Genomic DNA, 71255 nt, shown 5'->3' on the forward strand with positions numbered 1-71255 from the left:
ATTTTTTTCTTCAAATAACTCAATTTCAAATAGCTTTTACAAATTTTAACTTACTGCGTACTTCAAAGTTGAAAACCGTGTATTTTCGTCTTCATATTTTCTTGCATTTTAATTTGGGAAAGGCATTTTATCAATTGAAAAGTTTAGTTTGTAAAAGCTGTTGCAATGATGCTTTGGGGCATTTTTTCCGAGGGCTAATGTGAGCACGAAAGTCTTACAGTGACGTTGTGGGTGTGGGGTGACAGTTCACACAAATGGAATTTCTTGTTTGTTTATGTTTATGTATATTAAATCACACAGTAATCAATCAAAAAGGGAAACTATTAATTTCTAGGTCTTTCAAAAATGACTGCCATGACCATTGCTGAGATACTATTTTATGATTTTTCTTTCCTCTTCAAATTACAATACATGTTTTGTCCGTGATGCTGTAAGGTAAAAGTATCAAAGTTCTTTCAATCAGAATGTTGAGGACAAAACTCCAATTCACAAGAATCAAATGAGAGAATGGTGGTCATTTACAAAGGAGGTTCTTAATGGTGCACACAATGTGATGAGTTTTGATGGAGCAGGTTATATTCTTGGTTTGACTCACCCTTAAGGTCATCCCAGTCACCATGGTGATGGTCATCCAGCCTGTCCTGCCTAGTCTAAGCACTGGTCTGGTCCAATCCAGCCTCAACATGGTTTGCAAAGGTCAGTCTCATCTGAGGACAATAAAACATATTAAAAATAACAATTTCCGTACAAGGTCGGGAGAACCTTTGAAAATAATTCTTAAAATTTCCTCTGAAATGCCTGTGCGGGTAATCTGGTAAGCCTTGGTCTTAAAAACCTAATCTTAGGGACAATTTTGAGGGTTTTTTTCTCACCAAAAAAAGGCACAGGTTAAATTTTTGGAAAGAATGTTGCAACTTGACGCTTCTTCAGTGGTTGTGTACAAAGTCTATGGAGAGTCTAGTATTTACTAACTGTCACGTCTAGACCAGAAAAAGTCTAGAAATTTAGTTTGGGCTTGCTGACCTACCCAAGTAAAGGAAGCAAAATAATTTATCACAGACACAAGATTTAAATATGAAGGAAATCAAGAAAATAATTGAATATATGCAAGACAATAATCAACCAATGAACACGGATTTTGAAATGTTTCTGGAAAGATTCCCGTATCTGGCCATCACTCGTCACCCTGTGCACAAACCCTATGGGACTGGTCTGAAATGTGGGAAGGTAGGTCACATAGGTCACAAAAAGTGGCCGAAAAAGCAGCAGCAGCAGGATAGTCCATTCTTTTCTAGCTGGAGTTACCCAACCCTGAGTTTTATCATTGGGTTGTCTATTAGGGCTGGAGCGAATTTTTCTCGTAACTTGTAGTATAGGCAAAAAATTTTGGAAAATGTTCAATTTTGTCCCCGTTACACACTAATTGCAACTGCAACTCACCCCAAACTTGCCTGGAATAACCATTACACAGGTCCTTGAAGTAAAAAACGATCCACGATGAAGATTCAGCCTACAATTGCAGTGAAAACAGGAGGAATAACCGCTAACTTGACAACCTTGCTGGATTGGCCAGGACCGCAATTGGTTTGTGCACAAAAAAAATTGCGTACAATGAATGGCGGTCGATTAACAGGCACAGAGAGCGATCGCTGTCAACTACTCGGTTTTGCCGGCTGCGCTGGCTGTTGGCGCATGACGTCACGCGGAAGCGTAACACCCGATGACTGTTTCATGCACTATTGGTTGCGGTTCCAGTACCAAAGCTGTGATGCGAGTGGTAAACCTTATATTAGTGCATGAAACAGTCATCGGGTGTTACGCTTCCGCGTGACGTCATGCGCCAACAGCCAGCGCAGCCGGCAAAACCAAGTAGTTGACAGCGATCACTCTCTGTGCCTGTTAATCGACCGCCATTCATTGTACACAATTTTTTTTGTGCACAAACCAATTGCGGTCCTGGCCAATCCAGCAAGGTTGTCAAGTTAGCGGTTATTCCTCCTGTTTTCACTGCAATTGTAGGCTGAATCTTCATCGTGGATCGTTTTTTACTTCAAGGACCTGTGTAATGGTTATTCCAGGCAAGTTTAGGGTGAGTTGCAGTTGCAATTAGTGTGTAACGGGGACAAAATTGAACATTTTCCAAAAATTTTTGCCTATACTACAAGTTACGAGAAAAATTCGCTCCAGCCCTAATAGACAACCCAATGATAAAACTCAGGGCTGGGTAACTCCAGCTAATTCTTTTCATGAACTTTAAAGTCATAAAATTAAAAAAAAAATGTGCATAAAGTTTTTTGGAAACTATTTTGTCGAAACTGTGAGAACAAGTATTATTTCAAAGTTCCACCAGATTTAACGTTAGATGTTATTGTGGGCTTTACATTGTTGATATACGTGTTATTAGGGTGTTTGTTGAGGGGGGATGGAAGTCCACCTCCCCCCTTACTCAAGGCCCCGCCCACAAAGTTACCAAAGTACTAATGCCCACGACTGTGTAATTTTTAGGCCTTTATTTTTTTGACAAATTGATTTCAAAATGGTTCGTGTCTGCACTCACTTTATAGTTGGTAGACCTTTGTTTCGCACATTCATCTCATTGACGACCAATAACGGTTATTTTAGGCATAAAATGTGTCTCTAAAATGTGAGCGCCAAACGTCGCATCCTCCGGCATCGTCGAAATTCAAACATGTCCGCCACTCCGCCTTCTGATTTCGCTGGTACCAAGTTTTTAGCACGTAGATGCTATCAGGTTTACGTGCACCGGCGAAACACGTGCGGTTGCGAAATTCAAAAGAATTCGGCGCGTGCGCATCTTTTCTTGTAGACTTGTTTAAAGCCTTTGGGTATACTAATGTACTTTGCAGGCAACACCTCACATACAGGATTAAAAGTGATAGACATAGTACACAGACTTGAGGTAAGGTTAAAAAGCACACAATTATTCAAATTTATTGTATAGAATTGTGGGGGCACTATTGTAATGTTAATTTGCAAGGTGTACAATAGAATGAGCACTTGCACAAAATGCAATATTATCTTTTTAAAATTATTTAAGTAAACATAGCTTTTTTTCATTGCAAAGAACCCATTGTGACCCCAGCCTACCTTCCAATTGGACCTTCGTTATAATCATGGCTGCATATATACCATAGACATAATGATTTTTGTAATTAATGTTTTGCCACCAAAAATTAAAAATAAAGAAACAAAATATAAATACCAAATGAAAGAAAAGACGAAGGGCAACTGTGTGTTTTAAGAATTTCCACAAAGGAAAGTTTTATTTCCCACAAAAGGCAAATTCTGTGCCATCACAGATAAAAATCCACTACAATAACCATCTGCTAATATTCCACATGGGGGTAAACTTTTATTTTAAAGACAATTTATGAAAAAAAAATGTGCACAGTTTAGAACATGCAAAGAAACAGATACTGATCTTTCTTAGAAATGAAAGCATTGACGAGTTGAACTATACAATTGCAATCATGATCGAAAAAACGAGAATCCTGAGAACTTCTGTCTTTTACCAAACCATCTTTAAAACTAAAAAACGAAAAGATGTTAATGTTTCAAATTACATCCATCCATGAGGTTTCTTTTATTATTTAGCTATAGTCGCAACATGTATCTACTGTGACATAATTATATGACCAGTGATCAGACCTGACAATTATTGTTTCATTTATTTGCACAGATATTTCCATATTTGCTAAACAACAACAGACTGAAAAGCTCCCTTTGGACCAACAGAAACAATACATTTTGGGGCAACTTTAGATAAAACACTATGGAAGTGACAGAGTTTGGTGAAATATAAACGTAAATGTAAAATAGCAGAGTTTTATTATGTCATTATGCCAACTCTTTATACAAGTGCCGAGAAGAAAAGCAGATGACAATGATGCGTGTCAAGTGCTACCATTACTGGGGAAGATATCTTGTGCAATTTTAGATTAAATACTAAGGAAGTGACACAGTTTGGTGAAAATTTTTACAGTGTCCCATCAACAATGCTTTACTACTCTGGGAAATCATTTTTAGCAAAGATGGTGGGATCAGTAAAATGACTGAGGAATAAATATGTCTATAATAGTAATGAGCTTTACTTTAAATTGTGAAACCCTTACAAAATATTCTTCACAGAATATTGCGTACAGTAGTTGCATCATGTTATACTCTTCTTGCCCCAAACAATTCAATTTTCCTAAGAGTAAGGCAAGCTGCTATGGACATCAACCAGACACCGTTCGTAACTTCCGTAAAGCAAATGTCATCTTGTTAAACAAGGTAACACAGTTCCAAGTTGACACTAAGGAAAATTTTTAATTCTAAGATAAAACGCTACTCATGAGGATGATATCTGTCTGCACCGTTCCTTGATGACTGATATCAGGTCAGCTCGTGGTATCTGCTCCTGGAAAACAGAAGAAAACAATATCAAATTAGCAGGGTAAACCTTTCAGGAATTACAAACAGCTAAAGAAAGCATAGGTAATGAACACTATATTTTATTTCAGAAATACCCTTACTTTTATTTTTTATTTTCTTTGGTGTGGTAGTCAGATATATGTGATACAATCCAACCATGTGACAAAAACTAAATGACAGTCACGTGTATGAAACTCCAATCTTTGAAGAGACTACAGTAGTCCACGTCAATAGGTTTTACAATTGTCAGTGTTCAAACATTCATACACAGGGAACCTTCCTGAGTCTCTGCACGTTCAGACCACACCGATATTAACACCAGCATATCGATCGCATTGTTCCTTATTGTTCATCTTTTTCCAGACATGAAATTTCCAATGGAACACCAATGCTGAATTGTGGTACTGAAGAAGTCCAAGTTTTCACATTCCAAGTCTCGAATCTGTCAGTAAAACCCGTCTGTGATAATGGGTGAAATGTGTGGAATGCCACACCCAAGTACACACTTGCCTTAAATGCTTCACACCATTTTCACCATGTACTTGTGTGCATGACCAATATCAGTGGAACATCTCTCATGAATAACTGCATGAAGCCTACCCCTAATACCAAACTAAACCCCTTCTGCGCCCCTGCCCCATGGCCTGTACCTCTGCTCTTGTTTCCATGTTTCTGAGTGTCACCGTTCCGTTCTTCAGCTCAGCCTCCCCTATGACAGCTATGAGAGGGATGCCGGTCGTCTCCGCCAGCTGAAACTGGTTCAGCATCTTGGGATTCTTCTTGTAGATCATCTCTGCCTGTGTGGAGAGAGAGAAAGGAAAAATCTAGACATTTAACTCTTTCAGTCCTGTAATCGGGATGTGGACTCTGTTTTCAAGTACCTCCCAGAACGGTTTACAGAGAGAGTAAGATGGGCTCTTGAATACATTGCTGCCATACGCCTGATGCTCACGCAAAGTTGTTATGGGTTTGTGCCAGTGTTGTAGTACTCCTACTCGGTACTCATACTCGAGTACTTTTTTGGAGTACTCGTACTCGTACTTGAATGTCAAAGTACTCTTACTTGAAATGACAGTACACGTACTCGCGCAGCAAAGTACTCGTACTCGACATGTCGAAATTGTACTCACTCATCAAAGTACTCATACTCGAATAGCAGTACTTGGGGGGGGGGGGGGGAAGAATAGCTTGACTTTATATACCACAGCCTTATTTTATCGATACTTTCAGTTTGAAATGGTTGATTGGCTTGTAGAGAAATCAAAGTTTCCTGATTTTCCTCTGTGCACGTCCGGATAAACACATTTAACAGCTAGCCATGAGTGGGTCTGTATATCGGTCTGACTGGGCCTGGGCCAATTACGCACAATGAACCATTTGCAGTATGGCGGGAAATACAAGTAATCGTACTCGTACTCGTACTCGGAAGTACAAGTACTCTTACTCGTAGACCTGTTCTTGTACTCGGAGGTACAAGTACTCGTACTCGGCAACCTAAGTACTCTGCAGTGCTCAGTACTCGGAAAAAAGTACTTGACTACAACACTGGTTTGAGCATGATCAGATGATAATTAGTTGAGTGTATTTAGTGCCACACAAGCTCGAACCTGTGATCCTATGCAGTGTTACCCACGCACATTGAGCTGCCATGAATCTTCACGACATGCCATCTACTATTCATGCCCTGAGTCCATAAGTAAATTGTTCCAAAGTTCTCTGTTGTTGGCCTTGTGACACTACTTTGCAAGCTCAAATAGTTTCTGAAACTGACAAGTTATGTCAACAAGGGGCATGCTGTGGGGAGTCAGGTTGGCGCAGTGGTTACTGTCCTCGCCTTCCACTGCTGTGGCCCAGGTTCGATTCCTGCCTGGACCACATGTGGATTTGGTTTTCAGTCCCTACTTGATGCCGTGGGTTTTCCCCAGAATATGCTTCTGGGGTTTTCCTCCCACCTCTAAAACTGTAAATTTTGTTCACTGTCTTCTTTCTATAGGTTTCTTCGGGCTTGCAAGCTACAGCGCTTAGGGCACTTTTGAGAAATCCTTGATTACCAGAAATGACTAATAATAACATTTAAACACATTCTTACCTTGATTCCAGCATCCCATAGCTCCGTGCAGAGTTTTAACCTCTCCTCCAGCATGTCGCGTTGACCGGAGGCTACTAGTACATCCGTCTCTGTTGTCCTGATCTTCTCTGCTTTTGCCTGGGCTTTGGCCTCCATGATGGAGAAGACTCGCTCGATGCCGATGCTCACGCCGACACAGGGCACCTACAGTCAAGACAAATTGAATTAAAAGAATTAAATGTCATCCAAAGATCTGCGTTTGAATTTAAGTCTTATAAACAGAATTGTGGCATTCAGCCCATGCCTGTAAAACACATGCATACATGTATATTACTTCTTGTGCCATACTCTGCCAATCAAATTGATGTAAAAATTAAGATGCAATGATTACGACGCAAAAAATGATTACAATGCAAACATTTCCATCTTCTGGCACGATCCAAGAACTATTGTGGGTGCCTTGTTGACAAGCTGAGGAAACTATCCATTGGTATTTGTTAGACACTTACCCATTCAGTCATCAGCCGAATAATTTTGCCAACAAAATCTCTGGCAGGTAAATTGTGCACCACTTGCTAACGGAATTCACTTCACAGTACAATTCAAATTGCCCTACCAGCGGGTCAATGTTTTCACAGAGCCATGAGGGCAAAACGGTTCTAAACATAAGTTTACGATTTACGATTTAAGGAATTCAGTAATCTTCTGATTGTACCTGCTTGCCCTTAGGATCAAACATGCCGACCAGGCCATCGTAGCGCCCTCCTCCTGCCACTGACCCCACCCCCACCTGCTCTCCAGTCTTGGTTGGTAGCATCTCAGAACCTGCAAAGAAAAGGGGGAAAAAACAGAGATGAACACAGAATGGCCAATGCTGAACAAGTGATCGCATTGTACCGAGGGTAATGACATCGAGCTGCTTTGTCTGATCACGGACAAATGATTTGTAGTTTGTTTTAAAGTTTTATCTACAGTAAAATCTCAATAAGTGAAATCTGAAGGGAATGGATAGAAAATTTGAGATGTCCGAAGTTCGAGTTACGCAAAGTTTCTAAGCCTATGATCACGTACATAATTATGCATGCACAAAGTATATGAATGGCTTTCATCGTATGCCTGACACATTATTTGGCTCACTTCCCTTCTTTTTATTGATTTTAATGATGTATTGTTTCATTCACAGATCATCATTTTGTTCAGATTTTATATTAGTAAAAGTGTCTGCTCTATGGATAAATATAACAATAAACCACTCAAACTGTGTAACTTTGTGTAGTAAATCTGTTTTCTTGTCGTTTGTTGATGATTAGTCTCTAGCAATCGCGCGATACCGCGAGCACCACGCTCAGTGTTTTCCGATGAGTAGTCAAGTGACTGGTCCTATTTGATCGATAGAGGGCGTGCTATTGTACAAACTGCAGCTGGCTGGGCCAGCAGCGGCGATCAGGCTAACTCAAAAGCCAGGCATGTATTTCCACTCTGGTCACGTGGCCACCGCAAGAAGCCAGCGATTGGACTGCTGGCTTGCTGGTTGCAGTTGGGCTAGCGGTAGCGATCAGGCTAACTTAAAAGTCAGAATTTGTTGCGGTTACGGGCTGGAGTCCGATCGCAATAGCATCATGCACACTGCATCCCTACGTGAAAAGATGAAGTCAGTTTGGCAATAATGACTCATGAAAAAAGTGTCGCGAGCTTTTTACGCAGTACTGGGAGCATAGTAATACTGGGCCCGCTTCTTCACAGGATTGCAACCGCCATTGCGACCGCTTTGCGTCTTCGGCCATCCTGTGTGATTGGTCACAGTTCGCTAGGATTGTTTTCACTTGCACCTTGCACTCATTACCTTTAAGCACAGCTTCATAGATGACACCTGTATAGTAGTCCAACCCTCTGGCTAGGCTGAGGTCAAAGGAAACCTAAAAAAATGAATTAATATGAAAGACAATTAGACAACTTATGGTTTAAGGACCCTTTACACGGTTAGGTGGTAAGAGTGACTCTATCAGCAAGCTTTGCAAACTTGAATGACTTTTTTAATAACTTTTCAAACTACACAGCAGCTAATAAGCTTGATTTTGCAAGTGCAAGGGCCAATTTCACGAAACGTTAATGGCCAGTTTATACTTAATGCGAATGCGATGTGAACTTGACGTCACAAAGCCTTTGCTGCGAAATTCGCCAGAGTTGAAATTTGTTCAACTTGTGCAAATTCGCAGCGTGAAAATTGCACCACAAATACGAGCATGAACTGGCCTTTAGACATGCCTTGGGAAGGGTAAGTCGTCGGATCCTGGGACTCATCCTAGAATCGATTTCACCAAACTTAAGACACGTTCAACACGTCCTTACTTCCTTAGTAATGTGGCTGAACTCGTCTTAACTTAAAGATTGATCTTAGGGCCGTCTTATCTTATCATGAATAGTGTCTTAATTTGTATATCGTCTGGACATTATTGCAATGTCTTCTCATTTAATACTTTGGGTTCTCGAAAAACAGTGATGAACCGGTGACAGGGAGCAAGACGCTTAGTTATAAGGGTATTAATGGCTCTATTATATCTTGTGTAGACCGACTTTGCTTGTGAAACTTAATGAGTAGGGAAATTTTTCAAGCCGTATTAGACAGGCCCCAAGTTGAAACCTGCCCCTCAAGGGGAATGCTTGAATTCTGACATACCTTGTCCAGGACTCCAAAGATCTGGCAGTATTTCAGCAGGGTTCGCATGCCTTCTAGTCCCTGCTTAGCGGCCTTGCTCGTGGGCAGTAGCGGGTCCTGAAGCAGCTGCTCTACTAACTCCAAGCCACCGTTCATCTTGACGTACTGACCGATATTGTCTGCCGTTGCCGGGTCCAGTCCTTTCTCCTCTATCATTTCTTCCCGGACGTCTTCCCAGAATGTCTGTTAGAATGAGAAACGCAAACTCTGTAAGCGTTTACGACAGGACTTTTTCTGAATCTACCATGGGGCAATTCCAACATTGTGAAAGCAAGTGTTGTGTCCGTGACAGAGCCAATTCACCATGACTTCTAATTAACCCTAACATTCCAAAATCCTCTTTGCAAAATGGAGGATTTTGCAGGATGCAGGCTATATGGCAAAAGTGTGTGGCTGATTTCGAAAGATGCACTGTGTCAAGGTCTTGGGCCGGACCTTGTGTTGTATATGCTCAGCTGTGCATAACTTTAGGCCTATATTATTCTTGAAATCCTCCGCACTGCTCCAGGATGTATCTTAACATATGAACAGTGATTGCCGGAGCATTTTGCAGGATTGAGGCAGTGGTCACCCCTCCAAGGACCACATTCAAGAAATGACAGAGCCTTTTGCAGGATTGAGGTTACATCCTATCAAAAATACCTAGGGAATTAAGGTTAATGTTTCAGAGAAATGATCCAAGGCTCCTCGTCTGTAATCTCCTTGACCATTACTAGATGATGGATGTATAAGAATTGAAAAATACATTTTCAGGTTCAGTAAATAAGCCCTGTAAAATTAGCCCTGTCATGGACATTTCATAGCACTGGAATTGCCCCATATTAGATCAGGAATCCAGTGCACATTCTTTTGAGGGCTCTACCATCCTCAATCCTACAAAATCTTCCAAAACCGTCCTGCTGGATTTTCAGGGACCAACAAGAGTCATGGTTTAAGGTGGTGTGTCAATGCTGTTTTGGATGTGCCAGCGGCAACTCAAAAGAAATGTTATAAATGTATTTAATTACGTAATTTTAAATAAGGACGCAATGAAAACAGTGCTGAATAGTGTATTTAGAACTTTTTTCAAAAGTAGAACAGGCATACCAGCTATGAGATCTTTTATTTTTGGATGCATATTTGGTTCATGTGGAACAAAAATAAACAAAAATTTGAGTGTAATTTGAAGACAGCAACCCAGTTTGTATAAACTGTACGTTTACTTAAAACATTACCTTGTCTAGTTTGTCAACAGATGAGCAGATAGTGCGGAACTTGTCGGCAGGCACCCCGCAGACCTCAAACATTCCATCCAGAATCTCTCTGTGATTCACCTACAAGATACACACACAAATGTCATTTTCATGTACCATGTTTTCAAAGTCTATCACACCATGTTGGCAATAGGTCTGCTTGCATAACAAGTGCCCCCTTTGGACATTAAAGGTTTTTGTTGGAAACACCAGGATTTAAAAAAAGTCAACAACCTTTTTACAATTACAAGTGTTTTCTGTTTTTTTTTAATGAAAACGTGGAAAGAATAATAACTGAAAAGAGTATTTTACCTCACTCCAGAGTTTACTCTCAATAAAAACTTTCCTCAATTCACATTTCGCAAGGTAATCACACATGATCCCCTGACGCTTCTTCTAAAGTTACATGAAGATGTTACAAAAGGCAACAGCAAAAACTCTTAAAGCTGTAATCTAAAGAGTGACTATTTCCCAACAAGAATTTACCTTGATGACAAAGTCTCCCAAGCCCAGGTTGGTGAGAATCTCGTGGACGATTTTGACGCATTCTGCGTCAGGTATCATCGGGTCATACTGCCCAGCTATATCAAAATCCTGTGAGGACAGAAGATTCATAAAATCAAATCAAGATCTGAAAATGTGACTTTTGACTCAAGGAAGTATTCAAACGTTTAACATCGCTGGAAGGAGTACTTTGCGTCACAATTACAAACATGAGTACAGCTTCTTAGTGTGATGAACTATTGCAGGTAGCATGGAATGATTTATTGCAGGTTTCAGCACACAGAAATTAAAATATCAAGAGGATGGATTCTCTTTCTTGTTTGTTACATTACTTCATTTCAGGATTACAAATAAGTTTTGAAATATTCAAAAGTTGATCGAATATATGATTATTTGTTACTACAGCCCTAGAGACAATATTAAAATACAATGCCAATTTCTGTTTCTCAACCCAAACATCAGTTGTCCTAAGACAAACCGATCTTCACAAGTTGTCCTTAGTAAAACAACAAATTACATTTGCCCATGGTAATCTGTAAATAGGGCTTTTTCCATTTCTTTATTCACTACCGTTAAATTTTTTTTTAGTGGCAACAACTTACACATTGGTAGAATTCTCTGTACCTTCCGCGTGTCATGGCAGGGTTGTCACGGCGATATACCTTAGCGATATGGTAACGCTTAATCCTGTTGATTTTATTCATCGCCAGGTAGCGTGCAAAGGGTACCTGTATGACTCTGTTAAGGATCACATTCTTTTGAAAAAAAAAAAAGGGCTTATTTGGAAATCTTTTCAAATATGTTAATGCACTGCGAACTCACGGGGCAAAGAGTCAATTTTTTTTTCGGCTCTTCACAAAATTGTGAAAAACAGATGGATCTTATCAACTTTCTATTAGGTGTAAACAGCCCACATTTGCCGAACTTGCTTTGCATTCAGAACACATTACTTGAAATTTCATTTCATTTGATTGTCTATTGAGTGGTTCAAGGATACAGTCAAGTCGTATCTCAGCGACAGCAGCTCCCCTCCTTGGTCCTTGAGGTCATAGATCAGCTTGGAGTCCTCCCCATACTTGCCCGTCAGGGTCTCCTTCAGCTCAAAGACGGGCGTGTCCAGTGTCTCTGCCCCGTGACGCTTGAAGCTGTCTACAATGGTCTTGAAGACGCCCTCACGTATAGCCATCTGCTTGGGGTTGTAGTCCCTGGTCCCCTGCATGGCGGACAAAAATCATTACTTATAAGAATTACCTAGATTGATCCGTTACCAGTTGATCATTACAACAAAGTCCCTAGAGAGTTATACATTTTGTTAATCAGTTTTAGAACATACAGTCCCATAATCGTAAGTGGGATATGTTTATCAAAGTCAGTGGTATTACAAATGTCAACTTTAATGAAAAGTTGAATTGTTTATCACATACTTTAAAAAATTACAAGTATGTATATTAGTGAATTGGGAGCCAGGTTGGCGCAGTGGTTCGATTCCTGCCCTGGTCCACATGTGGATTGGGTTTTCAGCCCCTACCTGATTCCGTTGGATTTCCCCCAGAATATTCTTCTGGGCTTTTTCTCCCACCTCTAAAACCCTTAATATCTTCTCGTTGTCTTCTTTCTACAGGTTTCTTCAGGTTTGTGAGCTACAGTGCCAAGGGCACTTTTAAGGAATTCTTAGTTTCATTACCAGAAAAAAAGAAATAAAAGTAAAAACAAATAAAAATAATTGATGAATTACAACCCAAATTTTACAACTGAGTCTTTTGGAGACTCTACTTTGGAAGTAGAATTTTGAATTTCAAATTCAGTACGGACAGACTTTGCATCATTTAACTCACTTGAATAACACAGGGTTCAAATCTCACTAATGATGTAATGTACATGGGACTCACCTTTGGGGTTTTGAGGATAAATTTTTGATTTGTGCCAACATCTCCGATTTGGGCTTTCAGCTCTAGAAGCTTGGCAACCTCTTCCGCAATCTACATGAGGGAGGAAGGTTGTTTTAATTAGTAATGCCCCAGTATGGAATGCACACACTTGAGCTAAAAGAAATCAACCAAACAAGCCACAAATAAGCTTATCATTCATTAACATCTGAGTGAATAAATCTCTTCAATGTGATTTTTAACCCTACCACTGAATTTACAATAAAAATTACCCTGTTCTTTTTTAAATGCATACAGAGTGAAACACTTGAAGATTTTTTTTTTAAAGCAACACTTATCAACCCAACTCCCTAGGCATTTTTGCTAGGATGTAACCTCAATCCTGCAAAATCCTCCAACTGCCTCCATGTAAACATTGCATACAGCCTCAATCCTGCAAAATCATCCATAAATTCTTGAATGTGGTCAATGGAGGGGTGACCACTGCCTCAATCCTGCAAAATCCGCCGGCTATGACTGTCAATATGTTGAGGCAGAGCCAGCGACATCCTTGAGCAGTGTGGAGAATTTCAAGTATAACATTGGCCTAAATTTATGCACGGCTGAGCATAAACAACACAAGGTCTGGCCCAAGACCTTGACACAGTGCATCCTCCAAACTCAGCAACACAACTTTTGCTGTGTAACCTCAATCCTGCAAAATCCTCCATTTTGCAAAGAGGATTTTGGAGGATTTGGGAAGGTTAGGGTTTCAATTCAGTTTGTGGCAATACCTGAATGTTAGCATCATTGCACAGGTGTTGCGCAGCCACAGATAAGGGAGACCAGCGGCAACCAAGTCGACGCAAAAACACAAGTTTGGTCCACGTCAGCGCCATAGCCAGGACGGTCCAGCAGGAGCAGCGAGACAGTTCCAATGAAGTGAGCACACAGATTTTGGGTGGAGGATGTTGGAGAAATCGATGCCAATGATGCGGTAGAGTCCGAAGAAGATCCGTTTGGGCAGAGAGATGAAAGAAAACTGTTGAGTTAGGCCTAGGCCCAGTCACAGGGAAGGGGAACAGAGAATAGGTAACTTAGCCATGAATTATTAGTCTTTTTTGTCTCAAATTTTCCTTATGTTCTCAGTGAATTTCAGGAAACTGGACAAGTAGGAATTTCACTGCGTTGTAAAACAGTCTACATTTCAAAGTTACGGAAAGAATGCTATACGGACAACGCCTTGTTCAATAATTTTTCAAGTATAGGCCTATTATTATTTCCTCTATTTTCCCTCCTCCACCCTCACCCTTTTCTTTCCTCTTAGACTTATATAATTTTAGGAAAGAATTCCACATACGTATGGCACTAGTTTTTCCCTGCCATGACTCAACAACCGTCAGAGAGGGATAATTAACATGTCCTAAAAAAGTGAAATTTAGCACTAGTATAGCAGGAAAAATATTGCAGCATTAGCCTAATTTAGGCCTAGTTGGAAAACACTTACTTAATTTTTCAGACCAGTCTCAATATAGAGCAAATAACAAACCAACCTGAACTTGTCAATTTCAAATTATTCCCGGACCATATGTCAAAATAATGAAAATGATGTGAGACTGAATCATTTTGTATGTTCACACAATATATTTTTTTACAAACCTTTTCCTTATCTGCTTTTTCTGCCTTTAATTTTCTCACGATTTCTCCTTGTTTCTTAATCTCTTCGACAACAGCTTTTTTCTCAGCATCTGCCATGGTTAAAATCTAAAACAGGCCTGAATGATGCAACTTGTGCAAGGAATCACACCGGCATCAGCAGAATCCAGCATGCATTACTGCGCCCTCTTGAGTTGTAATTCGTGCCACTGATCTCCAAAGTTGTCTAGCACGCCCTCTTGTGGTTAAAAAAAAAAGGGCATCCTCTTGTTCTGTGTCCTGCATTTTTTTTCTTCTGAAACCAATACTTTTCATCAGGTCTCTGAAAACAAAATTCATTGCTGACAATTAGGGGGTATTTTTTTAGCTGTGTATTTCATTACATTTGTTATAAGTACGTCTTATGAATATTTACAAACAGAGCGTTGATTGGGTTTGGGGAAAAAAGTCACTAGAGAAAAATAACAATTTAAAAGAGTACTGCTTATGTCAATTTTCGATCCTTGATTTTTTTTATTACAGTTATTCACACATATATTCTTTATTTTGCACACATTTATAAATGGAAAATAAACAAGAAAATGGCGATACTTGGGGATAACTAGCAAAAGGTAATTTCAATTATCACATTAAGTTTGATAACGAATTTTACAATGTCACATTGACAACAAGTTTTTAAAAATAACAAAAATATTTCTGCAATGATTAAATAAAAGAAAAATCCACAATTACAGCTTTTCTATAAAATGCCTTTGAGGTAAAATATTTATGTGCCCGTAAGGCAGTGAGAGGCCACAGAATTCAAACAGCCATGTTGGTTTGTGATAGGGAGTGGATATCCAAGCATTTCTTCAACTTTTGCCTGCTTGTTTCACTCTTTTTGTCTTAAGATGGCCAATTCAAACTTCATTTTCACACCTTTGTTCAGGTTGGTGTAGCGGTTCTTTCCTTCTACTTCCACTGCTGTGACCGGGGTTCGAATCCCGCCTGGGCCAACTTGTGGATTGGGTTTTCAGTCCCAGCATGTTTTTATGTTTTTTTCCTCCCACCTCTAAAACTGTAATTTCTTCTCATTGTTTTCTCTCTACGTTTTTTTCCTGGCTTGCGAGCTGCCATGCCTGGGGCGCTTTTGAGGATTCCATGGTTTCATTACCAATCAATAAATAATAATAACAATAAGAATTTATAATTATCATCATAGTAAATAAATAATAATAACATTGTCTGAAGTGTACACTTCATACTGTGTTTGAAGTGTTTATGTTTGGTCGTAATGAAGGAAAATTGTCTTATTTCACCTCAGCTTCCAGATAACTGAATGCAAGAAGAATAATTTGAAAATCCCCTCGATCCTTTTGGTCTCATTTGGAAGGTACAAAACTATTCAACCGAGACTGTAAAACCTTGCAGAGACAAAGTCAGTCACAAGTCTAATCTAGAGGTCAGATCAAAGGTTAAATACCTTGTCATTTGACTTGATGACTAGTGACCACATAGCTATATTAAATTACTAGAGCACTAACACTCTTACGCCCGGAGATACGTTGAATCCTTCCTGCTTGCAGATGTTTTGAATTCATGTGCGTGTTTGTGGAACATAATGAAATTAGATTAAGTGAATTTTGAAAGTGTACCCTAAATCCAACACGCAAGAACAACATACGCAAACAACTTAAGCGCGCCATGCCCACGAAGGTTAAAAAATGTCACGGCAAAAATCATCTGCAGCGGATATGCGCACGAGTTTGCGTTGTTTGAACAGATCAAAATGAAATGCTCTTACTGATTGTGCGTTTTGGTTTTGGATGTATCAGCTTTGATAACGCACATGTATATAATACAAATGCAGATATGCAAATAGCCGTACAAAATTTCTAGTTTTCCATGGGTTTGTGCACAAACATGGATGCGCACAGCAGGCATCACTTTGTACATCGATTCAGGGCTCTCGTAATTTAATACACCTCTATGCTTGTGAATGACTTGTGATTGTGAAGACTTCAATAAAACTACTGAAGATTTAAGTAAAACTAGTCCACTGAGTGATATATATTTCGTCCTTTGAATCTGTAGCAATGTACGGCACCAGGCTATGCAATTCGGCACTTGCTTGCGTCAGAACTCTGCTGCTGTCGCGCACGTGGTTGCTCCTGCTGAAATAAAAATTCACAGAAATAAAATCACTGCAGAAAGTGCACTACTTTGGAATTTACAAAATAAACTTGTGACATAAATAAACAGGGTTCGCAACATATTTCACTGATATTTCCCTGAAAATTTCCAAAACTCCATGAGAAATATTTTTTCACTGTAACGAGGTTGCTGGGAAGACAAGAGGTGGTGAAGCACAGCCAATTGTTATTGTCTGGAGAGGTGTGTGATATTCACACTGCATAAACACTAAAAAGCCACCACAGCCAGTCAGTCAATGGGCACAACTTGGACACACGGCACAAGACGCACATACGCCCTAATTGAAAAAGAACCTAATTCCTTGAGTTTTCCTTGACTGGACAAAATGGAAACTCGTTTTCCAGGTTTGTCCTGATTTCCGGAGAAGCTGAAAATCCTGTATAAATGCAAATGGATCCTTCCTGCCTGCCAGTCAAACAGCATTGACCAATCAGATCACAAAGTTTAGTCAGGTGACTAAGTCACATGCACTTTGAAAAATGTACCCTAAACAAAAGTGGGCAGGGATTACAGCCAAATCTAGAACCGTCCATTTAGAAGGATCGTATATAATGATACAGTGTGTCGACCTCAAGCCCGGTGGGTTGAAGCCATCACCCTCGGGCAGCACACTCATTTTCCGGCCTCGCTCGCTGTGAGCTGTCGCCGACAGATATTTCCGGCCTCGCTCCCTGCGTGTTTATTCATCATCCATCCCGAATACCACAAAACCTTTGCATGAATACACGGCCTCCAGCGTGAACTGGTTTTGTAAAACAGAGGGCACTCTGGGGTTATTATTTTTCTTTTTTTTGACACCCTGTACAATACAAATTTCTAGTCCTACCTGTCGTCTCCTTTGTTGCTCCTCCCTTTCACTCTCCTGCAGTGCTCGAGCTAACGCTAGATCTGATGCCTCCTGATCTTGATCTTGTTTACTGCTTGGGTCCTGAGCCTGCTGTTCACTTAATGACATCTGAATTGCACGTCTCATGGCTTCATCTTCAGACTGTAAATGCACAAGATTGACCACAAAAAGATATTTAAGTAACTGTTTTGGTTACTTACTTCACAAGTCCTTTCATCCCACAAAGTATAAAAAAATTCAATTTTTTGAGCGTGGACACTGATATGAAGTATTTACACGAAATGACTCTGATTAAAATCATCTGACATACCAGACCAGCTTGTAGATTTGTTGTGAGCTGTGCTGAACCTTGTTGAAACCTTGGGGGTGTGTGATGACTCGGTCTGTCAAAAGATATGTAAAAAAAAAACCCCACAATTTTACAATTGAATCAGAAATGTAGTCAAGTCCATCACAAGTCCATCACAGGTAAATCATTAGTCCAATCACAAGTCCAGTCACAAGTAACAGTGGATGAACAATAACAAAGGAATGCCTTTGTTAAAGCTCATTTGAATAGCTTGCGAGTTGAATTGGGACTGGAGGACTTGTGATGGACTTGAATCAACATGTTGTTAGTTTTCTCTTGTGGTGAAAATATTGGAAGACATTTGAACTTCACTGGCTCACACACGCTGTTGATCGTTTTATTATAATCTTTTTCACACATCGGGGCGAAGGCCGACTGGTGCCCCGTCCCTCCATTATCTGACTTTCAATGATAATGGAAGCAGTAACCAGTCTAGATATGCACGCATTTATGTCATTCCCACTTACCTGTCCACATTCCTACTAGATGTGGCCTTTTGGGGCACCGTAGATCGGCCTGTAGAGCTAGCCCCACGCTGTGCTGCTCTGTTCAAAGCTGCCATACTGTGAGACAAGAAAAAAATTATTATAAACAAATTCTGGATTCACCCTTCATAATTGGAAGGGTTGCCTTTGGTAGATCTGCAGACGATTTTACGACACAGTGTGAAACTTACGCCATGCGTAGGACTTATGCACCAAATTTGTTGCGCAGCTGCGCGATAAACTTATTTTTGATTTTAAGAAATGTGGCACAGCTGTGCAACATTTTAAATAATCTAAACTTCTAGGAGGAGAATAACAACATTTCCGACGGCTGGCTGTGTATGATTTAGCTTGGTCACAAAACAGTCGTTGAATCACCTCTAACTGCCATTTCTTCAGAATTGTGTAGCAACTCAGTAAAATCGCAATTCATTACCTCAACACACAGCTATGAGTGTCTTGTATCAACCTTGATAAGTTGTGCAATGACAGGTTCCATGACGATCACAATTTGCTGGTAAACTAGTTAATTTTCAGTCGCTACGCCACACCTGAAATGCCACAACTGAAAAGTGTTGCGCAACTTACGCAATAAATTGTGGTGCAAGGGGAGTTATGCCGTTGTGTAAAGCTTCGTGAAATCGGCTGCTGGTTTTCTTTGCAACACTTTGAATAATATTCAAATTTTTGTTTAATTGTTTGTGGACTATAATTTAGGACTTACCCTGGATTTGCAACAGTGCGTCCACTCCCTTGAAAGCCCTTACAATCATGGTCTGTCGTGTGCCGATGACGAAGACAGTAATTCTTCTGACAGGAAGAACATAGAACTGGCACAAGCTGAAAGACGAAAAAGTAAGCCACTCATCAAAACAGAGTCTATGGTTAGGGTAAACGGTGTGGTAAAATATTACTTCAACATGAGTCTGTAATCCTAGTCTGTTATCTCCTTGACCATTACTAGATGATGGATGGACAAGATTTGAAAAAATACATTTTCAGGTTTTTTCACTGAGCTCTTAAAAGCTCTGTCACGGACATGACCTAACGTTGGAATTGCACCTAGATACTTTTAACCAGTTCGCATTGGAGGATGTGATAAACGTACTGGCTGCTTTTATACACAGCTGACGATTAAAGATGTCAAGATTGCCTCGCCTCGCCTCAGGGTGATGTCTAAACATGCTAATCCCTCAAATACTGCTGAAACTACTCTCGCAAATCACTATTTGTGGCGTTTGGCTGTTTATCAGAAGTTGGTTGGAAAATTTTGCCTCTGACGAAAATTGAAATTTTCGGCAAAAATAATCTCGGCGTGAAGTGGTTAACACGAGGTCACATGAAGCTCACCTCTTTCTGTTTGCAGCCCTTCAGGGAACATTTATTGGAGAACACTTTCCTCTTCTCTTTGGCCGGATCTGACTGGCAGTCGCTGTCAATGTGCTGAGACACTCTGATATCTGGTGGTTCCCCTCTCTTGACAGGGATCGGTTTGTTGCAGAGGGGACACACAGGCACTTGTACGTCCTAATTTGAACCAAACAAAACATGATGAAAATCTTCTACGGTCACTCCCTTGATCAAGTGGATATTGATTCATATGTACATTTGTAGATTCTGAGAACCACAGAACAGGCATGCAAACTGGGGAGTAACAAAAAACAAGGACATTCCAAGCTTTCCAAGACTTTATAGGGTGTTTTTTTAATTTTTAATGGCATAAATGTGAAGTGGAAAACGAGGAAATCAGCTGATCCAAGGAAAAGTTGCATAACTGACAGGAATATATTGAGTACATTATCTAGTGAGAGAAACCTTAAAATGCCTCTACTTGAAAGCGAAATAGTCAATGTTCGTATCATGCATAATTTGCTATTGCTTTGCTAGGGAAAAGGAAGAATTATCAAGCAAAATATTTGTTTTCAGTCTCAACTACATGACATTAAAAATCACTGGCAAACACTTTTAAGCAGCAGGTGTGAAACAGTTTGAATCACTTCGTTAAACTTTGTATTGTACAAGTTTCCGAAAAGATGTAAACAACATGCAACATGGATTGTTCTACCATTTAAACAATAATTAATTTCAACATTCCACTGAAGCTCATGAATGTTTGCCACAGCTAAGAATACTTTTCATGTTAAAGAAGTTCTATCACAAGAAGAACTTTCAACCCATCAGATTACAAGAATATCATGACTAGTTACATGCCAATCACTTTTGTTTCCATTGATAATTTATCCAGTATGAAAAAACCCATAAAACTTTACCTTTTTGTAAGCAGAATCACACTGGTGTTGGGAATACTGAATGTGGTCTTTGCTGCACAAAAAAGAAAACAAGATGTAATCAACAGTTTTGAGTAAATAAAGATTTTCGCAGTGGCTATCGTTACGGCAGCCGTAACGCATTTCCCATTTTCTATCGTTACGGTAGTACTGCAACTTTTATAAAAACATGAGAAGAAAATATAAAATTAGAAGGAAAAAAATGAATTTGAACGTTATGAAATTCGGACTTTATTTCCCTTTTTAAAAAAAATCCTCCAAAGCCTCAGGTTAGAAAAGGAAAAAAAATCGAGTGCAAAACTGAGTTGCAAACCCGCAACCTCGCGGTGCAAAATCCTACCCTCTATCGACTGAGCTGTCGCACTGCTCGCTAAAACGTGGGGAAACAAATAATTATATACCTGCGTGCGTAACAAAAAAGTATCTTAGAGGGCGCTAAACAACGGCTGCCGTAATGATAGCCACTTCGAAAGATTTTCCTCCATTTCAAATCCATCAATTTGCAGTATTAACAAGGAAATTGCTTACAATTTTTGACTGCAAGTACAAATGGCAAAGATAGACGAAACCTTTCAGTTTAAATTCCAATCATGAAATGTCGCAAAATAGCCAAGCTGTTGAATTTCGTATTGCCTATTGAATAGCAAGCTCACCACAATATTCTTGAACATGCATCACACTTCATTGGCAGGAAATCTGCAAGAAAGGGGAAAAAAAAACATTTTCAAAGTCGCTTTCACCGAGAAAGGCGAGAAGGAGCGATTAAAATATGGAAACTGTTGAGAAACAATATCAATATACACTGCCAACAGTTGCTTGCCACTTCATTACCAGTTGTTTGATACTTACCTAATTGCTTACACGTTTTTACGAAACACTGTTCTCCAAGTTTTGGAAACTCCATGATGGCAAAAACGACAATGCTGAAGTTACACTATACTACAGTATTGTATTCGAGTTACGTTGTTCCGCCTATCCACAATCATAAACAATCACTCAGACGAGTATTTCTGTGTACGTTTTCGACAATTCTTACAGTCTAAAATATACTAGAAATCACAGAATGTGAAATTAACAATCCTTCCTAAAGAATCTGTTTACTACTGCTATTTGTACCGACTGAACTACTTCTAGAAACATCAGGCAGCCGGCAGAATGACAGTGCAATAGTTCAATTTCTTGGTAAAACAGTGAACTCATCATGCATCATCCCATCGGTCATTTAAACAGCGCCACCCAGAGTTAGATAGCGTCCAACTAAGTAGTATGAGCCGAAGCCGCGAGGAAGCCATAGTTTAGGAAATGGCCAAATCTGTGTGGAAAACCTTGAACCTTCCATTATTCGAAATTTACGAATGTATTAACTTTATAAGGCTTTCTGATGGGTGCACCAGTTAAATGGCTATTTTAGTCAAGACTTCTCCACCAACTTACTGATTTTTCTCTCGTAGCTGATGAGGGCCAACCAACTCACCAATGTTCACAGTTTTTATAATTGTTTTGTGGAATCAAATATTCAGTAGGCATAGTTGTTCAGTTCAAGTTACGCAGTTTGCCTTGAAGAATAGAACACTTGGCGGGCCCTCCGGACTCGGAGCTTGAGGTTTGTAAACATGCCGACTCACCATACCAGGTCCGGCCGGATATACAGGAGTCTCTGCTGGGAGAAATTTGTGCTGATGCGGGGCATGTAAGGTGGTAGTTTGGAGACGGGAGATGGCTGGAATTGGTGAGGGGGAAAAGCAATCTGAGACCAACGGAGGCCGCTCGAATCGGGTCGAAGACGTTCTTGTACTATACAGAAGATGCAAAATTAATATCGAGGTGCAAACTCTCTGAGATTTTCTTTCGTTGAAGTTGTTCATCTGCGAAGTGATATGAGATACGAGTGACAATATGGACAGCTTCGTGTACTAGTATTCCTCCGCACTTGATATTTTCACGATTATTAGGCTTCAAGTATACACATTTTGGAATAATAAAATGCATAAATAATTAAAGTCACGAATGCGGTCATGAATGAGAACAAAAGTTTGAAATTTCAGGTTTATGGAAAATATTTATTTGATCAAACTGGAGGACCTACTTTTTAAGGAATGAAAAATCAGACATTAAAGGCTGGTGATGACGTAATGGGAACGGGAACTTCCTATTGGTCAGAAGTGTGGCGAGTGAGCGCAGCTTGTCAATCTGATCAATTTGATTGGATTAAAACAGTGTGAAAATGCAGCAGACGAAAACACAAGTGGAAAAGGTCACTGCTTTTGGCGGGCAGAGAAATGAATTATTTGACTCGAAACCGGTTTCAACCGCTTCCATAGACTTGTCCTGTCGCAGCTTCATCCAGAAAAATGCAAATGACGGTTGATTTGATAGTAACGGTAATGAAAATGGAAAGGAAAATACATCTATTTTTTTTACAATGTCAAATACAACCAAATGAATGTAAGTTTTGTGAAAAAAAACCACCAAGATTAGATGCATATTTATTTTAGGAGTCAGATTGTTTATCATTGTTTTCATGGCTTGGGATGCCGTATAAAAAAATGTACTGTAAACCCACAAAATAATATTGTGGGGAGTGAATTTCGGGGGGGGGGAGTTGGAAAGTTAGGAATTTTTGTATTCACGTATGGGTTTTTTCTTTTGCTTTTTGACAGGTTAAAGCTGGAGATGGAGCACCATCTGAAAAAAAAGAGGTTGGAATTTCGAAAAACTCTGGAATATAAGGGGACTCTGTCTAGCTCAAGAAAGGGCTGTATTGAACTTTTTGGACAAGGACAAAAATGCAAAAATCATGGACCATTGAGCTCTTGAATAGCGCCATCTACGTTTATACACGGAGTAACGTACGTCTAAGTAGTCTGGCACCACCCCTGCGTTTTTAACCTTTTGATCATAGAGTGAATAGGGCATAATACTATTAATTAGGTCGCAATGGTTTCTGGGTGTGTTGGCAAGGACTCCGCGAACGTTGGATATATCCATGGAGGTAGAATTCCTGCGACACGATCGGAGCGAATGGAAGTTATGTTTTGGTCAAGAGATTTATTTCTTTGCCTAATTACGGACCGGTGAATGCGGTGAAGAGTGGTGCAGAAAGTAAGTAAGGTAGACCATTTTATTGTCGTACTAATTGCTGTTCTTATGTGTGTTTTTTGTGTGAAAAATACCCCACTGCAGTGGCTTGCCAGTCGTTTAGTTTTGAAGTTATGCTGCTTAGCCTAGGCCCTATTTTCATTCATTGTTGACAATTGTGATTGACATGATATTTTTTTAATGAATGGGTCGCTCATCATGCTTCTATAATTTGGTAATCCTTAAATTGTTATCTTAAGGACCCTGTTCCTGTAAGGTCAAAAGTCTCCCCAAAACAGATGACTAGCGAATGACACTCAAAAAGACAAAAGTGACATTCTGATATTTCTTGACACATCTGAGCTGAGCAGCTGCCTTTGGCAGCTGGTAAATAACACTTTCTTGAATATCGAGTAGGTTTAGTTTTATGGAAAGAGGGCAGGGCTTTGATTTATGAGGGTAATAACAGGGTAAATGATGACGACGACAACCAGAAAACAGGCTCGAAATCCAAGATGGTGACAGAGAAAGCCCGATGCTGGTTGGCTTATTAACAAAACAAAAAAACTTGTCAGCCAATCAGCATCGGGCTTTCATTGTGTCAGGCTTTAACGCATGTTGTGAGAACTACAATGTGCGCATTTGACTGCTCACAATTTCTTTGAAAAAGTATTTCAAAATTACAAAAACATGAGTTATTCTGAAGAAAAAAGACTGCTTTAGCCTGTAAAATTCACTTCAGTCTTCATGGTTCAAAAGTCAGTTTTGAACGGAACTCATAAAAATTTCTAAGAAACATTTCTAAATTTGTTAGGAAATATTTCGAAAATGTTCTTGACTCTCTAGAAACTTTGTACACAACTGCTGACATCTGGATATTACATTCATGAACTAGAAAAATGACTGTAAGAGTCTGTGAGTGGTTCTCTTTATGTTTGATGCCGTTTGCTAAAGAGTAACATTAAATAGTCAACCGTTTCATTTTGCTAGACCCGTAAAAAAAACGTCATGTTTCGTAGCTGCTTCAAAACACTTGATTTACATTCATGACGTTTTATGAGTACATCATGTATCTGCATGTATAAGTACTTAGGCTACATGTTAAATCTCCAGTGGCCCCACAGGATCTGTCATTCCCAGGAAATTTGCAGAAATTATGTGATCCGGTATGAACGTGTATAAGTTTTGGTTTATCAGAATTTCTGAAAGGTCACGCACATGTACCCTGAATCCCTAAAGTGCTGTATGTAAAACAAGTGTGTAGGCTACCCTATCAAGCCACAGAACCACTTTGGACTGATGCTCAATTTACAAATTAAACAAATTATGGATAAATTTGAAAATCTGTAAGTAAAGCCATTGGAAAACCTGTTGTTGTGGCTTCTGTTACAAGGCCTACAGCAACTCTTTAATTAAAAATGTTCTTGAATGTTTAAGTAATTTGAATCCTCAGGTTCATGGAAGGTTGAATGAGTGATAGTTGAGGGTGAAATGACAATCTTGTCATATTTTGCACTTGTTCTGTAATAAAGTTATTCCTACCATATTAGAGTACTTACTATTATTGTTGTTTCTCCATATCTGCAGCAATTTGACAGTTTACGCATACTTGGACCATTACTAAGAGGTGACAGGTGCATTTGTGTGTTGACATTGGAGCCCCCAGTACTCTGACCATGATCTGTGCTTCTGAAAGATCTCTCCTGGAATTCCTTGAAAACCCTAATGAATAAGTACGAAGTTCTCGGCATTGTGGGCGAAGGTACGGTTGTTGGAATCAATTTTATGTTAGATTTTTATTAAAGGAAATTAATGTTTCAAAGTTGAACAATGAAATTGACTGGAGCGGGGCTTGAACCTGTTACCTCTGGAGTTGACCGTTCCTTCGGATGGTCAAACAACAGAGCTAGCTACATGTAGCCATATGTTGGCGGTGAACTCCTCAATTTGTCATTATACTTGTTCGTTGGGCGCTAGTCAGAAGTTTTGTCACAGAAACTTAGAAGAAAATAATATTGGTTTTAACCGTTGCATCTTACGTAGGACCATATTTCCACTTCAGGTGTGCTGATCAAATGCATCTAATGCAATTTTGTTCAAATTGATGCACAACTTTTTTTTCTGGGACAACATTGTTGGGTTTTTGTGGGTGTGTGCCACCTATGGTAATTTGGTATGCCGGAGAAGAATGCATAAAAGCCAACAAGCATAAAAGTGTACAAAGTAAGTAACACTATTTGTTCATACAGGTTTACGCTGCATAAAAATGTACAAAGTAAGAAAGTAATGCTGTTTGTTCATACAGGTTTACGATGCTTAAGTTGTTCCGTTTGTTTTGCACAGCCTGTTGCGATCCCCACAATGAATTTTGTACTTTGTGCAAGAACCATAAATAAATAGTACGACAGATTATCAAGCACTGGCTAATTTCGCTTGTGAACACGTGTTGATCATAAAATTGCGGAGTAGTGCGGCAAAGATTACGAACGCCAACGGCGCTTTTTTGGGGTTTCATTTCTGGGCAACCAGTTAATATCACTGTCACCGTATAAAACTGCGTTATGACAGGCTGCAACCATGTACCGTCCATGTACAGTCCACTGCTTGGGATTTATCACATTTTGTAATCTGTGCCTGTGTAACCAGAGCCGCTGATAAAACATGATAAATCAGTTGTTTTTGTGACTGGGAGAAGTGGTTGAATTCATTCATAGATTACATTGTCCGTCCATTGTAAACTTAACGGTACAATCCAGGAAATGTTTGATGTTCTTCAATTTAATTTTTGTTGGGTGATAAATAGCAGCGGACTATGGCCCTTTGGTCTAGCTCATACTTTGACTGTGGATTGGAAAATAATTTTTAATATTTCCTCATCAAAAGATGTTGACAATCTAAGTTATGGTTGGATGTGTTGGTAAATGTAAGATTTATGATGAACCAAAAGAATACAGTTCCCAGACATGTGATTGGTCGAAAGAAGGTACTCATTTAAATATTTTCATTATAATTAAAGTAAAATCTGTCACGAGCCAATATAGCCCATCAGGCCGGCAGTTATCTCCGGTTTCAGTAGCATGAAACAACTGAGAATATCTCTATTCCCCCTGGATGGGATGCTAGTCCATCACAGGTTACTCCCCAGCTAATGCCAGTACCCATTTATACTCCTGGGTGGAGAGAGGCAAGTGGGGGTGAAGTGGCTTGCCCAAGGACACAACATATGACCAGCAGCTGGATTCAAACCCCTGACCCTCTGATCATGAGTCACTAACCACTAGGCCAAATACCGTCATCAATATTTTCATTATGAAAAATTGTTGTAATGAAATCATTTTTGTATTTTACACAAAGAAATCTCATACACATTGCAGTAGTAACACATTTTTCGTTTTCGTTATATTGAGGGATGCGAAAAATAACAATGTATCATTTTAGTTTAATGCATTTTTAAATATTTTTAACCAACAGGGGCCTATGGAGTTGTGCTGAAATGCAGGCACAAGGTAAGGACGTTAAATGATTATTGTTTAAATTTTCTTTTGATTGTTTTTTGTTCTGTACATTTGGTTCATTGGAGTGTCGGGTAAACAGTGGCCGATTAACAGAAAGCTTATTGAATTTTCTACAATCTACCACATACTATTTGTCAAATGTGAGGCGTTCTAGCAAAATGAGAAGGAACTGGGCACAGTCGTAGTGGAGAAAAGTACCCCAAAAAAGAGAAAAGAATTGTTGCGATTTTTTTTTTATTTTCAATCTTTATTGATATTTGTAATCTTTGATATGTCTACTACACGTACCGGTAGTTTAAAGAAATAGTACAAAAACCAAGGAGTGAAAGTGTTTTTATTGAAAAACAATTTGCATCTTTCATATTTTTTTAGTATTTTACTTTTTGAAATATCATTAAATGCAATCTTTAAACAGCCATAACTTGTCAACGGAATGTCCGATTGAAGTGTTACAAGCAGTAAAGTAAAGATAATTTCATTCTCTTTCCTAATACCCGTAAACCCCCTTTTTCGACCTCTGCCCAGTTCTGTCTCATTTTGCCAGAACACATCACAAATTAGTTATTGTGTCATAGTTCCAGCATGTAATTGTCGTTTCAAATCACAGTTAAAAGTTTCAATTTTGTGAAGAACTGTATGCATTCCTTTTCCCGGTACCAACTGCTAAATTTCAAAGTTTCCACCCTTGAAGAATACAAATCCAACAGCCGGCATACATTTTTGTCGCTCCACCCTTCAGTGAACTTGAAACAGTCCCCAAACTACAACGCCTCTCGCATACTTCATGTTAATGATTAACCGGCCACCAAATGCCACACGGTACTCGTCAACTTGACCAAAAGCAAACAGAGATTTCAATAACTTTGCACGGCTGGGGCCATGTCATTGCCCGGGAAACCGTCCAGTATTTGGCAAACAATTTGTCGCCCGGTTGAAGCACTTGGTCTGGTCTGACCCAGTTGGGCATCTCTCTGGATTCAGAGTGGGATTGGAGCCAAACGTGTTTGTTGTTAGGTGGACCAGTGTCAGTATTTTTGGACTTTCTGAAAATTAAAGGCAAACCAGATGCATCCAAGGGTCATTAGATTAGATTAACGGTCCGAGCTGAACAATACCGTTTGGTCAGTATTGGTGCAACCGACCAGTTAGCAGTTCAGTAGAGGGGTTAATATGTAGTATGTGGTATTATAGTAACAGACTTCTGCCTGCTGTGTGGTGTATTTTGTAGTTTTTACCCAACAGCAGTTACAGTTAGTACCGGGACCAATCCCGTGAGAAATGTATTTTAGAATAAAGGTATAATAAATAATAACGTGGTGCTTTGACCAGCTAAGCGCTTTATACCAAAGGTCTCAAAGCGCTTCACAATTATTACCCCTGTTCATCAGGCCATAAGACCAGTTTCTGCAGCAGCAGCTCAAGATCATCGCATTCTGGTCTCTACCTTCTCAGGTACCCATTTATACTCCTGGGTGGAGAGAGGCAATTGTAGTAAAGTGTCTTGCCCAGGAACACAAGCACCATGGTTCGAAACCCACGTACCACGGCACGTGAGTCGAACACCGTAACCAATTGGACCACAGCGCTCCAAAAGTGTACGCCTCGGTGTTGATAACGGAATACGTGTTGGTATTCTCTGTCGTACACTTTGAACCAATAATGTCTGAAATGTTTTTGTTCCGGACAAAATGTCTGAACGTGAACAATTGTGAGCATTGTTCAGGTTCAGACATTTTGTCCGGAACAAAAGCGTTTCAGACATTCCTGGTTCCTACTTGATAGCAATAATTGGCATGCAGCACGCGATTTTAGGAGGCTATAAGTTATGGCAACAATAAAAAAATTAAAAACAAAAACAAACGAAACCAAAAAACCCTAACAGAGCATAAAATGTAACTGATAGTTGTTGGATATTTTTTTGAGGATCCAATTTGGCTTCTTCCAGTTATGATTTCTCAACGACTACTACTGAATGAATCAATCACTGAACTTGATGATGCAAAATTGATTTCAAACACACCATGTGTGTACAGCATGCAAACAATATCAGTCCGAAGTGGCTGCTTCGTCTGATGAATGTTTACAGTTTTTGCTCGAAGCTAAATCACTACAACGCTCCAATTCCTGTTAATCAATTGCTGTTTTGCACTACTGGAATTGAGACGGTCAACACATCCCGAATAGAAATGCACCGATCAAATCACACAGAAACACTGTTCAGTTGACTCTGTATATTTACTGCAGCTGGGCAGAACTTGAAAATTTTATACAAATCCATATCAACTTAGTGAATGATTTACTCACAATTTGGAAAAACATCATTTGAGTGCATTTGTTTTTTGCACTAATACATGGATTTTCAATTACAAGTGGAAAAACTAAACCCCAGTATAATTGCACTTGAAAAATCACTCGAAATTGAGCCCATTCGGAAATTGTTTGCTTTTACTGCTATGCGATCTGTCAATCGATACTGTGGAATGCTTGAGGCATATAACATAGTAAGATAGGAGGTTTACATTTACACGTTGAGTATTTTCTAATGCTGCTAAGGTTTGCGTAGCATTGATAACATTTGCACAGCAGTAGCTAAACTATAAGTCAGGGGTGAGATCGGTTAGGATTTTTCCTGATGTCAGGATTTTTAAAGAATCCCTTCTGAAATCTGGCATCCCTGAGGTTTGCTCATTCCATAAATGTGGGGTCCAATTTTTGTGTGTCTCTGTTTCATCTGACATGTATAAGATTTTGTAAAGTCTGGACACATTCTTTAATGTCTTTTATCTCCAAGAGTGATGTAAAGCAAAGTACCTGCCAAAGTGTGAAGTCAATTTTAATGATACTTGCATGGTACATTACACAGGTCAGGCGTAACAGGGACACCCCAAAAGAGTCACACTTTTGGACCCAAAATGTATAGTTTGACCTGTTTGTCTATAAAGGTGCTTTTATTTATGACTCAAGAAAAGAAGTGGGTATTGTAAGGGGTGCCTTTAAGCAAATACAAATGTATCATGCACCCTACATTGCTCTGGGGCCCTTGGTGACACTCAAAGCCCCTGTAGATTTTCTTTATTTTCCCCAAATCTCACCCCTGGACCCAATTTCATAGCGCTGCTTAACGGCCGACTTTGTGCTTACCGAGCCTCCATCTATTTCATAGGGAACGTTAAGCAGTAAGCACAGCAAAAGCACGCTTAACCCCAGAAGAAAACTTTGCTTAAATCAGTGACGTAACAATAGAAATCTCCGTGCGCGCACAACTGTTAGCATGAAATAGTGCTTAAGCAGCAGCACAATTTTCTGCTATAGTAAGCACAACTTTTCTGCTTACTGCTAAGCAGTGCTATGAAATTGGGCCCTGATGTGTAAATGGCTTTGATTTTACATATTTTGCACATACTTACAGAGTTTGCCCAAAAGTGCAACAACCAGAAAACAAAATAATTAAAACTGTTTAATGTTCTTTCTTCAATGAAATTATATATTACATTAAAGCCTGACTGTTTTTCAATCCACTCCTATTTACTCCATTCCATTTGGGTCCATAGATACAGAAATACAATCAATTAAGTGAAAGGGTGTAAATTTTACTTGGGCCACTCTCACCTGGACTTGCTGAATCTGGGTTAATTGAGCATTGAATAGGCATTGAGGTTGGTGACATAACTGGTGAGAGTGGCCTAGAAATTATGCGTTGTGTATATTTTCGTTTAGCTTGTCCTAGTGTCAAAAAATGCAAATTTAACAATTAATGAATTGGTATGCAGTCTTGCCAGAAATTTGATTTTTGTTTTGATTGCCATCTCTGGCTGGTTTCTGACTTTAGCAAAATTTCTTTTTAAAGATTTTGTGTGTGCAGAATTTTCTCTAATTTCATCCCTTCTTTTTGGATTTGCTTGACAGGAATCCAGTCAGATAGTTGCTATTAAGAAGTTCAAAGACAGCGAAGGTGAGAGCTTAGACTCTTTTCATAACAGGAGCGCTTTCATTTTCAGTTGTGTTTAGAAGGATTTATCACCCTCAGATTTTTTCTAAGCTGTGCTTCCTCCATGTGAGAAACATAAGGGACCATGTTGAAGTTCTCTCGTAGACAACAGTTGTTGACTTGCCAACCAAGAGGGAAATAGACTTGCCGATCGCGATGTTCCTCCATAATCCATGGAAGCATGGACCCTCCAGTAAAGAGCCCACGATATCTTGAAAGAAGTCCATTGTAAGTCTCTAGTCAGCCAGTGGACGTCACTTGGTTACTGCGTTTGGCACCCTGCGTAGTCGGTCCATTCTCTCTCATGGCTCTACCATTGTGGATGCTGGGAGACGTGTCCGCAGCCTCGTGCCTGAGGGGCTTCATTCATGCTTGACTGACTAGACCCTGGATTGATAACAAACGGGGATTAACAAACGGGTGATGCTAAGTCAGGGATTATCCTGAAGCCTGCTACTTCAGACCAGCACTGCTCCTGAATGGTTGCTGGGACAGGCACAGTGCACATACAGCATTTGTTGGTCCTATGTGAAGGAAACAGAACCCCATATTTTGCCTGCAGGTAGAAAAATGTTAACAATGGTAGCATTCCATGGGGGTTTTTACTGGAAGAGATTGATTGATTTGGGCAACTTGGTTTTTTTTGTGAGAACCCGAAGAGGATTAGGGTATTTCAGCAGGAGTGGATTACTTGTGATAAATCTACGTTAGTGTGCCCCCTGCTGCCACATCAATATTGACACGTACAATAGCTTGGGGTTGGGAATTCACAAAAGATAGGCAAATGGCTATGTTATGGTTTTGTTGTTATGTGCGACTCGGGTAGTTCAACACGTGCGAATTAAATAAAAGACGGAACTTGGGAAAAGATTTGATGATAAGTGAACTTTTTTTTAGTTTGATTCCTTTTTTTCTGCTTGGAATGATGCAACAGCAAAAACTTGTTGTCACAAATAAATCACTTACAATAAATTTGAAACAAAATTTTAAACAAGCCAAGAGGGAAACAAGTCACTTACAAATCAAAGCTTAAAAATAAAATATCCAATTTGAGGAAATAGTTGGCACAAAGATAATTCAGGGGGAAAAAGACTGCAGAACTCAAGACTTTCCTTTTATATTACCACCTTTTGCCAACAGTTTAAAATAAAGTATTTTGAAAATATGAAAGTCTTCCCGATACAAGTTTTTGTGCGTGTCATTTGTTGATTAAACAGGTTAATTAAAGAAACTTTCAAAGATAACCTGAAGTACACAAACTTAGTATAAAAACTGACGGATAACCATTAAAAAAGTCACAAAATAAAACGATTCGCCTAAACTGGACAAAATTTAGGGAGTTACAGTAAACACACAATTTTTTATTTCGGCCTTATGGTCAATTGAGTAGAGGTGTAAGGAACAGGATGAAATTGAACAGAACATTAACTGAAATACACTCTCACCACAAGAAACAAACTGAAGTTATACCAGCCTGAACATATGAAACAATGGAGATTTTAAGCGTATTTATGTGCATCCTATGATCAATAGTTTGGGGGGATTTTGGTTACTGTTGTGTTCGTTGTTTGTGTTGCAGACAATGAAGATGTCAGGAGAACCACCCTGAGGGAGCTAAAGGTGCTCAGGCAGCTCAAGCAAGAAAACATCGTGGAACTCAAGTAAAAACATTATCTCTCTCAGAATTTAGAATTTGATTGAATTTGATTCACGTAGGCATGTGCAATACTACCAGCGAATCAGTATTTCATGCTCCTAAATTCACACTACACCGGTACATCTGTGTTCTGCACGACATGAAGCATTACGCGCGATGCGCCAATCTCCATATAATATATATATGCTGAACAAAATCATTGGAAATTTATAATTTTTGACTTTTTTTTTACTGGTGTGGACTGAAAAGTTTTAATTTTTTTGGTTTAAATATGTACTTGGTCAGTATTAAACATGCCTTCGGCTTGGGTAATTATCAGCATCCAGACTGCAACCAGTCTTAAACAGAGTTTTTAATATCTCCCAATCACACCTTTATTCCCTTATTATTGTCTGTGATGTATTCTAGTTTCCTGAAGGATTTTCATACAAAAATATGCCAACTAGTTACATCGATCCATAGGCTTTTTTTGATTGCTGCAGCTTATTTCAGTTTGGAATTACAAAAAAGAAGAGTAATGTGCAATTCCAAATAAAAAGTAAACATCCCGATGAAAAATGACCAACTACACGACAGAAACATGTCCGGCTTGGAACTAGTTACAATCTTGCTATCGGAACCAATGTGTCCTGCCTGTTCATTTGTATGATAATAGAGTACACTAATGATGCAGTGTAATGTGGCCTGCGGGCAAATTAATCATGATTCTCCTTGACATTTTGCCTGATTGTCTTGCATTTATCACAGGGAGGCCTTCAGGAGACGAGGCAAGCTGTACTTGGTCTTTGAATATGTGGAAAGGGTAAGAGTGTTGACAATAAGAGATAAGATGTCAGACATGTTGCGGCAGGTTTTGTTGCGCTGTGTTGAAACTCAAACCATAGAGCTAAATTAAATTACTAGAGCGCTAACTCTCTGTACAAATTGGTGCGTGCTGGGCGCATCCATGGTTGTGCACAAACCTGTGGGAAAAACTTGAAATATAGTACGGCTATTTCAGGCATGCAACTTTTCCTCGGATCCGCTGATTTGTTGATCAGTCAAAAGTGGGGGGGGGGGGGAATTCATTTTTTTTTTTTTTTATAAATGAATTCCACACATTTTTCAACTGAGTGCTTTTTCCTTTAGAATGTTCTGAATTTTTTTTTGCCTAAAAACTCAAAAGGAAAACCGTATCAAAATATTTTGTTGCAGTTTACCTTCACTGTTGTCTGTTTGAACTCTAACCACCCATCATTCCTCGCAGAGTCGAACAATTTCTTTTTATTATGGAAATCGGGGTTTTTTTTTTGAAAGAAACTACATAGGCAAAATGACTAGGTGCATTATACTCATTTATTAAAGTAGAACGAAGAAATTAACTGGAGCGGGGTTTGAACCTGCGACCTCTGGAAATTTGTTTTAAATTTGAATGAAACAAATTTTTGGAAGCACGTTATGTTGCAGTCAAACTGTTTAACAAATGAGGACCATTTGAGATTTTATTAATCAAATTGTTGTCAATGTTACCTTAAACTGATTTTGTAAACTGACATAGCAGACTTTATTCTCAACTTTAAGTCATAATTTGTATCTATTTTGTCTTGACCAGAATATGCTTGAGCTGTTGGAAGAGATGCCCAATGGTGTGCCTCCAGAGAAAGTCAGGTACTCAAACTTCTTGATTTTTCTCCCAAGTTTTTTAATTTAGTTTTCCTTACTTTTTTTTTTACTCAATCTACTGACACTGACTAAGCAACTTGTACATGCAGTGAGTCAGTGGTCATGAGTTTTCATTTTGTATTGTTGACTCTCATTAATGTGTAGTAAAGATCGATTTGTAGTGTTAACTAACATAAATCCTTGCATTCGTATTTCTGTTCCAGACTCAAAAAGTTGAAGTTTTGGATAAGAATGATGATTTGTTTTTCAATGCAGTTGCATGCAGAGGAATTGTAAGCAATTCTTCTTTTAAGAATATTCGTATAACTACAGAAAAGATATCGATTCTAAAGATGTGTCACAAAAAAATGTTTTCAATTTGTATTTTGTTTTGCTTGTGATGTTTGCAGGAGTTATGTGTACCAGCTACTCAAAGCAATACACTGGTGCCACCAAAACGACATCATCCACAGAGGTATATCCAGTTTTATTTTATACTGTATAGAGGCATATATGATACACCAGGCATTGTATACTCTAAGGCCATTGCATTGACCTTTTTTAATCCAGTGAGCGTTCCGAGCAGGTTTAAAAGTGGGTTTCATAATAATTTGACATACTTTGGATTTGAAGCCAAAGTGATTTTTCTATTAATAAGCTCAACATCGCCTGAAAAAATGGAAAGGATACTGGCATATATATTTGTGACAAACATTTATTTGGAGCTCACTGAAACTGATTTTGTTGATTTTGTTGTTTTGTTCCAGACATTAAGCCAGAGAACCTTCTAATCAGTGAAGGTGATATCTTGAAGCTCTGTGACTTTGGTAAGTGGACAATGGGATGTTGAAATCAACCTTCAAACATTTCTTTTCTTTATTAAGCCATTGAATTTATTAAGCCAGTGGTTGTTGAGAAATCGTAACTGGAAGAAGCCCTTTTCTTGTCTAACCGGGCCCTCCAATAAAAATGACCTTGCTATCGTGTTAACCGTTTTAAATTTTTGTTGACCAATAGGATTTGCTCGCAACTTGGGCGGCAATGGTACGGCTAACTACACCGACTACGTAGCCACTCGGTGGTATCGCTCCCCAGAACTGCTCCTTGGGTATGTGTCATGTTAAGAGTTCTCAACTAAGATTAAATTAAGCAGACTTAATTTGTGTGTTTGTTGACCAGTCACCAGCAGATGATATTGTCTTGCTGCACATATTTTTTGGGCTTGAGCCCATGCGTAGATTCAAAACCATGGATTCTGTGCTTACATAGTCAGCCCAGAATTTGAACCTACATTGACATATAAGGACAGATTGGTGATCATGGTTGGCAAAGTTGGTCAACTGGGCCGAATAAACTCCATGCAGGAACAGGAGCTGGGGCTATATCAGGGTCGCCCTATATTTTTTGCATGCCGCCTTGCTTACATGGGTGTTGTGTAAAGTACATGAATGTGTGACAAGTTTTCATCTGAATATACACATGCCCTGAGCTTTTCTGCATGGGCTCCTGGCTCTCGGCTCTAGTGGAATTCAAGAGCGTGTCTCTCTTTATGTCACCATTGATGGGATCATTGTGCACGGACTAAATAATATTCCTTTTCGGCTGTTTGCAGTGCCCCATATGGCAAGGCCGTTGATATCTGGTCCATCGGCTGCATTCTGGGTGAGCTGAGCGACGGACAGCCCCTCTTCCCCGGTGAGAGTGAGATAGATCAGCTCTACATCATCCAGAAGGTCCTAGGAGCCCTGCCCAACTATCAGATGGAGCTGTTTGAGAAGAACCCTAGGTTCTCTGGGCTCAGGGTAAGTGCAGCTGCAACATTCATTCCAGGGGGATCAAAAATGATGGCTTTGTCTCCGCTTCAGGCTCCAGTTTTGTGAAGTTGAATCCCAACATGGGAAACACAGGCTCAGTATTAGAACCATTTTAAGTATCAAGTATCAAGTCAGAATAATATCAGATCAAACATTATAGAGTGTGTTTTGGGTTTAAAGAATTAAATAGTCTTACATTTTCTGCAGCTGGAGATGGCGCCTTGAGTTTAAGACCCCCTTCCCATATTGTATGACATCATAGTGACATCACCGTGCTTAATCATTTCTTCAAAGCTTACCAGTTACAATATTTACAATATTTTTTTATGAAAGGAGAAAGATTATTACTTCACTTAGATGGATGGAGAAGTATAATTTTTTTTTGCATGATTAGTTTTGTTCACACATCCAGTCAACAAAATCCTAGAAAAAAAATTACAAAAGGTGGAAAACTAACCAACCGATACTCAGAACAAAAGCGTAACCTATTTTTGTCAGCCACCTTTCTGTGTTGAAGAGATTTACATGTATGTGTTGTGCAGTAACTGTATAAAAACTAGCCCTTGTAAGTGTACTTTTCTGTAACCTGCGTCGCCACCTGTCATTGGTTCAGTTCACTTAGTTGTACCACCACTTCAAGTAGCGGTGGGACAAGTGCCCAGACCTGCAACCCTACCTATCAACTATTCACTGGTGTTCAGGAACTCATTAACCAAACACTCAATCAGTCGTCAGTGGGCATACCCCTCCACCAGTGTAGATAAGAGGAACCCTCTAGTTCTAGTGAAGGGGCTCAGTGGACTGGCGCCACTGTTGGCATGTGATTAACTACCTTGACTGACATAATCCGGTCATTAATTTTAAATACTGCTGTTATGTCAGAAAATTTTAGCAAATGACTTTCCCTTTTTTTATGCTGTAGCAGCGGGTGTGTTGTGGGTGGCAGATCTGAGTAACTCAACCAAAAAAGGAGGTCCCCCTTTAATACTTAAGACTGATCAGTACAGAAATTCCTTAGCAATCCAGCCACATTCTTTGTTTGGCCCAAAACAGTGATAATGTGAACAAAATTATGCAATTTATGACAAATGGTACCGGAAAATAGTTGCACTTTTGTATACCTGCAAGGTGAGTGTGAACCACTCCGTGCACGTTTACAATGCTTTTTTGGCGAAAAACTGCTAAGAAAACCACTAAAGTCTCTTCTTTCTTTACCAACTGCCGTATTGAGTGAAATTACCTTATTTTTATTGTATCCTTAAGACTACCCCGTTTTAAAATGTTATTTTCTTACTACAGTTTCCTCAAGTCTCTGAGCCTCAGACTTTGGAGAAGAAGTACTCAGGTATAATCAGCAGTGCTACTCTGGACGTTATGAAGGTAAATTAACGTGTCACTTTTACATTTTAGTTGTTAGCAGAATCCTTATAATGCAGATGTGTTTCCAAAATGTCTTTTCTTTTTTTACTTCTCTAACAATTGTGGATCAAGTAATTTAGTAAATCAAATTCCTTTTCATTCAGAATGTTCTTCGGCTAGAGCCGTCCGATCGCTTCACCATCGAGCAGTGTTTAGAGCACCGAACCTTCCACACTGAGAGGTTACTCCATCGGGATCTACCCCGTCCCAAATCAGCCTACTCATCCAGGCAGTTGGATGACAAGTTTCCTTCCAAGTATGTGGACAATTGTGATGATTTTTCAGTTTACAGAATTGACTCACAAATTTTGATATTTTCTTACTACAGTAGGATGCCATGGTCCAGTGGTTAAGGTGTTCGACTCATGTAGGATGGTACGTGGGTTCGAACCCAGCCAGGAACATTGTGTTTGTGCCCTTGGGCAAGACACTTATCTACAATTGCCTCTCTCCACCCAGGAGTATAAATGGGTACCTGTGAGGGTACAGGACCGAATGTGTGCTGATATCGGCTGCCGCACAAACTCGTGGTCTGATGAACGGGGGAATAATTGTAAAGCATTTTGAGATTGTTGAGATGATTGAAAGCGCTATAAAAGCATTACAATTTATTTAAATGGAGATTTTGTTCCTTGATCAAATCCCTTGAGCATTCTCTTTCTTCATTGTGGAAACACTTAATTACACCACCTTTGAAGGCTATTTATAAATGAACCAGCCAAAGTAGTCAATATTTGTATAGTACACATTCGCAGATGCTTGTAGATGTGGGTAATCTGAGTGAAAGTGATCTTGTGAGTTTTGATTCAGTTTCTGTTCTGCTCAACAGGAATGGACCCAAGCTGGGATTTGTCAAAGATCCCAAAGACAATGCCCTTTCCGGCAGCGACCAATTCAAGAATACTACATATCAGACTAATACGCCAATGCCTGACAACACAAAGGCCTCGCAGGAAAGCACGGCAGTCATTGATGCGCAAGCCCCAAGTTTCCTCGTGCCGGCCTCCCACATGAAATTCCTGAAGTCCAGCAAGAAGAAACAGCAACAGCTCCAGGCAGAGATGGAGAACAACACAGTCAGCTGGCAGGGCCAGCAGAAGGCATCTCCCATCAGGTCACCCCCGGTCCTGTGGGACAAACCGCGGGACCATGCGGGGACCCCCTCGCCAAGGGATTCACAGGAAACCACCTCCTTCGACGAACCGCCACGGCAAATTGAGACCCAGATGGAGAGAATAGCCAGGGGGGAGAGAACTCAGGAACCCCGGAGCGAGAAATCCTTCAGCCTGATCAAGTCGGCCCACAGTAAGGAACCGTCCGGGTCCTACGCCAAGCATCTCGGGAAGTACGCCAATGCAAAAGTCTCGTCAAAGTATTCAGGGTATTCGGACAAGAACAGGGGAGAAAGCTCACAGGAGAATGCAAACTCGCCAAGAGAAGAAGTTAAGAGGAAAGAGAGCAAGGGGGAGGATTTTAGTCTAAGGATAAGGGAGGACACAGATAAAGAAAACACCATCCCGAACCCGATGGGATCTAACATACCTCCGTCCAAGTACTTCAAAAACCATACAAAAACTAATGCCAATAGTGGTGCTGTTTCGTTGTCCAAGTCTAGTGCAGACGTCAATGAGAACATCCAACGCTATTTTGACAGTGAGCCTGTCCGTTCAGATGGCAACAGCTTCGTTTTGTTCAGCGATCCCCGGAATTCAGAAGCAGAGTCCAAGGACCTCCAGGACAGTAAGCACAGGGGGCCTGAGACTCGCCCCTTGTTCGGGAATCCTGATCAGGCTGCCACTGCCAATGTGTACTCCGAGGGGGAGCTACCCCTCATCTCCACCTCCCAAAGCAAACTGAAGGGGGTCTACGAGGGCAGCAGACACCCTCTGTCTAACACCACGGAGACCCCCAGGTATCTTGTTCTCAACCCAGACTCTTGCCAAGGCAGCAGCCAAAGCGGAAGCCGTTCCCATGGAAGCTCACCCAACATTTCACCCAAAGGTTCCCCCAGGGAGCAACCGGAGGTGACAAAGTCTGCCATCATCAAGGCAGTTGATCTTAGAGACACTAGTAGTAGCCAGGACACCACAGATAGATTGAACACACAGCTCACAGAAAAGAAGAGTATACTCAAGGTAAGATTCTAATTCACATTTAAACTTTAGCGTACATGTACTTGAGCTCTGTTCATATATTTACAAAGTGAGGCAAAAAGTATGAGCTTTTGATATAGTCTACTTGCTCTATTGTTAAGTTTGTCAGAATAAGGGGAATTTTTTTTTATGACTATTAACGAGGCGTAGGTTTTTCCAATCATTGTACATAACAATGTACCAGAAATGCATGACAAAAAAATTTAAGGACATTTTACTGGGTGCGTTCGAGTTATCTCTGACGTCATTCTCGGGGCTCACCCGGGTCAGCCACCACAGCCTCTGCTCATGGGGCAGAGTCAGTGGAGGAAATACTTCCCACACATGCATTGTTCATGTTCAAATATGGCGGCCGGACAGCGAAAATCTCAAGTGGACACAAAAATCAACTATATTTGAAGTCTGAAGGTATTTATTTATATGAGTTCATGATGACTTCTGAGGCTGTTATTCCAGCCCCACTTTTTTTTTTAGAGTTTTACAATTGACTGAAAGCAGTAAATATCAAACTGAAAATAGAACTCAAACTAAGCCCCAGCCGAAACTGGCGTTTTGTCAGTGGCTACGGTTCACGATAACAGACATCACATGAGGATCTTGATGGCGGGCAGTTGAGTGTTCGATTTATAGGCCAACTGTCGTGGCTAACCCCTCTGCCTTTATCCGAGCCACTAAAAGGCACCCACTGATCACCAAATATTCAGAGAAACTTCAAAGGTGTGAAGCTTAAAAATGCATAAAGATTGGTGAACCGTGATGTTTCTTTGTCAGAGTATGTATTTGATCTTGTGCAGTGTTTTGCCTGACGGTTACTCGCTCTCCCTTGTCACAGGGCTTTCCTAGCAGTCAAAATACTCCACCTGAGCCGGACGTACGGAAACCCAAATCAGGCAAGAAGAAGCAACCGCAATATGAGGTCTCAGTGGCATACAAAGGCCGCGTTATACAGACTGCCAAAGCTGAGGAACAGGAGGTAGGATTGTATCACTCGCAACGAATGACATAGTTAGTTGTTTTGGAGCAGTTTGACAGTTACATGTACAGTAAACTCCCGTTAAGTCAAATCTCAAGGGAATGGATAAAAAATTCAAGGTATCCCGAGGTCGACTTAAGCAAGGTTGCTGATTTTTCTACGGTCATGCCATCTGCACGTACGTGAATGTGCATGAGCAGCTTCCGCCGTAACTCGCTATGAAATGGACACGCTACTTCTTCAATTTTTTTCATTCTAATGGTGAAATTTTTTTGTCACAAAGCATCATTATACTCAGATTTCATATTGTTCTTCCCTAAAACATGACAATAAACCACTCAAATTGTGTAACTGCGTGTAGCAAATCTTTGTTTCGTGTCATTTGCTTACCGGTATCGACACACCATGCAGTGCAGTCACATTAATCGATGGAGTGCGCTTCAGCTGCAACTGGGCCAGCGGCACCAATCAGGCTAAAACTTACGTGATTTTCCTTGCAATATACTTGCTGCAGGTCAGAGAAACCCAGTCATTCAGCACCAGAGAGTACGAGCAGCTGCAGCTGAAACAAGAACAGCAGACAACAGAGAGGCACCCGCAGCAGGCTACATATGCAGAGAAAGCAGGGCACAGCACAGGCCATAGTGCAGGCCAGCATGGCATGGTAGCAACATGGCCTCGCAGCAAGAGCAGGGGGCAGCAGTACACTGGTAAGTTAGCAGACCATGTCGACATGTCATGCAATCTCATGTCGACCTGTCATAGCCAGATAGTGAACTTGTCAGATCACAAGTAATAGAAGGACATGAACAATGAAGAGGTAGCTGGTTGCTTGTCTCGGGACTGGACTTGCAGTGTGATTTATGATGACATGAATACAATTGGTTAGTGCTGTGTTACTTTATTATGTTGTGATTATCTGTCATGTTCCTTTTACCAATAATTCCTGGCACTCAACCTTGAGCCTGGTTTATAGACTAATACTGCAAACAAGATCAGAAGCAACTTTGCCGCGTAACCACTTCCGTGCGCATGCTGCATGCGTTCTTTACAGACGAGACGACCAACTATTGGTCGAAGCAGCCCGAACTGCGTGTGTTCTGCACAAGTGCAAACGTGGTTCTCTTTCACTGATTGGCACTTCTTAGGTTGTCCTAGATTTATGAAAATTATTTCTGACTTCAGAAACATTAAACGCATTGCTTGTATCTTTGTTTTCAAATTACAGATCAGAATCCATTCATTGAATCAGCTTACCTGCCATCCGGCATCTCCACTGGTTCCTCAGACGTGCCGAGTACCAAGCAACAGAGTGATCCCTATGGGGACAGTAGGCACACCAACCATAGCAATGTGGAGAATAACTCATGGTAAGAGAAACACGTAACGCATAATAATAATAATAATAAACACTGAATGCTATATTACGGTGACTTTCCCGTATACTTGTGCACAAACCTAAAATGTCACCTAACCCAAGTCTACCTTATCCTGCCTCCACGAATTTCGGTATACTTATGTTTTGGACAATGAGAAATCAATCTAGACGGTTTGCGATGGACAAATTCCTTCTCCTAAGGGTTGTTTTAACAAATGGGTGACACCAATTTTTTCGTCCCTATAAAGGTGTGTCGCCCTCTTATAGCATCAATGAGCAAAGTTTGTCGCCCGTACACAGCATTCAGTAGTTTAATAGAATGGGTGTTCATACACAGCTTTTAACAAAGATCAAAATATTTCACATTTAAACAGTCCAAAGGCCCAATTTCCCATTGCAAATTTAGATTTGTTGTAATACAATTTTGCTTAAATACATCATATCTCTTGATGAATCCTCTTGATTATTGAACTAAATGTTCGTTATGTGTTTGCTCTAATAAATTCCTTGAAACATATGAAACATTTGATTTTCAAATGAATTACAAAGGAAAACTGACTAGGTGAATTATAACATTTTTTTTTTTTTTTAAAGTTGAACAAAGAAATTGACTGGAGCGGGTTTGAACCAAAAATCGTATCCTCACTGAGTGATCCCGGTATGCTATTTCCCAGGTTTGCATCGTGACTTTGGGCCTGATCCCTGGCTGCTTGGCTTATACGGGTTTATGGCTTCTGACTAGCGCCCTTTGAAAAAAATATTGACAAATTGGGGAACCGCCAACATAGGGCTGGATAGCTCAGTTAGTAGAGCACCGGAACGGTAATCCGGAGATCGCCGGTTCAAACCCTGCTCCAGTCAATTTCTTTGTTCAACTTTTCAAAAAAGAAATATTTGATTGTTTAACATCTTGGAGAAATTTGTTCTTGGTATCAGACCACACTAGTTAAAACCAAAACAAATCTGACCTTTTATCGGCTCTTTCATTGAAATTGTGAATTCAAAATTATAAAAATATTTGTGTCTGATTTGCAGGAAATCTGTGAAAGATAACACTGCCGATGGCCAGTGGAGGGAAGTCCAGTCGAGTAAGAGAAAGAAAAAGAAGAAGAACCAACAGGTAAGAACAGTGAATTCCCAAAGGGCACGGTCAAGTTCACATTTAAAACAGCGAGTGTCTCTCAAACATCCTCGTCTCCTGGGTTTTTTTTTTGGGGGGGGGGGGAGCTAATCGTCCTTAATCGCAGCTGAGAAACTGAATTTGCGAAGAACATGGCTACAACGTGGTCAAGCCGAAGGCATGTCAAGGTGCCTTAGGCTGCCGCCATACGACCCATGTCTGACAACGAAGGACAGCTACAGATCGAAAGTGTTGATTTTTGCAGAGGGAGGAAAACCAGAGAGCTCGTAGAAAAACCCTCGTGCCACAGGAGAGAACCAACGCACAACTCTACTCACATATGATCCGAGCTGGGAATCGAACCCGGGCCACCCTGGCGAGAGGCAAGCGCTTTATGCATTAGCCATATATGGGGGTGTTGGGGGACTCACATTCAAGATCCATTTTTCCGTTGAAGGTCCATTTTTTTGCTGGTCTCTCTGCATAATGTGCTTAGTGCTTTTGTTGTACCTTTATTAATTTGGGTTATGGTTTTAGCTGGCCAGTGAAGTGTATGGAGATGCCTTTGACATTTTCCCCATTTCTGTTGATTTAAAAAAAAATATGTCGGTGAAGGGCAAAACCCAATATTGTATTTACATCACCCCGACGCAATTTCCATCTTATGAGTAGTTTGGTTGCGATACCCACTGCTATGTCAGATTCGAACCAGCCAGTTGACCCCGGCAAGCTAGGTGGTCGAGTGGTAAGACATCTGCACTAAAGCAGGAGGTCATGGGTTCAAGTCCCACCCGAGTAATTTTTTTCTCACAATCACCCTAGACAACACTGAGTAGTTAGGGTTATTAAAAAAAAATATGTCGGTGAAGGGCACAACCAGATATTGAAGTGATTAAGTCTCTTTCTCGGAAATAAATACCTTGAAATTCCTGCAAATGGTGGACACATGGTTATCGACTCGTGAGTCAAATTGTCACGAGCATGTTTTGCAATAGTCATGTCGTAACATGCCAAATTTGGGACACCCAGACTGTTAATTCAATTTAACTGTTTGCACGCAAAGGTTTTCTAAGAACCCATCACATAACTTTGGGTTCAACAGGTCATTGCCACGGTGTGTGTTTGAAATGCCCCTGGTAATGTAAGAGCGTCTATTGAAATCATGAGGATACTGTAGGGTGTCTTGTTTATCAATTTATTCTCGAATTGTAACAGAGAATTTCCACAACTTCTTCTTATGTAAGCATTCAATGTGCCATGCTTCTAATTCATTGTGCCTTTATGTCTGGTAAATTTATCTTGTTTCTTCCGTCAGTTTTTTGTCACGGGAGAGGTTTCAAATCCCGAGCGGCTCGCTTTTCAACGGAATATCTACGGCAGTCGAGAACAGCCCAAGTCACTCAGGAAATTGAACCAAACTCCTACAGCAGACAAGGTACATAATTGCAGATATTCACAGTACGCATCGTATTTAAATTTCACATGTATTCGTAGACAAACATGTAAAGGACAACTGGCAACCTTTTGGCCAGTTCGCTCAGGGATTATTTCGATTTTGACCGGACCCAGGTTTGGGATTGTTTTTCACGAGATCGATGCCCGACGGGTTCAGAACGTCATCTGCGGGTAACTCAGCCTGATATTTCCAGCCTCGCTCGCTGCGAACAGATATTTCCGGCCTCGCTCGTTGCGTGTTTATCCGTCATCCGTTCCGAATACCGCAAAACCTTTTATTTGCGTGTATACACGTCATCCGACGTGAACTGGTTAAATGAAATGAAATGTTTGCTATTTTGTAAAACATAAAGTTGTTGCTATTTTAAACCCATGTAATGTGGGTAAATTTGTACTCATCTTCAGTGTAAATCCTCATGAAACTGATTAACATTTCCTCCCCCCCCAAAAAAAAACTTCACCAAAACAGCTCGTCAGATGTCTATTTAGTAATTTTCAGTTGTAGTGATTCCGTTATAAACAGTATACAGCGCGTCCCAAAATACCAGCAACTTTTTTTTGCGAGGTTCTAGCGTCGGCATGGAAACACGTACCACCATTATTTTAATACCATTTCAAAGCTTAGAATCTGAACTTTATCCTTGGCAAGTATTGGTTTGACATTTAAAAGAGTTTTAAAATTATTCGTGTTCAAATAATGGCATGTGTAAAACAAACCCAACCGATTTCAAGGAAAATCGATGATGCGGTACATCAGATGCAAATTCGAGTCACACTTAGAGCGCGCTTTTTGAATAGGTACATACTTGCACGTGAATTTCAAAATTGAACTTGAAACGAAGAACAGTATTGTGAATTCATTTAAGGTGTAGTCTATGTGGATTAAAAAGAATAGGAAACACAGAAAGTAAAAGGTAACGAGATCGTCACCTCATGAACATGACGAACCATTTCCATGTTTGAAAAAATGTGCCTGCTTGATTTTTCCTTGAAATCGGTTGAGTGTGTTTTTGACATGCTCTTATTTGAACACAAATAATTTCAAAACCCTTTTGAAAATCAAACCAATACCTACCAGGGATAAAGTTAAGATTCCAAGCTTTAAAACGATATAAATATAATGGTGGTACGTGTTTCCACTGCCACGCTAGAGCCTCAGAAAAAAATGTTGCGGGTATTTTGGGACGGGCTGTACAAGAAAGGCTTGTGATCCTGCTGTCCATTAATGTGATTTGATTACACAAATCATGAGATCTTACACTCAGCATTGACTGTTTATTTTGTTGGCAGAATCTACTCTCTGGAGGCTTGCACCATTCCAGAGAGCCCCGCCTTCACCCCATCCAGAAGCAACTCCCTTCCCTCTCGGCTGCAGGACTACCAACCACGCCCCTCACCCGCAAAGTTTCCCACGAGTCCGACGTGCGCATTTCGCACCACCAGCAGCAGCATCATCATCACCATCATCACCATTACAGTAACCCCTACGCCCACCACAAACACTCCAAGTTGGACCAAGACGGAATCCCCGACCCGAACATCGTCAGCCATTGGCAACAGGGTGCGCCCATGGATGCGGGCGTGGCACCGGACAGCAGGGCCACACCCGGCAAGGGTCCTGGACACACCTTGCAGCCGGTCAAGAGTGCCCGAGGAGGCCGGCTACCGAGCCTGCCGGATTTCAGGGATGCACCACTCTGAACTGTCAATCAGGTTTGGGATTGAAACAAAGGTGCCAGTCAGATCTCATGTCTGAGTAATATGAAATTGTACAGCTTAACGCACAGAAGTATTTGACTCCAGTGCTAATTCTGTTCCAAAAATACCACTCATGCAACTGTTTACTTATCACAAGTCCTTCCCTCACTGGATGGTGCATGATTATTTTGTCGCCTAAACAAAGTTTGGGGGACACTTCCGAGTCCTAAATTCTGTATGACCGTACACACCAGAGCTACTTGTGGGTTACTCATACAAAGTAAACGGTACCCCACCAGTGAAATCTTTAGAAAAAGTGATAAAAAGACAGCACTGCTCTTACCCCATAACTCCCATCCGCTGGAACATCCATATCCCCGTTTGACCGTACATCTATCCCCGTATGTAAATGTTAAGGTTACGTTTTTGGAAAAAAGTGCATAACTTCTACATGCTTTCATGGATTTGGATGAAACTTGGATGCAGTGACCCTTGGGTGGGAAGACACAATTCGTCATCGGATTACTCTGGTCAAAGGTCATGTAGGGGTTACTAGAGGTCGTTTAAAAATGCACACAATTTTACTTTTTTAAACAACACAAAACATATAGGGATCGATCGTGAAACAAGGCGGCACGTGCGATCCGCGGCTCACCTTGTATTTTATTTAGAGCAACTGCCAAACAACGGCATCTTGGTTGTGAAGACTATTCACTTCCCAGGAGGGTGCTACCCCTATTCCAGACAATCACCAATGATTTGTGGTTCCCTGAACGTCAGGCCTACTATATTCAGTGGTCTGTACAGAGTTGTTTTTCTTATATTTTTGTGACGATCCCTTCTGGAAACTCTTTTGCAAGATGTTCTCCGAAATACATCTTTTTTTTACATGCAGTTGATCTTCCCGTTGCATGTTGAGAAGTTTTTGTTGTAGAAGCAACAATGCGAAGATTTGTAATTGGCAATGTGCAGTGCAAGACTTCTTCCATGAAACTTTTGCGTGTACTTTCAGATTCTTTATATCTGACAAGTGGTCCACTTGCCACACCCCGACCAAGTCACCTATGCTCAATTTGCCAGTAAAAAAGTTACAAAAGACAGAGTAAAAAAGAAGATATCGATTAATTTTTAAAGATAGAGTAGAACATTTGCAGTTATCCAAAAGGTAACTGACCAAATTATTGTGAAAAATCCTACTTAGTTTAAAGATAGTAATGACACTAAACTCCCTGCAGAATTATTTCTTCTGGCATGCTGTCATTTTGAAGAAAACAATAAACGAAAGTCATTTCCAAAGATGTGTCAAGTGACACATTTTTGGAAATTTCCGTGAGTCCGCCCCCATTCGTTCCGATTTGTAGTTGGTTTTCAATTGGGCAAATCCATGAATGGGTGACAACCAGCCGCATGAGAATCGTGCTGATTTTGGGATTGTGTCACGACAGGGCACAGACTCGGCAACTTTGGAATTAGAATCGAGATCCAAAATATTGTTTTTATGTTAGTTCTGTTTTCTCGGAATACACAGCATTCACAGAGCTTAAACTTCATCAGGTTAGTTATTAAGCGTTGTCTTCAGATTTTGAGCACTTTCGTTGGTTCAAACGGGGAAAAAAAACACAAATTACAAATGGTCTACTCTACCTTTAAGCTAAACCATAAGTTGAAATTTACTTCTATTACTATGGTTATGGAAGTAACTGGCCTTTTAAAGGCACATAAGTTTTTGTGGTTTTTCTGAAGTTTTTATGCGTCACTTTTTTACATTCCTTCCAGTTTTTCACTGTTGATATGTGTGTCTATCCAAAAAAAATCTTCACAAATATATTCAAGGGTTGCCAATTTCTGTTCGGTTCGCCTGTATGCAGACATATTTCATTATATATCGAGGAACAGTTTATTTTTGCAGTGTCTTGCTCTGTTACATTAAGACCGGATGGGGTCCACAGTTTCTGCTGAATTATTTGACTCCTGTTTCTACCCACGTTCCCAACTATCACGGATGCTCCCCCTCCCTCCTTGACTCTTGTAAACCATGCAGCAGCAGATCCTCTAGATTCACATGTCAAAAAATCTTGGTCAAAACTTCTAGTAAAATACCTGTACATAGAAAAAAAGCAGAAACAAAACTGGTGTCATATGAAAATCGGACTCCTTTGAAAAATCTTACTCCTTTACCCTATTATTGGTGACACCCTCTCACGTGACTGGTCACACTCCTAATTATCATACTTAGGCATGCGTAATACTACTACTGAGTTGTTTTTCATGGAGTCCTAAATTCACGCTACACCGGTCTGATTTGATGTGAGTAAATTCCAAGAAGAAGATGATTATGCATACTGTCTCCCTCGTGTCTGTGAAATCCAACTCTCTCTTTCTCTCTCTCACGCGACAGGTCTTTGTTTTGCTTGCACTCGATGATTGAGTTGACTTCCCTCAGAATCCCTGGCTGACTTGCAGTGCGATATAAATCACATACAGAAAACGCAGCGATAGCAAGGGTAAAGGTTCACCCAAGCTTTGTTTTGACACCACCATCTGTATGTTTCTTTTCCTGGAATAATACCCCAGCTGTTGAAAACGCACTTCCTCAAAACTCTGCTCTCCAAGAATTTCCAATTGACAGAGTCTTATAAAAGAAAACAATCAACCAGGACAGATAAAAAAATTACCTGTGTTGGTTTAAAGATATCTGTGATTAAACGTTTCACCTGTGGCAGGAGCTTGTATATGTCACTTGGTGGTCGGTCGGTCAGTTGGTCTGTCTGTCTGTCCCCGAAAATTGATCAAAAATATTTGACCAAAACTTGACCAAATGCCTTGTCGTGGTCCTATAAATGCACTCTTGCGGGAAGTTTTTGGAAGACCGGTTTTGTTTTGGTCGATGCACATGCACATATTTTTCGCATATGAAGTGAGACATTCCCAAACTGGGCCAGAGCTTACTGTGCACTCGCACTTGTTTGTTCTCTAACGACCCAAGCAGGCGCTCATGGAAGGTACTTTTTCTTTTTTTATTGCACAATGAAAAAGCAGAGCCATCAGTTCACGGAGGAGTGGCAAAGTGAAGAGAATGAAGAAATGTAACTAGAATTTATGTACATGTACCCTGAAAATAACGGTAACCAACTTATGAAACGGAGTTGAGAGTTAATGTGTCAGCTCTTTAGCTTATGTTGCGTCCCTGGTACAGTGTGGTCCTCACAGTGTCGCTGGAGTAGGACATCACCAAGGTGTCTTGTGTCCAGGCTTCTCAGATTTTATTTAATCTCTCTGACTCCATTCTGTTTAATAGGTCAGTGTTCCATCTTGTTGGGTATTTTCAAAGTTTATACATTCTGAGCTTTCCTTGTAAATATTTTCTTATCACCAACACTCAGGACCTCAATATTTTATGTCTTCAAAATATAAGAATTTGTATATTATTTATATACATACAGAGTATTTTCTCATTTGACAGGTTTTTTTTCCTTTCATCGTAGTTGTGCTATATACATGTATGGGTCATGTCATTTATTTATTTATTGAGTGTGGGTATACTTCAACATTAGTAATGTACGTAACGTAAAGTCTGTCACAGGCCCATCGGGGCGAAGTTTATCTCTGGTTTCAGTGGCATGTCCATCGCAGGTTGCCGTTCCCAGTTTATGCTGCTAACCATTTATACTCTTGGTTGGAGAGAGGCAAGTGGGGGTAAAGTGGCTTGCCCAAGGACACAACATATGGCTACCAGCTGGATTCAAACCCCTGACCCTTTGATCGTGATTCCTGAACCCTAACCGGTAGGCCACATGCCCCCCACTTTCCCAATTCAACGTTAGTAGATCAATCCGTGTTTTACAAGTAGAAAATTGATTACATGTAGCACAAAGGGAAAAGTTGGCCTTGTGCCATGCTGAATTACGAAAATCACAAACAAAAGGGTGGAAGTATCAGATAAAGTTGAAAATTGTCATTATATAGTCACGGTAACATGATAAAAAGAACTGTTGAAATTATCTGAAATACGAAATGTGTGACGTAAGTAAATTGACTGCCTATAAAAGTGATTGTTCATACTAAAGATTTTGTGCAGGAACCTGTGCTATTACTCATGTTTTGTTATTCTTCAAGCAAATATACGTGTATTCGTCTTCACTGAAATAAATAATATCAGATGTTATTCACGCCTCTTGAGATGGACCACAACTGTAGATAATGACAAGCAATATGGATGACATTAAAAATTCAGCAGAAAGACATCAATTGAGACACTTCATACTTGATCTAAAACCTTTGTGAGGCAACTTTTGCCTTCAATTATTTGCGCGGTACATTATGTTTTATCTAATCCCTTACATCAAACATTTGTTTTCAAGCGTGTTTATTGTTTGGACATTGTTGTATTGACTAATCACTTGTGTGTGTTTTCCTATTGCCTATTGAAACCTATTAACCTATTGCCTGCCACGTTATGATGAAATCAAGAGTGGCTCAAAAAAATTTTTCATAAATTCTTACACAGAGTGTCATGATCGATCTTGTCAGTTCTAATATGTTGTACGTAATTTGTAATTACCTGTAATTATTTGTACTTGTATAGAGCAATTCAGATTTTGTATTTATTGGATTTCATTGTGTTGTATATGGTATTAATACTGTGAAAGAGGAGAACTTTGTTTTCCCCTGAAAACAGTTGTTAAAGAGTGTGTAAATAATCAGTTACATTCAACGAAATGAAACGCATATCTGGTTATAGTTTTAAGTGTTTGGAGTAATCGAGTGTGGTTGGTGTCGTTGCCTCTCTGCCTGAATTCACATTCTGATAATTCATCATGATCATTGTGTTCCCTGGCCTTCAGTGATTAATTTACTTCCGAGGGATTATGTCTTACCCCATTCACGTCTTTAACATAGAGAATTTAACAGCTGTGTTATTTTTTTTCCCTCTGAATGTGCTCTTATGAAACCCTAATTATATTTAGATGGTACACCTGCTGTTCACATGACGAGTATATCAGTCACACCGTGCAATAGTTACCCGCCCCACCCTGGCCCAACCCTTAATATCACGAAGCCCTCTGGATTAATGTTAAAGACCCGGACGCCTGGCCTCTAAAACCGCGAAAGGATGATATCCAAAAATGATGATATAGACGGACTTTGTTTTAATACACTAGGGATGAACAGAGATCTACTGATGAACAGTGCACACACGTGCTCTCAGAATGAATCAGGTGCTGTGCCCATCCCATCAAAAGGCCATTCGGGACACCGTGGGGTCGCAAACTTATCGGGAAAGGGTGGGTCAGCGCCGGATAAATTGTTCCCGGCCCAAGGCACCAGTGTTCCGTAGGCCTTGTACTCCCGCACTATAGGCACCAGTACCTGTTTCAAAGTTTCGCATTACATGTTGATGCTAAGCTAGCTGTTGGCACCGTGTGCTGTACAACGACAAATTCACACGTAAATTTTATACGTAGGGCCTACATTACGCAGCTAATTCATAGAGAGACGCTAAATTCGCAGCTAATTCAGAGAGAGAGAGAGAGAGACACTTAAACTTTTAAAAACTTTTCTCGGTGGGTAGGTGCGTGTATTTTATGGCACACTGGTATTTTCGGCTCTCAAATTTTTCGTGGACCCTGATTTCTTTCGAAGAATAAAATGCATGTACCCACCCATGGCCACCCATTATCTGCGAGAAAAGTTTGTAAAAGTTTTGGTGTCTCTCTCTGAATTTTCAAAGTTTCACCAACTGACGTTGACGTAGCCGCATGTACATGTACGTATAGAATTTAGGTGTGATGGCACAAGTGCCTATCATGGATAATCCGAGTTTGGGTGGGGTGGAGATTCGGCATGGCGGCTGTCCAACCGTTTGATCCTGGCCGTCACAGTTTCTCGATCCTGGTTGGTAAATTCAGAAAGTCTGGGACCTTCTCTCTCAGGAAATTGATTAATTAGGTAGGATTTCACTGACTACAATAGTTGCTGGCATGATGACAAAATTTACTAATCAATTATAGTTTTGGAGACGAGTGTGATGGAACCTTTTATTCATAATGTGCCAGTCGGCCCATCCATCAAAATGAGTGCCTTTTCCAAGACCATTATTTTAAAACGAACCCCCAGTTTTACTTGTATTTCTGGAGATTCTTTTGGGCATGAACACGATATCGCCTAACCAACAAGTTCATTTGAACAACCGTTAACAACCGTCATTTTTTTTTTTTAAGAATATTGATGTTGGTGTAAGATTGATTAGGGCCTACCTTCAGCCTCAAGTCGAAGCTTATCTGGAATTGGTGTTGACAATTTGCGTTCAGTAGTGCTTGGTGCAAACTGTACAGATCCGATTTTCTTCTTCATTATTGTGCATTTGTGTGGTTTTCGGGTGTCCGGCTACACTTTTTTTTATATTTAAAAAATACTACAAACGAATGAACTCGCCAGCTCTGCATTCTTTCACTGTTCGCCTTAAAAAAAGAAATAGAGAAAGCCCAAATTTGCAAATCAAACATGATGTAATTGTATATAGTTAAACCCCTTTTCCCCATCTATTCTTAGGCCTACCAAGTATATTTTGTTTTTATTCGTCATTCTCGTGAAATATTGATTTCAGTATAATAGATTTTACAGTTACATAGCTCGGTCACGGACAATCACAATTACACGACTCTACTGTACTAATTCCAACGTTATTTATTCACAAATTTCTGGGTTGATGACGTCATAGTATCACGGGGGGGGGGGTTGAATGAATTTAGCCTAGATTTAATAGAAGAGTTAGTTCATATATATTTTTTCGTAAAATACTCTTGTAAGAGCAATTTCGAGTTTTATTAAGGGGGAAATTTGTTCAGCTTTAAATTCTCCCTTGAACAAACTTCCGGTTTGATAAGATCGTAATTTTAAGGAACTTTATTTTTGTCCAAAGAGTAAATTATTCGTGCACTGTTGTTACAATTGCCGCTTGAGGGCGCCTTTAATCTATCCCCCGAAAAATAACTAATCAACTTCTCTTTGACGTGCCGCCAGAGGGCACCCTTTCAAACGAAGACGTCATCATAACTTTTCATCTGTCCGACATAACTTTTAGCAGTTGACAGTTAAGTTTCCTCACGTCATTTTTCGTGATAATTGTACTCACTTTCCTTGCACTTCCGGAATTTGAAAGAACATGTACAAGCGAAGCCAAACCTGGGGGTCCTGGCTGCTATGCGACAAGTTTCCTCGGGTAAGTTTGACCAATTCTAATTGTTTCGTGTTGTAACAAATACGACACGTGCATTGATTATTGCGGTGAGCAACCCACAATTCTTTGCGACATCTGCATTAATTTTCCTTCTCAAACAAGGGGGAAATAAACGATTGGAGGTCACACGCATCCTTAGATCATGTAGATACCGCGGTAGACCTGTACGAGCGAAGCCTAAATGGGCAGACTGCGCCCTCTGTTGAAAAACCTGACTTCGTGCGGCTGAAAAAAAAAGAGGATGAATTTTTCTGTTGGTTGAAGGGGAGGGGGCCGGTGCGGACATACTTTTCGACCACACATGTCCTCATCTGTAGGGAACATAAACGAACATCATGCAAGTGGTATCTGTCTCCTTAAAAATGAGGAATTTTGCTGGGTTACCATTATGGGAAATGTCTTCTTAAATGGGGAATTTTGCTGGGTTATCATTGTGGTAACTCATGGCATTAAACATGTATGAAAACTGGGTAAGGTATAATATTTGTTTCTGAATCCTGTGAATCTTCTCACGTAGGCTGCTAATTAAAATTTTCCGGTTGAATAAAAAATAATCAACTTTTCTCCTTCCTGGCTCAAATTTTGGCCAGGTGATCATTTCCCGATTTGGAAATGCCTTGCAAGCTGTTTTCTTGGTAACAGGTTAACTTGGACTTACGCCAGTATAAGGCGTCAGGCTGTTTTCTGTCAGTCCCTATTATGATTTTTCGGGGATTTCGGTTCATTGGAATGGATTTAGTTTCATTGGAATGGATTTCTATGGCTGCACTTGTGAAATAAAACCTGTAACTTCTTTGGCTGCACTTTCAAGTAGTCCAGCTGTTTGTCGGTTGTTGTCTTAATCATCAATTTCATTTTACAACTCTTCAAGCAAGTAACTTCAATGCATACGGACACCAAAGTATCATCTCATTTTGTTCACAAATTTCGTTTCTTTGTTGTTATCTTCAATTCTGACAATCAGCCCAACCTCTGTAGGCCTATTCCCTGCGTGATATGTGTCGGCGATTTAGCAAACCAACGCTTTCTCCAACTTTCACATGTTCTTGGTTCCAGGTTACGGAAACTCCAGCTGAACATAGCTCAACATGAGTTGGCCTAGGCCTTTTTAAATTACATCAACATCATTTGATACAAGACCGATGTTTTGAGTCCTTCAATTTGCCTCAATCATAAAAAAAAACTTGGGTATAAAGCGTTACGGGGCAGAAGGGGACCTGAAGCCGGAACGGGACCGAAGATTGAGATGATCGTTTAACCCAATCAGGAGAACGAATAAAATGCGCATGCTCAGGCAAAATGTTAACACCCTGTGGATCATGTGTGTCCGAGCATGCGTTGTTCTTCCTCATGGCTTAAGCACAGGGGTTTAAGTCTGAACACGTCACATGAACAGTTCCCTTGTCCAATCACGGTATAAAATAATTATAACGTCCTATAAACTTTGCCCTTCATCGTGTATTGTCTATATAACCAATTTGATGGAGCGTCACGGTGGTAATACCGTGCATTACTCACCTAATTATCTGTTATCACGAAAGGAAATGGAGAATTTAGTGACAAGTGCATGCGTGGTGTGAATGCATTGTCCGCGGTATATGTTGTATATGCACTCGGGATAGAAGTGTATGTAAAATTTGAAGACAGTTTTCATATAAAAAGACAACAAATGCTATTGTTTGATGAAAGCAAACTGTAGGCCTAGTTGTGCACCAATATAGATGAATATCAAGGATGGGAATGGCAATATTCTCTTTGTTAACACGTGCATACCAAATACCTAATCAGGGCAGATTTACTCTATAATGTGGGGTGAGGCGTTCTATTCCTATTTTTAACGTCTTTAATTGATCCCCTCTCTTGATGAACCCTCAAGTATGTATGTTACCCCCTCCCTTTCGGAATCTAGCACCACACCTTTTTAACATCCGCTGTTTTCCATATCTATGCCCTTGTCAATTTAATGTGACGCGTGACGGCAGCGTCATTACAATATAAGAGTAATGTCAAGGCATTTTCATTGCATCATTGAAAAGCAGATAGCGTCATAATAATGAAACATAATGGATCAGCTTCTACTGTTTTGAGTTGAAGAGGTATTATTGTCTCGTAAGCACAAACTCGCATTATATATTCTGCCTTAAGTAATTCATCCACATATGTTAGATATACATGTAAATGTTATAATTCCATGCCCAGTCTGGATAACTGGACGTAAAATTCGTTTTCGAAGGTGATTGAAGGACAGCACCCAGAAGAAGGATATTACACAACAAATGGAGGGAAAAGGTGACTAAGTGTGGTTGATTACTAATTCATTAATAGTTTGACGGGGCTGTGTAATAATGAATGGGGGATATGGACACAATGTTTAGGCACGCAATTTCGACTTTCTTGATATTCAGGCACATATTCCGCCATATCGTGTTATTCATCATTCAGATGCAGGAAAAACCAAGGTTGACCTTGGGCTTCTATACATAATAGAAAAATTCTGTTGAAATTAAAATAAAAATGGCTATATAGTAATATAACCGCTATTTAGTATAGGAAGGGTATGCATTAGGCAGTTATCCATATGGAGTCGTACATGTACCAACATCTTAACTTTGACAGCACCTCAGTTTTCGAATCGGTTCAGTAGTACTTAATTCAGTTATACCTCACAAAATTGCTTATCACTTATAGCTCACATGCAGTAGCCATTCTTTGTGTTAAAAAAAAGACAAAACAGGACTTCTTTGCGACTCCACAATAACCATTTCATCTTCGAGATATCCGAACTGTTATTTTACTCTATTATTTACAATGCGCTGTGACGGCCGGCCATTGCGGCAAAAGCGCACGTGTTACAAAATGCTTAGTATAAAGAGTAATTGTTTTTTATACTACATTACACGTAATGTATCAATTACATGATGGTTGCAGACGATAATATAAACCCGCTAAGTAAAGAAAAAAGCGGGGATCTCAAACCGACACAAGTCTTGATGAGTAACAGAAGATAACACCGACAGAGCATGAATAAATTGCGTATACAATTCAGTATAGAATTGTCTGTCACTATAGTTACAGTATACTTTGCTATCTTCTCTGTAATGCTCAAAATCATCACCTAACACCTCGACAATCTCAACATCTCAACCCCCTAGGCCATGTAGCCTGAAGACCGAATAGCACTCTTCCTCACGGTGTGCGCACTTATTACGGAGGGCGTCACACACTTTCGAAGTTTTTGTTTAATTCAATAAATACACCGTATAAATAACTTATGTATAAAAATATCATCATAAAAATATATCCTCGGATGTCTTATAAATATTACATAAGCACGCGGTCAGCACTAGGGAGGCTGTCGTCTACAAAAACGACTTGTGTGACAACTACGGTTTGAGCCAGTGGAACCCCCAAGTTAGTGTGTTTTTACACACACAAACTATATATATATATATATATATATATATATATATAAATATCAATCATAATAATTGAAGTTTCCTGTTAACTGCAAGGGACCTTCGGTGGGCTATCAACTTATACAACCGTTAACGAGTAACCACGAACAAAGTTATATTTTGCAGTTGTTCGTATAGTTAGAATACTTGAGAGGTACTATAGTGACTATTACGTGTACATGCACGATGTGCTCATTCCCGAAAATGTATAATACAACCATCCGTTGTGACGAAATCATATCCAAATATTAGTTGGACTATGTTTCCATTCGGTGTATATTTCCTATTTGTTTTACAATCCAAGAACTGCGCATGTCGCATGTACGGGTTAGCTGCACGAGGTTGATTATTATAGAGAAGGCCAGATACATCAACATTGCATCCACTCAAGACATTTGTACGAGACTCCAATTGGACCAGCCGAACCTTTGCCATCCCGCTTGAAGGTGTCAGTGTGTTATACATGTGCGCATTCTGAATTGCCAGATTGACTGACTCAAACAGTCTGTCACCGCCACTAGATCAAAGTAGGCGATGGCATGGATGCGTTTCACCCCCTTCCCCCCCCTTCCCCCCCCCCCCCCCCCCCCCCCCCCCGTGAATACCCCACCACCAAACTCCAGACGATGATGGAACCAGGCCGACAAGCATCGGCGCTTACAAAAAAACCTATACTTGTTCGCAAATCCCCATTCTCGGCGGGTCTGAACCACTTGGTTCACGGTCGGCTGGTCTCATACAGGTCTAACCAGGTGTGTCGGTAAAGGCGAGTGATGTGTGCAAACTTGCTGAATGCCCCAATTGTCCGGGTGAGTGACAGGGGATCGGAGGGGCACCTACGGCTGGACTTTCCCCTTGAGAACCCGAAGGACAGCCCTGCTGCAAATTGGGTACCCCATTGACAACGGCTCAGCTTCTGGTCTTATGCTGACAGTCTTAACTAGACTCATTTTGAGATTTATCGGCAAGTTTCGAAATTGCTTCCCTTCAGAACGTTTTTTTTTGGTCGGGCTTAAAGCACCAGTGATTGGATCAACTGGTTTTTATGTCTACAGACGAATCTTCGTCATGATATCAAATCAGTTGTTGGGGAAAGAAAATGAGGTCCATCAGACATTTTGGTATGATTTTCGTTTCGAATTAAAATATCCATTCTCTGATCACCTAATCAGCAGGAACTTATTGCAAAGACCAGTGAGCTATACCCAAAGAAGTATCCACAATTTATGACTTATAGAATATGGAGCAAAGCTGTGGTATACCATATCGAAACTAATTGCTAGTTGAAAAAGGGCCTAAACATTGGTCCAACTTTTCCTTAATAACGAAAAGGGGGAAAAAAACACGTAGGGAAAGTCTTTAACAAGATATCCGAACAATTACAAAGACCTATAGTACTTATTCACATGAATAATGATCACTTTGGGAACAACAAAATGAAAACTATAATGATGAAGTTAACACAACGGTCCACACAAAGTAAACGGTGGCCCATCCATAATGTTTATCGTAAGGTACCCTATCCTAGGTGGAAGATTAACATCATTGTCTAAAGTGTATACGTAATACTTGACATATTCTTAAACACAATTTGCACTGAAGTATTTTTAAAAATCTTAAATATTTTTGTTTCGCTATTAATATGATACAATATTTGTTACATTAAAACGACGGCGGCTTATATTTATATTGATGAACGCTCGTCAATGTGGAATACTTTATGCTCATGCCTCCAACGTAAATAATACATCTAACACCAAAGATATATTATTTATGTCTCCGACTTTAGCTTCTGGTGACAGATTTAGCAGTTTTAGGCACGAGGGAGATGTCCAAGCGCGCCTCCTTGGTGCGTATCCGCCCGGCAGTGTGACGTCCACCGATAGGGCCTCGCCGTACCATTGCCATTGCGTCGGATGACACGTGTGATGTACATTTAAAATCGCATACACGTGGAGCTGTGGAGTTCACGAGGCTCTCAAGCCAAGTGTTACCGGCGAGACAGCATTAATATCTCCAACCGTTTATCGCCCATCGCGATTCTCGTCGTGGCTGCGGAGAGTTCTCGGACTCGCTAAGTCTGCTTCTGAAATGCCTTCGGTTTCATTCCGTGATCATACTGATTCCACGAGGAAGTGTGTCATCGAGTGCCTCTTCTTGGTCTTCCTGCCCAGCCGTGGCCGGCCGTTTTTATCGAGTCCTATGTACCATCTCTTCTTCCTAGCAGGGGAGTCGTAAGCTTGGGACGAGAACACCGCATACAGAGTCCGCAGAAATTCTTCTTTGAAGACACATTCGTTAGTCGCATCAGGCTGTTTTGCGAAATAGGAAAGGGAAGAACAGAAGTGGTTATAATTTTTAGTAACGAATTAAATCACATTGTTCAATGTGCACCCATACTTATATTCAACAAGAATTTTGAGAGAGAGAGAAAAAAATCTAAATTGTGCAACTTACCGACGGGAAGAGTTTGCCGTGACTGTTCATGCAGACGTACAGTCCACTGTGCACTCCTAAAATCTTGACTTCGCTAAATGTTACCGTCGTTATCAAAAAGTAAGCTAAAGAGGGAGAGAGAGAAAAAAAAAGAAAAGAAAATCAATTGAAATATCAAAAGAAGATAGTGGCCAAAAAAAGGAGCGTGCAGCCACGGGTTAATAGCTGATGCCTTCCTTAATAAAGTCTATATAGACTCATCATCAAGTCTCTATTTACTGAGGGAGCAACATAGCATTGTATCAAACCCTTGCGCATCGGCGGGCATCGGGAAGTTTTTTCTTCTGTTAATTAAATTCATTGGCATTATACTCGTATCTATCACAAAAGAACAGAATAGGTCCTCAGATATGACGTCATTTGCAAGGTCCCCCCATTATGAGTATAGAACCTCATTATCACAATCATTGATGTTTGGCGGACACACAGCATTTCATTGGCGACCTCGGTTGGTCGTGATATCGCAAGGCGCGCTGACCATGTACCACGTACGTATAAGCCTCATAAACATTAAATGTGCAGCTAACTTTCTATAAAACAAACATAGCACACAAGAAACTTGAACGTATATTTTGTTTAGCTTTGGTGCCGAAAGTAGTTTTAAAACTTGAGTGCCGAAAGTAAATGAATAAAAACAACAAGGCGTTAAGTGCAAGTGCAGGCCTTTTACACAATTTTTGGACAATTACGTGCCCCGACCGTTGTTCAATCACCCACAGACAGCCGTTATCGATTTGTACAATTAAAAGTCGTCTGGAGGCGGCAAGTTTTCTTTTTTTGGTGATTGGGCGGTAGAAAATTAACCATTTGCAGATATTTTGTATGTTTGCACATCTCTTGGCTTCGCTCGCCATTTTACAACTTTACCCCAAGTGCATTGTGTGCAGACCGACGAGTTCAATAATGGTGTAGACGGAGTATAAGCGCCGGAATGTCGCACCTAGCCCTGCCGTCGCGTCGTCGTGCTCATCGTGAACTTCGATGAAACTGAAAACGACCGTACTTGTGTGAAAATCGGAGTTTCCAAGTTTGCCTATATCGATTTTACACGGCAAGACACTAGGAGCAGGGGCGTCTATGAGTAAACCCATCGCAATTTACACACGATACAACGGCTGGCAATCAAACAAAACTGCCTTCCCAACCGGTGTACCTGCTGCAGCGAAAGTGCAAGACATAATCTCAAGAGGAGGGGAAAACACCTTAATTAAAAGAAGCTCTTCGGGCGAGCAAGACTACATCAAATGCTTGTCCGTCAACGTTCAATAAAAAAAAACAACCTGATCATATTTCTTCGATATTGCACAATCGCATTATTGCTACGTGCAATTGTGAATGTCAAGGTCGTTTCAAGTTCATCGGCGCTTTTATCAATTGGGAAATATTTCACACTCTTGCCGGGGTTCCAACCAAGATGGCTGTGTCTTGTACACAAGATTGAAAAAGGTTACTGGAATGTCTTCTTTACGGCTTCCAGAGTTTGAATAGGCTTGCTATTCCCTGGAACTGGATAAGATAAGTTTATGTCGTGCTATGTCGAGAAGTGAAATGTTCAGTGATCACTACACATTGGACTTGAAATAGTGAAGAGGTTGTATTGCAAGACATCTACCGATTTGTTTTGTTCACCCACGTGCCAAAGCTTCTCCGGATCGCTCAGATGCGCGCCTATCTGCGCTTTATAGCGAGATCAAGACCCCGACATTCTGACAGCTCCATTCAACTACCCTCTCCCAGGATATCAACCTCAATAAAGCGCCCAACCCCTTGAACTATGTGCCTCGTACTCCCCCCGTCTCCTGACTTGCCAAAAATATTCACACAAGAATTCCGAGGGACCAACCCGTCTGTCTGGGTACGCCAGGTTTGTGCATGCATGCTTGGCATGGCAGGGCGGCTGTGGAGTACGCTAGACCTTATGAAAATGGGTCAGGGTAGGGACAGGGTGGGAAGCGAATTACGGTAATCTAACGGTCCGACAGCGAGCCCAGCGCCGTATGGTGACGGCGTGTCCCCCGTCTGCCGAGCCCTAGACTTATCTCGTCGGTGGTGGGCCTAATTGATGATGCACAGTCGACGGAGTTCCTCTCCTACCACACCAATGTCAAATTATGAATATTTTCTGTGCGAGCCTTTCCCAAATTTTGGTCACGAATCCACACACAACTTGAATAAAACAAGAACACCCTTTCAAATGCATTATCCTGTTAACCGTTTAGGCTGTCTTTTAACAGCGAGAATTGTGTTCAATGAAAGAGGTTGACGACCAAAATTTGATATAGCTAAACCCGACGATTGTTAGCACGTCAAAAATTAAGCGCCCTTAACATTTCGTGCACGGAACCCATATAGGTCAACAGATTCTAATCACGCGGCGGATAATTGTTATTATAACAATGCTATCTTCATCCTTTATTCATTTATTCACAAAACAGCTTACCCCTCCCCCTCATCCGAAGATTTTTTTTTTTTTTTTTAAACCTTTCGTCCATATCGGTCTGTTTCAAGTGGTAGGTGCAATAACAAACCCCGAGATCTATGCAAGACCCAGGACCTCTTGAGCTTGAAAGCGCACCGCTGAAGTACCTCAATTGACGTCAACTCTATTTCGGCACACCGGCCGGCGGTACGGTACACGTACAAGGAGAGCAGGTTGACAATAGCCCCTACCTGAGCTTTTTGGGCCGCAGACTCGAGTTCGATGGAGATTGAACCGTGATTATAAAGATTACAGGCGCAGCGCATAGGCCGTTTTGCAAACAGAGAGAATAAAGTCAATTTGGATGACAACGCCGTCAACCATGTCTTCCACGGGCGGCATCGTTTGAGCTGCGCAGGTTTTCTTCAAGTGACAAAAAAGGAGGCCATCTCATTGAAAATAGAAAGAGAGAAAACCCTCCGGTTCAATCACAATATTTATCAAGCACAAAGGCTTTTAAATTGCATCTTATATTTCAAAGCTGCTAAAAAAGTACGAATTCTAAAAAAAAAATAAAAAAATACCCGAATGCGGTTTGACACACGGCGATTTTTTTTTTGAAATGGGGTCATTCTAAAAACACGATGACGGGAAAGAGAATACGAGATGTTTTTCATTCGACTTAGTTAGTACATGTATTGACCCTCCCTGCTGCACTGAGGTGTGGAAGCCCACTAGAACGTTCCACTCCCCAGGGGCCCCACTTGAAATTAATGAAGGGTCTCCAACGGCTGTCGACCCCTTGGAGTAAAAGGCCATGTCAGAGTTCGCACATCAATTAGGCAAACTCGCCCTCCAAACGTCTGTCGGGCGCACCAGGCTGGGTTATTAATAGCGGGAACTTCGTTTGCGTCCGAAACCGACAGACACTTTTTTTTTAATAGTGTCGCGTTGGTATGTCTCTCTTTCATTGTCAAGCCTGCGTGAGTAAAATGTGACGCATGTTTTCTCTCCAATGTATAAACTCGGCTCTTCTTTTGCCTCTCTCGTCGAGGTAGAGAAGAGAGGTTGTAAAGAGAACCCCCTCGTGTGTATTGCGGCGCGGAGGTTGGTAACCACGCGGGCTCTTCTGCCAGTGGCTGGCCCAAGGAAGTTAGCCAACCGAGAGATAAGGGAACAATCGGCGGTGTAAAGTAGGAAAATAGCTACAGGGGTTATTTCACCGGGCACTCAACCGGCCCTCAATTACAAGACACTTGAAGGGTTTTTCTTTTCTAGCAACACGTTTTATTTGTGACAAATAAGCCCGTTTTCAGAGGATAAATACTCAAAACACGGGGCAGATGTATCAAACGCGCACGCTTAGGCACCGGAGTTTCCAAATGTTAAAATAATTTGCGGCTTATAATAATAATTGCTGCTATGGCGATGTAAGGAAAGGGAAAACGAAGCCACGAGTTTGATTGAAATGAGCAATTTGGATTATTTCAGGCTGATGTGGCATCCACGTGGTAAATGACCCGTTTGAAAATCACAAGTGGCCGCGATTGGTTTCTCAGCTTGAGGGTTAATCGGGGAGGAAGTGTGCAAATGACCCGAGCGTCTCTCGTGCTGGCAACCGAGCCGCGGGGTGGCTGCAACGCGCCGGGCACACAGGCCACCCCTGCCGGTAACTCATTTCTATCCCACGTTCAGGTTGTAAAATATAAGTACGGGTCTGAAAGAAAGGAAGTTTCCCGTCAATCCCCTCATCTATATCTTCTTTGCAATACAAGACCTTTTTTCAACGGCCCATCCTAACTGAATTCCCCTAGCTCCAGTCCAAGGACACTAAATAGCAAAGTTGTTTTCAGCAAAATGCAAGCGGTTGCAACGGCGTAACTACACGACGGACACATCTCTTATTCTTTACGCACGAAAGCGCTTCAGGGAGTACAGACCTATACATCTACTTGTTGCAATTTTACAGAAATTCATAAAATTAATTGAAACTGTTCAAATGATGTTTGATACTTACTGTGAGGGTCGTTTTTATTCGTTGTTCCATTGATAGTTTCATTGTCATAGATTGCCAGCAAATAGCCATTTCTGCAGTGCATCCGTTTGGCGGTGTCGAAAACGAAATTTCGGTCTCTACTGTTACTCATTCGCCGCATCCTTGTAGAGATTCTGTTGTTGTCCTCCCCAGACGTTTGTACTGTGCTGAGGATAACACCACCCTGGTTATTTCCTTGCAGATGCCTCACCTCCGATCTGTCGTCACCCGCCGTCGTCGTCGTCTTATCGTCCCACGACATCGCGCTCTTGGCAACAACAGTACTTTGCGTCGGAGAATGATGGTTTTGGTGAAGTTGGTGCGGCGACGACGGCACGGTGGCAGCTTTGAAAGTCGATGTGGGCAAACTGTTAACGGTTAATGTTAAACACACAAGGAGCACCAAGGCCCCAACGCGCACTGCTCCCCGACTTGCTCTCTCAATCCAACTTTCCATTGCGTTGTTCATCTCTCATGTACAACTCGGCGCTTCCAGACGAGCGCCTCGCGAAATCTCTAGAGCCCGCAGGCGATAAACACACACTGGGGAAAAAATATCACCCAAGACACACTCTGCGTTGAAGTTGATCGTGTATAGCGATGCGTCACGAAGGCAAAAAAGTTTCCCTGTAAGTTGTGAAGTTCACTGGTCCAGCCGCGACAGTATTATCCCACGTCCCCAGCACAGGCACAAGAAGTAACAGAACAATCCGCTATTAAAAGATGCGCACACTGTCATCACACGCTTGGCGAGGGTACTTCGCTCGCAGTCCCAGCCAAGGATGCAGATAACCGCCTTGGGAGATCAGGCCTCTATATATGCACTTCGAACTACGACATGTAAATAAGATGAGGTCATTATTATCCTCTACTGCATGCTGGTAGACTCGCTCGCCAGTCACGTGTCTGGATATCTGCAGTCGCCGCCTATGCTCCACACCACTCGTTGCCAATCAGATGGTCCTGTGTGTGTGCACGCAACCGGATCCGGAACAGCCAGGTGCGTCAGTCACTCAGTCACTGTAGTGGACAAGTGAAGTTCCGCCAGAAGTGTGGCGAGCTCAGCCGGCAAATCCTCTCTGTATCAGAAAACATATCAGAAAACAATAGGAAACCGTTAACCGCACAGTTTAGACACGTAATGCGGGCCATTAATAACCAAGGCTCAAATGGTACACTATTAAGTCACCAGTCAACACTCGGCAGGTGATCCTACAAAGCGCATGCCCGAGTTTATGATGACGTCAACTTATTGATATCCGTTCTTCTTTCTGTTTCCCGCCAATTTAGATATAAAAATACAGGTTATGAGTTTTGCGGAAGCTATAGTATTTCCCTCTTTAATCTTCGGGATAGTGATGAACTGCCTTATAGTGTGGTTCCCCGTTTGCTCAGATCCGAATCATACACGAAAGAGTCGTAAAATGTTTTCAGCCATTTCACGCAGGCAATATGAAGCAGTGATTGGTCGTTTCGTGCATCGTCACAGATATACAGCCCGCCCTTTCCCCCTAATTAAACACACACCCACACACCGGTTAATTACGAAAGAATGTCAATATATTACAGCCCGCACATACATCATAGAAGCGTAGGATGGGATTAATAATATAACGGTACGTGTTTTTTCCCCTGTCGATTACATCAACAGGACAACATATAATGCAATTCTGATGTAATCCCTCGTGCTAGATATAAAAAAGACTAGGTATTAAGAGTCATACTTTTCAAGTTACAATTATAAAATTTCGCCATATGGCACAATTTATTATCAAGCGTATCTAAAACACGGACGGAAAAACAAAATACATATTCGGTCGAAATAAATACAAAATTAATTAAAATATTAAAGACAGTAATTTGGATTAAGAACGCTTGTTGGTTTATCATTAAGTTTCTTTGTTAATGTTTGTTTATAACTTTTTTGTTGGGGGTATTTTCAAATCAGTTGGGCTGGGCAGTGAACGCAGACCTCGGCGGTGAAGTTGCTTCTCATTGCTGCCTTTAAGTTATTTTCTCTTAATTCCTCCTCCCCCTTCTCTTTTCCTTCATTGATGATGACTCCCCTGGTCGAGTTCAGCAGGCTCCAGACCCGCCACCGTGTTTATTGTGGTCGGTCCTTTTAACGATGGAAAAACATTCGGTGGGTTTGTTTATTTTGTATATTCGCCCCCCGGGAGACTGAAATTGCAGGCAAGGTCAGTACGATATGCCGGCCGGGCCCTTCCCAACATCTGCCCACATTGCGGGGTACAAAAAAAAAAGAGTGTAAAAAGTACATCAGAACTTCCAATGATTGAGAACATAAGACATCAAAAATAAATGCAACCCAAATTAAAATAGAAGAATGAGTTCACACTTGGGATAATATTCTTTTCCTTTTTGCGTGCGTGCGTCAGTGTTTTTCAAGGAATAACATATGAAACAGGATGCTATTACTACACGTGCAATGGTGTACGTTGTGTAGTAATGTAAGCAACACCCCCGGTACAAATCATTAAAAAAGAAGGAAAACAATATAAGAGAAAAAAGTTAAATGAAATGAAACAACACAAACAAACAAAAACCACAGAAATACGGGGGCACGTTTTCGATAAATAAACCAATACTTGGTCATTAACCCTATATTTACTGTTAGCCAATTAATTTGTCTATTGGTAAACTAGAAAAACATGTCAAAAAGAGAAACATGAAAAAGAAAGAAAACAAATGTAAAGAAATGAAAAGAAAATACATAAAAAGAAAAGAAAAGAATTCTAAAACTAAAGAAACATACGGTTTGCATTTAATGTTGAAACAGTGAAACTTGACATTCAAATTGTTCCACTTCTTACAAATAAAATAGAAACACAACACTGTTTGGAATAACATTTGTCGAAAATGTAGCCCTGAGAAATGCGTGTCGTCTGCTAAATGTTGTTACCTTGACTTAAATCCACGCTATTGGCACGGAGTGTAAATCAGTGAACCGACTGACCTTACAGCGCAGACGCACTATGTATTTACAAAATGGCGACATCCGCGAGTATACGGAGACAGCTGAAATGGACGAATTATGTAGGTTTTGTAAGACAGATGAGCAGCCAGAAATCAAACATGGCAGCCCCTGCAAACAGGCTTAAACTTCTAGCACTCGGCACGTGTGCCTTTTGTGCTACTGGTGGTGTTTTTTGGTTGAAATATCGCCAGCAAATTCGACTAGGGGGAGTGTTTCCGTCAACAACAGTTTACGCAGTGGAAGTACAGCACAACGCACCACAACGTACGGTAAGTAACCTGCCAATGTGACATGGCTGTTCAACTACAAAGAGGACCACAGTGACACGGCTAACGAATAGTAACAGGAATGCCGATTGTTTGAATATGATATAGGCCCTATATATTGGAGAGAATGAAATATTCAAAAGCCACAGGCAAACACTGGTCACTGCAACTAAAACTTGAACTAGCTGAATAACTAGTGTGAAACTGAGTAGCCTACATTTGTATCATGAAGGTCATGGTTAGAATAATTTAAACAACTGGTGCTACTTTAAAATAAAATTAGCGTTTTTTGGTTATCAATAAGTCATTTGTCAACACTTGTTACGGCTGACAATCATCAAAAGTATGGTATATTTGGTGTATTTGGTGGATATTGTATTTTGTTTGGATAGCAACACAAACTACGTTACTATAAAAAGCATCATGCTCTCCGGACCCAATCCATTGATATTTTGCACTATGGGCTATGGGAAGTACGGCCCCGCCGCACGCACGTCCAAAAACACGAGGTCATACGTCACAGACTGTGTATGCATATTCATGAGTTTGCGCGGGCGCGCCTGCATATTGCATACATTACAGCGCGGCCGCCATTTTGAAATCGCATGGGGGATCGCATGGGGGACGATATTTGTGGAATCTGATGACTGAAATTCGTCTTGTGGCCAGATGGATGAAAATATTGAGACCAAACAACGTTTTTTCGAAAAGGTATGAGTTGCTCTACGACTACGAACCTTAACTTTGGAAATTTGTGTCCTGGATGAAAAGATAATCGCGATCGAAAGATGTAGCAAAATCGCTACATCGGCGGCCAACAAAATTCAGTCTCTGTGGAAGCATCGGGCGTCTGGCCGTACTACAGAGCTTGCGATAGTACTGTACGGCCAGACGCAGTCGGGCTAGGGCTGGCTGTGTTAATGCCTGTTATGCTATTACAATGCCATAACACCAGAAAAAAAGTGATGTGCGAACTGGTTGGAATACAGCAATATGACATGCAAATGGTGGGAACTCTGTTACTGTTATGTGAACATGTAATTTCAAGCAAATATTCTCAGTGTGCATCCGACAGCCTTAAATTCCCAGGCTGTTTTTAGGAGGTGGCTCAGACAGAGTGAGAATTCTAACAAGAACAGGCAATATTCCAAGTGGAATGTTCCATGCTTTCTTGTTTTCGTGGGGCTCTCTAACACGCCGTAGTGTGACGTCACTCGGGGTCGTCTCCAATAGCGACCCTTCCACACAATGTCTCGTCCGCAATTTTTACCGTTCGTTTTGCACAGGCGATTTCGGTGAATTTTTTTTTTAGCTGAGATGTGTTGTTGTTGTTGATGTGATAGAATGGCATGTTTGGCAACCTAGTGCCCTTTGTGCCATAAGCAATACTGCTGCGTTACAGATCAGAAGGCTATTCTATGTCGGAAAAAGTTCAACAAAAATAAGACAGAAAGTAACGTACGAAAGGACTAGCTTAGACAATTCCTGAGAGCTGCGAGTGACAAATGGAAAGATAAGGCAAAAAATCATACAGCTGAGATTTCCCAGACATAAAGAATAAATCAGACTGGAAAATGGGACAGTGCTTCGTAGCTGACTGTATTCATCACTCGGAACGTGATGGATGTCGTTATTTATATTTTCCAATGGATAAAAAATTGATGAAGAAGTGGGCACCGTGCTATCGCTATGTACGACCAGGTTTGTGTGGAACGCGTGATCTTAACAACTTGTGACATCAGCGGCATATGACGTAACCACTTCTACTGTGTATTTACATCAGGATGACAACTATTCAGATTTTGTCAAATCAAAACACAGTTTAACTATAAAGCATAAATTGAGAATTCTTTTACATAAAATAATTCGTTGTTGATTGACTGAGATGCATAGGCTTCAAATAAAAAAAATTACTGCATGTTGCCACTTTCTTGTATTTTTCAAATGTTTGCTGTGATGGAAATACAGATAAATTATATGCAGAATCAGAGAGAAATTAAATCGTTTTGAAATGTCTAAGTTTCATTTTGTTATCTCCTAAGAATTTTGCATTAATTCAGGTGAGATCTGGTCACGTACCAACATTCCTTGCTTCCTCTGTCTTAAAAGTTTGAGTAAACATAAAATAGGAAAGAATTGAAAAAGTGGTTGCTTATTAAATCAGCATGTTTTATTTGGCAGTCTGTATCTGACTTAGAAATATTTAAAAACATGGTCCCATGGTATGACTAGTAAGCAGAGTGTTCTTAACCCTAACTCCCTAGCATGATTTACTAGGAACCATACCCATCCTGGCAAATTCCAACACCATATGGGAAATTATACACACATATTCTGACTTTGATTCTGGAGGTGTGCCAACCCAATGTAAAAGACTGTCAGTTTAGGGGTACTGTACCCATCCTGACAGATTCCAACAAAACATGCCGTTGGGGTTTGATGGGTTGAGTTCTGTTGGGGTTAATAGACTGAAGACTTTTTACAGTAACCGATTCTCAAGGTTTGGCCCATTGACAGTTTTTACCCATAGTTGGCCAGCTATATATAAGTTCAATGTATACTGTTGTATACTATTATTTTGTACATGCTAGGTCTAAGCCATACGGTTTCGCGAATGTATTATAACATACATGCAAATGCAGAGTATGTTTTGATATTGTCTGAAAATAATATTTTGGATAAGTATTCCAAATATTTGCAGAATGCGGTTACAAGATTAACATACTTATCTGCACCCACTTATGATTTGAAACACGGGACCAATAAAATCCTCGCCTTCGCAGATTCCTCAGTAGATTTGTGCATGTCAGACCTTCAGATTATAAACAAGCTCATTTGTATTGCATTATACTGTGCAAGTATGTATAGATAACATTATATCTGGACATTATTGCCTCACATTTAAGAGCCCGGGTCAATAGACTCTTATGCTTGTACCAGCCCCATAAACACTTGTTTTTTTAATGCAATATTCCTTGGATATCGAATTCCGAACTTAAGAGAAATAAATACAATGCCACACTAGCTCAGAAGAGGTTATATCTTTTGCTTCCCTGTCCAATTCAGTTTTGTTGTATGTTATTTTTTCAGCTAAAGGGTGCTTTTTTGTCGGCCTCTTTTTACAAATGAATAAAAAAAGAAGAAGATATAATTAGCAATACAATTTTCATCCAAAGATCAACCTGAAATGTAGTTCCTCAGAAATAATTTCAAAGTTTTGACCAATTTAAACAATTTCTTAACAAAATTCAAGGATGTTGTATAATACTAAATACAGAATTGAAAGTTTTGGAACGAAATTGCTCACTGTTAACTTAAGATAGGAGTGCAGTTATGCCTGATGTCCTGTCAAAATGAAATTCATATGAAAATACAGGGTTCTCAGCTTGTGAGTACAGAACAAACTTTAGAAGACAAACAATATATTCCAAGGAGATTCATGAAGTAAACTCTCGTTATAATACAAAGTTTTGCTCAAAAAAAAGTCGGGGGAAAGTGACGAGGAATCGCTTCAAATTGCACCACAGAGCATCTAGAATCCGAAATTGTTGTGCCTGTAAGGCAGGCCCCAGATCCCACGCCATCCTTCTTGAGAAAATGCCCCTAGGCTATAATTTCACTCTGGCTAAGAACACTGGTCCTGTGCATGGACAATCACTCCACAATGCAAACAGCAACAGTTGTTATGCACCCTATGAAGAAACACAACTCAATCTGCCGCACTATTTGTGCAGAGTTTAATTATTAGAAATGGACAATGCGGAAAATGTTGACACTGCAATAAAATTTAAAAAATGTGATAGTCATTGTGGTGCTGGTC

At 40.5% G+C, this 71255-nt stretch overlaps 4 protein-coding genes across 10 annotated transcripts in view; 1 reads left to right on the top strand and 3 right to left on the bottom strand.

Annotated features, from left to right (window-relative positions):
* Positions 1–3252: 3252 nt before the first annotated feature.
* Positions 3253–14670, bottom strand: LOC119728369 (histidine--tRNA ligase-like). 2 transcript variants are annotated; one of them, XM_038200585.1, is made up of 13 exons: positions 14479–14668; positions 13614–13875; positions 12844–12933; positions 11952–12167; positions 11557–11682; positions 10937–11044; positions 10433–10531; positions 9180–9401; positions 8346–8418; positions 7218–7327; positions 6524–6706; positions 5085–5231; positions 3253–4420 (listed from the first exon to the last, which is right to left on the bottom strand). In XM_038200585.1, exons 2-13 carry the CDS (start codon positions 13716–13718, stop codon positions 4352–4354), a joined length of 1548 nt encoding a protein of 515 aa, XP_038056513.1. In that variant the 5' UTR covers positions 13719–13875; positions 14479–14668; the 3' UTR covers positions 3253–4351. The 2 variants fall into 2 exon arrangements, with proteins under 2 accessions (XP_038056513.1, XP_038056514.1); XM_038200586.1 differs by lacking the exon at positions 13614–13875 and having other exon boundaries at positions 14479–14670.
* Positions 14671–14964: 294 nt separating this feature from the next.
* Positions 14965–22246, bottom strand: LOC119728615 (AN1-type zinc finger protein 2A-like). Of its 3 annotated transcripts, none has more exons than XM_038200918.1 (9): positions 22072–22246; positions 21291–21333; positions 20620–20671; positions 19700–19876; positions 19074–19189; positions 18332–18427; positions 17826–17898; positions 17495–17656; positions 14965–16628 (listed from the first exon to the last, which is right to left on the bottom strand). In XM_038200918.1, the coding sequence occupies exons 2-9, from the start codon at positions 21320–21322 to the stop codon at positions 16566–16568; spliced, it is 771 nt and encodes a 256-aa protein (XP_038056846.1). In that variant the 5' UTR covers positions 21323–21333; positions 22072–22246; the 3' UTR covers positions 14965–16565. The 3 variants fall into 3 exon arrangements, with proteins under 3 accessions (XP_038056846.1, XP_038056845.1, XP_038056844.1); XM_038200917.1 differs by lacking the exon at positions 22072–22246 and adding an exon at positions 21487–21861 and having other exon boundaries at positions 14965–16625; XM_038200916.1 differs by lacking the exon at positions 22072–22246 and adding an exon at positions 21487–21860.
* Positions 22247–23580: 1334 nt separating this feature from the next.
* LOC119727429 (serine/threonine-protein kinase BUR1-like) lies at positions 23581–47017 on the top strand. Of its 3 annotated transcripts, none has more exons than XM_038199298.1 (20): positions 23581–23748; positions 25303–25477; positions 27187–27221; positions 31137–31182; positions 32798–32879; positions 33623–33677; positions 34467–34522; positions 34927–34991; positions 35284–35343; positions 35534–35624; positions 36129–36318; positions 37630–37710; positions 37854–38005; positions 38579–39884; positions 40735–40875; positions 41390–41585; positions 42104–42245; positions 43289–43373; positions 44689–44808; positions 46119–47017. In XM_038199298.1, the coding sequence occupies exons 2-20, from the start codon at positions 25441–25443 to the stop codon at positions 46527–46529; spliced, it is 3351 nt and encodes a 1116-aa protein (XP_038055226.1). In that variant the 5' UTR covers positions 23581–23748; positions 25303–25440; the 3' UTR covers positions 46530–47017. The 3 variants fall into 3 exon arrangements, with proteins under 3 accessions (XP_038055226.1, XP_038055227.1, XP_038055225.1); XM_038199299.1 differs by having other exon boundaries at positions 23581–23743; XM_038199297.1 differs by having other exon boundaries at positions 23581–23739.
* Positions 47018–57821: 10804 nt separating this feature from the next.
* LOC119728299 (fibroblast growth factor 4-like) overlaps positions 57822–71255 on the bottom strand; it is a 17448-nt gene continuing 4014 nt past the window's right edge. The window contains exons 1-4 of one of the 2 annotated variants that reach the window (XM_038200483.1): positions 67095–67159; positions 64154–65250; positions 59679–59782; positions 57822–59533 (exon numbers count right to left, since the gene is read on the bottom strand). In XM_038200483.1, coding sequence (XP_038056411.1) covers positions 59336–59533; positions 59679–59782; positions 64154–64640 — 789 coding nt within the window. In that variant the 5' untranslated portion in view covers positions 64641–65250; positions 67095–67159 and the 3' untranslated portion in view covers positions 57822–59335. Of the gene's footprint in view, positions 59534–59678; positions 59783–64153; positions 65251–67094; positions 67160–71255 lie in introns of those variants that run through there. The other variant, XM_038200482.1, reaches the window with a different exon arrangement.

Source organism: Patiria miniata, unplaced genomic scaffold (genome assembly GCF_015706575.1).
Source record: "Patiria miniata isolate m_02_andy unplaced genomic scaffold, ASM1570657v1 HiC_scaffold_20, whole genome shotgun sequence".
NCBI classification, from domain to species: Eukaryota; Metazoa; Echinodermata; class Asteroidea; order Valvatida; family Asterinidae; genus Patiria; species Patiria miniata.

Excerpts from the sequence above, each read along its gene's own strand:
- LOC119728369 (XM_038200585.1), bottom strand. The coding sequence starts at position 13,718 with ATGGCGCTGACGTGGACCAAACTTGTGTTTTTGCGTCGACTTGGTTGC. Across the intron at positions 11,683-11,951 it reads CGCTGAGATACGACTTGACT|GTACCCTTTGCACGCTACCT; the intron begins GTATCCTTGAAC and ends AGAGTCATACAG. Across the intron at positions 11,045-11,556 it reads ACAGAGAATTCTACCAATGT|GATTTTGATATAGCTGGGCA; the intron begins GTAAGTTGTTGC and ends CTGTCCTCACAG.
- LOC119728615 (XM_038200916.1), bottom strand. The coding sequence starts at position 21,541 with ATGGAGTTTCCAAAACTTGGAGAACAGTGTTTCGTAAAAACGTGTAAG. Across the intron at positions 19,190-19,699 it reads AGGGCTGCAAACAGAAAGAG|CTTGTGCCAGTTCTATGTTC; the intron begins GTGAGCTTCATG and ends TTCGTCTTTCAG. Across the intron at positions 16,629-17,494 it reads AGCAACAAAGGAGACGACAG|CAGGAGCAACCACGTGCGCG; the intron begins GTAGGACTAGAA and ends TTTTTATTTCAG.
- LOC119727429 (XM_038199298.1), top strand. The coding sequence starts at position 25,441 with ATGAATAAGTACGAAGTTCTCGGCATTGTGGGCGAAG. Across the intron at positions 34,523-34,926 it reads GTGCCTCCAGAGAAAGTCAG|GAGTTATGTGTACCAGCTAC; the intron begins GTACTCAAACTT and ends TGATGTTTGCAG. Across the intron at positions 39,885-40,734 it reads AAAAGAAGAGTATACTCAAG|GGCTTTCCTAGCAGTCAAAA; the intron begins GTAAGATTCTAA and ends CCCTTGTCACAG.